Source organism: Tachyglossus aculeatus, chromosome 22, assembly GCF_015852505.1.
Source record: "Tachyglossus aculeatus isolate mTacAcu1 chromosome 22, mTacAcu1.pri, whole genome shotgun sequence".
NCBI classification, from domain to species: domain Eukaryota; kingdom Metazoa; phylum Chordata; class Mammalia; order Monotremata; family Tachyglossidae; genus Tachyglossus; species Tachyglossus aculeatus.
In genome coordinates, this window is record NC_052087.1 from 47335259 (window position 1) to 47407347 (window position 72089).

Genomic DNA, 72089 nt, shown 5'->3' on the forward strand with positions numbered 1-72089 from the left:
TTACTAGTGATGGCATTTATTAAGCGCTTACTATGTGCCAAGCACTGTCCTAAGCGCTGAGGAGGTTCCAAGGTGATCAGGTTGTCCCACGGGGGGCTCACAGTCTTCATCCCCATTTTACAGATGAGGGAACTGAGGCCCAGAGAATAATAATAATGGCATTTATTAAGTGCTTACTATGTGCAAACCACCGTTAATAATAATAAAAATGGCATTTGTTAAGCGCTTACTATGTGCAAGGCACTGTTCTAAGCGCTGGGGAGGTTACAAGGTGATCAGCTTGCCCCACGGGGGGCTCACAGTCTTCATCCCCATTTTACAGGTGAGGTAACGGAGGCCCAGAGAATAATAATAATAACAATAATGGCATTCTATTAAGCGCTTACTATGTGCAAAGCACTGCTCCAAGCGCTGGGGAGGTGACAAGGAGATCAGGTTGTTCCACGGGGGGGCTCACAGTCTTCATCCCTATTTTACAGATGAGGAAACTGAGGCCCAGAGAAGAATAATAATGGCATTTAATAAGGGCTTACTATGTGCCAAGCACTGTTCTAAGCGCTGGGGAGGTTACAAGGTGATCAGGTTGTCCCACGAGGGCTCACAGTCTTCATGCCCATCTCACAGATGAGGTAACAGAGGTCCAGGGAATAATAATAATAATAATAATGGCATTTATTAAGCGCTTACTATGTGTAAAGCACTGTTAATAATAATAAAAATGGCATTTCTTAAGCGCTTACTATGTGCAAGGCACTGTTCTAAGCGCTGGGGAGGTTACAAGGTGATGAGGTTGTCCCACGTGGGGCTCACAGTCTTCATCCCCATTTTTCAGATGAGGGAACTGAGGCACAGAGAATAATAATAATGGCATTTATTAAGGGCTTACTATGTGCCAAGCACTGTTCTAAACGCTGGGGAGGTTACAAGGTGCTCAGGTTGTCCCCCGGGGGGCTCACAGTCTTCATCCCCATTTTACAGATGAGGGAACTGAGGCCCAGAGAATAATAATAATGGCATTTATTAAGTGCTTACTATGTGCCAAGCACTGATCTAAGGTTGTCCCCCGGGGTCTCACAGTCTTCATGCCCATCTTACAGATGAGGTAACAGAGGCCCAGAGGATAATAATAATAATAATAATGGCATTTATTAAGTGCTTACTATGTGCAAAGCACTGTTAATAATAACAAAAATAGCATTTGTTAAGCGCTTACTATGTGCAAGCCACTGTTCTAAGCGCTGGGGAGGTTACAAGGCGATCAGGTTGCCCCACGGGGGGCTCACAGTCTTCATCCCCATTTGACAGATGAGGGAACAGAGGCCCAGAGGATAATAATAATGGCATTTATTAAGGGCTTACTATGTGCCAAGCACTGTTCTAAGCGCTGGGGAGGTTACAAGGTGATCAAACTGATCCCGGGAGGCTCACAGTCTTCGTCCCCATTTTACAGATGAGGTAACAGAGGCCCAGAGAATAACAATAATAACAATAATGGCATCTATTAAGCGCTTACTGTGTGCACTGTTCTAAGCGCTGGGGAGGTTACAAAATGATCAGGTTGTCCCACGGGGGGCTCACAGTCTTCGTCCCCATTTTACAGATGAGGGAACTGAGGCCCAGAGAATAATAACAATAATGGCATTTATTAAGCGCTTACTATGTGCAAAGCACTGTTCTAAGCGCTGGGGAGGTTCCAAGGTGATAAGGTTGTCCCCCGGGGGGCTCGCAGCCTTCGTCCCCATTTTACAGATGAGGGAACAGAGGCCCAGAGAATAATAATAATGGCATTTATTAAGGGCTTACTATGTGCCAAGCACTGTTCTAAGCACTGGGGAGGTTCCAAGGTGATGAGGTTGTCCCCCGGGGGGGGGGCTCACAGTCTTCATCCCCATTTTACAGATGAGGTAACAGAGGCCCAGAGAATAATAATAATAATAATAATAATGGCCTCTATTAAGCGCTTACTATGTGCAAAGCACTGTTCTAAGCGCTGGGGAGGTTACAAGGTGATGAGGTTGTCCCATGGGGGGCTCACAGTCTTCACCCCCATTTTACAGATGAGGGAACTGAGGCCCAGAGAATAATAACAATAATGGCATCTATTAAGCGCTTATGATGTGCAAAGCACTGTTCTAAGTGCTGGGGAGGTTCCAAGGTGATGAGGTTGTCCCCCGGGGGGCTCACAGTCTTCGTCCCCGATTTACAGATGAGGGAACTGAGGCCCAGAGAACAACAATAATAATGATGGCATTTATTAAGGTTGTCCCCCGGGGGGGGGGCTCACAGTCTTCATCCCCATTTTACAGATGAGGTAACAGAGGCCCAGAGAATAATAATAATAATAATAATAATAATAATAATGGCCTCTATTAAGCACTTACTATGTGCAAAGCACTGTTCTAAGCGCTGGGGAGGTTACAAGGTGATGAGGTTGTCCCATGGGGGGCTCACAGTCTTCACCCCCATTTTACAGATGAGGGAACTGAGGCCCAGAGAATAATAACAATAATGGCATCTATTAAGCGCTTATGATGTGCAAAGCACTGTTCTAAGCGCTGGGGAGGTTCCAAGGTGATGAGGTTGTCCCCCGGGGGGCTCACAGTCTTCGTCCCCGATTTACAGATGAGGGAACTGAGGCCCAGAGAACAACAATAATAATGATGGCATTTATTAAGCGCTTACTAGGTGCACTGTTCTAAGCGCTGGGGAGGTTCCAAGGCGATCGGGTTGTCCCACGGGGGGGCTCACAGTCTTCATCCCCATTTTACAGATGAGGGAACTGAGGCACAGAGAACAATAATAATAATAATGATGGTATTTGTTAAGCGCTTACTATGTGCAAAGCACTGTTCTAAGCGCTGGGGAGGTTACAAGGTGATCAGGTGGTCCCACGGGGGGGGGGCTCACAGTCTTCATCCCCATTTGACAGATGAGGGAACTGAGGCACAGAGAACAATAATAATAATAATGATGGTATTTGTTAAGCGCTTACTATGTGCAAAGCACTGTTCTAAGCGCTGGGGAGGTTACAAGGTGATCAGGTTGTCCCACGGGGGGGGGCTCACAGTCTTCATCCCCATTTTACAGATGAGGGAACTGAGGCACAGAGAACAATAATAATAATAATGATGGTATTTGTTAAGCGCTTACTATGTGCAAAGCACTGTTCTAAGCGCTGGGGAGGTTACAAGGCGATCAGGTTGTCCCACGGGGGGGGCTCACAGTCTTCATCCCCATTTTACAGATGAGGGAACTGAGGCACAGAGAACAATAATAATAATAATGATGGTATTTGTTAAGCGCTTACTATGTGCAAAGCACTGTTCTAAGCGCTGGGGAGGTTACAAGGTGATCAGGTGGTCCCACGGGGGGGGGGGGCTCACAGTCTTCATCCCCATTTGACAGATGAGGGAACTGAGGCACAGAGACTAATAATAATAATGGCATTTATTAAGCGCTTACTTATAAATAAATGATGAGTCATCATCATCAATCGTACTTATTGAGCGCTTCCTGTGTGCAGAGCACTGTACTAAGCACTTGGGAAGTACAAATTGGCAACATCTAGAGACGGTCCCTACCCAACAGCCGGCTCACAGCCTAAAAGTCTAAAAGAGTCTAAAACAGTCTAAAAGAGTCACTCACTCAATGAGTGAGGCCCTCACTCACCAATGAGTGAGGCCCTCACTCCCTCATGAGTGAGGCCCTCACTCCCTCATGAGTGAGGCCCTCACTCCCTCATGAGTGAGGCCCTCACTCACTGACTGGGGGGGTTTGGAGCCAAGATGGCGGCGGGCGGCGCTTCCGGTCACGTGCGTCCCAGGGCTTTCCGATCACGCGTGCGGCGGCGTCCGGGGGCGCTTCCGGTCACGTGCGCAGGGGACTTCCCGGTCACGTGCGCGGAGGCGGGGGAGCTTCCGGTCACGTGCTCCCCGGCGCTTCCGGTCACGTGCGCAAAGGACTTTTCGGTCACGTGCGCGGCGGCGCGGAGCTTCCGGTCACGTGCGCCCCGCTGCTTCCGGTCACGTGCGCGGCGGCCATGGAGGCGGCCCGGCGGCCCGGCGGAGGTGGCGGCGGGTCGGGGGCTCTCGGGGCGCTCAGCACAGCGCCCGGCACAGCCCGCCGGCCCGCACGGGGGCAGCAGTGAGCCGACGGCGACGCCTCCCTCCCTCCGTCCCGCACCTTTGATGCCCCGGCGCTCACTACACTGCCCTGCGCGCGCAGGAGCCGCTCAGTACGTACCACTGAAGGCGTTAATGCCCAGCAAGCGCTCAGTACGGTGGAATGAACGAATGCTTAGCCAGTGCTCTGCCCCCAGGTAGCGCTCAATACGGTGGAATGAATGAATGCTTAGCCAGTGCTCTGCACCCAAGAAGCGCTCAGTAAGTACGACTGAATGAATGAATGCTTAGCCAGTGCTCTGCCCACAGGTAGCGCTCAATACGGTTGAATGAATGAATGCTTACAATAAGCGCTCAATATGATTGAATGAATGAATGTTTAGCCTGTGCTCTGCACACAGTAAGCGCTCAGTAAGTACGACTGAATGAATGAATGCTTAGCCAGTGCTCTGCCCACCGTAAGCGCTCAGTACGGTTGAATGAATGAATGCTTACAATAAGCGCTCAATACGATTGAATGAATGAATGTTTAGCCAGTGCTCTGCCCACAGGAAGCGCTCAGTAAGTACGACTGAATGAATGAATGCTTAGCCAGTGCTCTGCCCACCGTAAGCGCTCAATACGATTGAATGAGTGAATGCTTACAGTAAGCGATCAATACGATTGAATGAATGAATGTTTAGCCAGTGCCCTACACAGTAAGCGCTCAGTAAGTACGACTGAATGAATGAATGCTTAGCCAGTGCTCTGCCCACCGTAAGCGCTCAGTAAGTACGACTGAATGAATGCTTAGCCAGTGCTCTGCCCACCGTAAGCGCTCAGTACGGTGGAATGAATGAATGCTTACAATAAGCGCTCAATATGATTGAATGAATGAATGTTTAGCCAGTGCTCTGCCCACAGGAAGCGCTCAGTAAGTACGACTGAATGAATGAATGCTTAGCCAGTGCTCTGCCCACCGTAAGCGCTCAATACGATTGAATGAGTGAATGCTTACAGTAAGCGATCAATACGATTGAATGAATAAATGTTTAGCCAGTGCCCTACACAGTAAGCGCTCAGTAAGTACGACTGAATGAATGAATGCTTAGCCAGTGCTCTGCCCACAGGAAGCGCTCAGTAAGTACGACTGAATGAATGAATGTTTAGCCAGTGCTCTGCCCACCATAAGCACTCAGTACGGTTGAATGAATGAATGCTTACAATAAGCGCTCAATATGATTGAATGAATGAATGTTTAGCCAGTGCTCTGCCCACAGGAAGCGCTCAGTAAGTACGACTGAATGAATGAATGCTTAGCCAGTGCTCTGCCCACCGTAAGCGCTCAATACGATTGAATGAGTGAATGCTTACAGTAAGCGATCAATACGATTGAATGAATGAATGTTTAGCCAGTGCCCTACACAGTAAGCGCTCAGTAAGTACAACTGAATGAATGAATGTTTAGCCTGTGCTCTGCACAGAGCAAGCGCTCAGTAAGTACGACTGAATGAATGAATGCTTAGCCAGTGCTCTGCCCACCGTAAGCGCTCAATACGGTGGAATGAGTGAATGCTTACAATAAGCGCTCAATATGAATGAATGAATGCTTAGTCAGTGCTCTGCACACAGGAAGCGCTCAGTAAGTACGACTGAATGAATGAATGCTTAGCCAGTGCTCTGCCCACAGGAAGCGCTCAATGCGGTGGAATGAACGAATGCTTACAGTAAGTGCTCAATACGATTGAATGAATGAATGCTTAGCCAGTGCTCTGCACACAGTAAGCGCTCAGTAAGTACGACTGAATGAATGAATGCTTAGCCAGTGCTCTGCCCACAGGAAGCGCTCAGTACGGTGGAATGAGTGAATGCTTACAGTAAGCGATCAATACGATTGAATGAATGAATGTTTAGCCAGTGCCCTACACAGTAAGCGCTCAGTAAGTACAACTGAATGAATGAATGCTTAGCCAGTGCTCTGCCCACCGTAAGCGCTCAGTACGGTGGAATGAGTGAATGCTTACAGTAAGCGATCAATACGATTGAATGAATGAATGTTTAGCCAGTGCCCTACACAGTAAGCGCTCAGTAAGTACGACTGAATGAATGAATGCTTAGCCAGTGCTCTGCCCACCGGAAGCGCTCAGTACGATTGAATGAGTGAATGCTTACAGTAAGCGATCAATACGATTGAATGAATGAATGTTTAGCCTGTGCTCTGCCCAGAGTAAGTGCTCAGTAAGTACGACTGAATGAATGAATGTTTAGCCTGTGCTCTGCACACAGTAAGCGCTCAGTAAGTACGACTGAATGAATGAATGCTTAGCCAGTGCTCTGCCCACAGCCAGCGCTCAATACGATTGAATGAGTGAATGCTTACAGTAAGCGATCAATACGATTGAATGAATGAATGTTTAGCCAGTGCCCTACACAGTAAGCGCTCAGTAAGTACAACTGAATGAATGAATGCTTAGCCTGTGCTCTGCCCACCGTAAGCGCTCAATGCGGTGGAATGAACGAATGCCTACAGTAAGCGCTCAATACGATTGAATGAATGAATGTTTAGCCTGTGCTCTGCACAGAGCAAGCGCTCAGTAAGTATGACAATGAATGAATGGTTAGCCTGTGCTCTGCCCACCGTAAGTGCTCAGTACGGTGGAATGAGTGAATGCTTACAATAAGCGCTCAATACGATTGAATGAATGAATGTTTAGCCTGTGCTCTGCACACAGTAAGCGCTCAGTAAGTACGACTGAATGAATGAATGCTTAGCCAGTGCTCTGCCCACAGGTAGCGCTCAATACAGTGGAATGAATGAATGCTTACAATAAGCGCTCAGTATGATTGAATGAATGAATGTTTAGCCTGTGCTCTGCACACAGTAAGCGCTCAGTAAGTACGACTGAATGAATGAATGCTTAGCCAGTGCTCTGCCCACAGGAAGCGCTCAGTACGGTGGAATGAGTGAATGCTTACAATAAGCGCTCAATACGATTGAATGAATGAATGCTTAGCCTGTGCTCTGCACACAGTAAGCGCTCAGTAAGTACAACTGAATGAATGAATGCTTAGCCAGTGTTCTGCCCACAGTAAGCGCTCAATAAGTGCGATTGAATGAGTGCTTACAATAAGCTTACAATTAGCCTGTGCTCTGCACACAGTAAGCGCTCAGTATGGTTGAATGAATGCTTAAGCGCTTAATAAGCACGACTGAATGCGTGAATGCTTAGCCAGTGTTCTGCCCACAGTAAGCGCTCAATACGATTGAATGAATGAACACTTAGCTAGTACTCTGCACACAGTAAGTGCTCAGTAAGTACGACTGAATGAATGAATACTTAGCCAGTGCTCTGCACACAGTAAGCGCTCAATACGAATGAATGAATGAATACTTAGCTAGCACTCTGCACACAGTAAGCGCTCAGTAAGTACGACTGAATGAATGCTTAGTCCAATGCTGTGCACACAGTAAGCGCTCAGTAAGTACGATTGAATGCATGAATAAATGCTTAGCCAGTGTTCTGCACGCGGTAAGCGCTCAATAGATCCGATTAATGAATGAATGAGTGCTTGGTCCAATGCTGTGCACACGGTAAGTGCTCAATAAATACGATTGAATGAATGAATGCTTAGCCAGTGCATTTCACACGGTAAGCGCTCAATAAGCACGATTGAATGAATGATTGCTTAGCCAGTGCTCTGCACACGGTAAGCACTCAATAAGCACGATTGAATAAATGAATGCTTAGGCAATGCTCTGCACACAGTAAGTGCTCAATAAGTGCGATTGAATGTGTGAATGTTTAGCCAGTGCTCTGCACACAGTAAGCGCTCAATTAGTATGATTGAATGCGTGAATGCTTAGCCAGTGCTCTGCACACAGTAAGTGCTCAATACGATTGAATGAGTGAATGCTTAGCCAGTGCTCCGCACACAGTAAGCGCTCAGTATGAGTGAATACTTAGCTTGTACTCTGCACACAGTAAGCGCTCAGTAAGTACGACAATGAATGAATGCTTAGCCAGTGTTCTGCCCACAGTAAGCACTCAGTACGGTTGAATGAGTGAATGTTGAGCCAGTGCTCTGCCCACAGTAAGTGCTCAATACGGTGGAATGAATGAATGCTTAGCAAGTGCTCAATACAATTGAATGAATGAATGCTTAGCCAATGCTTTGCACACAGTAAGCGCTTAATACGGTTGACTGAATGAATGCTTAGCCAGTGCTCTGCTCACAGTAAGCACTCAATACGGTTGAATGAATGAATGCTTAGTCAATGCTCTGCACACAGTAAGCGCTCAATACGGTTGAATGAATGAATGCTTAGCCAGTGCTCTGGCCACAGTAAGCGCTCAACAAATACAATTGAATGAATGAATAATTGTTCTGACAACTTGACACCTGTCCACATGTTTGGTTTTGTCATCTGGCTCCCCCTTCTAATAAATAATAATAATAATAATGTCATTTATTAAGCACATACTATGTGCAAAGCACTGTTCTAAGGGCTAGGGTAGGATACAAGGTGATCAGGTTGTCCCACGGGGGGCTCACAGTCTTCATCCCCATTTTCTGTGTGCTCTGCACACAGTAAGCGCTCAACAAATGCGATTGAATGAATGAATACTTAGCCAGTGCTCTGCATTCATTCATTCATTCAATCGTATTTATTGGGCACTTACTGTGTGCAGAGCACTATACTAAGCGCTTGGGAAGTACAAGTTGGCAACATACAGAGACGGTCCCTACCCAACAGTGGGCTCACAGCACACAGTAAGCGCTCAATAAGTAGGATTGAATGAATGAATGCTTAGCCAGTGTTCTGCACACAGTAAGTGCTCAGTAAAGATTGACTGAATGAATGTTTAGCCAGTGCTCTGCACACAGTAAGCGCTCAACAAATACGATTGAATGAATAATTGTTCTGACCACTTGACACCTGTCCACATGCTTGGTTTTGTCATCTGGCTCCCCCTTCTAATAATAATAATAATAATAATAGCATTTATTAAGCACTTACTGTGTGCAAAGCACTGTCCTAAGCGCTAGGGGAGGATACAGGGTGATCAGGTTGTCCCACGGGGGGCTCACGGTCTTCACCCACATTTACTGTGTGCTCTGCACACAGTAAGCGCTCAATAAATGCGATTGAATGCATGAATGAATAATTGTTCTGACGACTTGACCCCTGTCCACATGCTTGGTTTTGTCGTCTCTCTCCCCCCTTCTAATAATAATAATAATAATGGCATTTATTAGGCACTTACTATGTGCAAAGCACTGTTCTAAGCTTTAGGGGAGGATGCAAGGTGATCAGGTTGTCCCACGGGGGGCTCACAATCTTCATCCCCATTTGACAGATGAGGGAACTGAGGCCCAGAGAAATTAAGTGACTTGCCCAAGGTCACACAGCTGACAAGCGACGGAGCCGGGATTTGAACCCACGACCTCTGACTCCCAAGCCCGGGCTCTTTCCATTGAGCCACGCTGCTTCCTACAGTGCTCTGCGCACAGTAAGCGCTCAATAAATACGATTGAATGAATGAGTGAATAATTCTTCTGACGACTCGACACCTGTCCACATGCTTGGTTTTGTCGTCTTGTCTCCCCCTTCTAGTAATAATAATAATAATAATGATGATGATGGCATTTATTAAGCGCTTACTACGTGCAAAGCACTGTTCTAAGCGCTAGGGGAAGATACAAGGTGATCAGGTTGTCCCACGGGGGGCTCACGGTCTTCATCCCCATTTGACAGATGAGGGAACTGAGGCCCAGAGAAATTAAGTGACTTGCCCAAGGTCACACAGCTGACAAGCGACGGAGCCGGGATTTGAACCCACGACCTCTGACTCCCAAGCCCGGGCTCTTTCCATTGAGCCACGCTGCTTCCTACAGTGCTCTGCGCACAGTAAGCGCTCAATAAATACGATTGAATGAATGAGTGAATAATTCTTCTGACGACTCGACACCTGTCCACATGCTTGGTTTTGTCGTCTTGTCTCCCCCTTCTAGTAATAATAATAATAATAATGATGATGATGGCATTTATTAAGCGCTTACTATGTGCAAAGCACTGTTCTAAGCTTTAGGGGAGGATGCAAGGTGATCAGGTTGTCCCACGGGGGGCTCACAATCTTCATCCCCATTTTACAGATGAGGGAACTGAGGCCCAGAGAAATTAAGTGACTTGCCCAAGGTCACACAGCTGACAAGCGACGGAGCCGGGATTTGAACCCACGACCTCTGACTCCCAAGCCCGGGCTCTTTCCATTGAGCCACGCTGCTTCCTACAGTGCTCTGCGCACAGTAAGCGCTCAATAAATACGACTGAATGAATGAGTGAATAATTCTTCTGACGACTCGACACCTGTCCACATGCTTGGTTTTGTCGTCTTGTCTCCCCCTTCTAGTAATAATAATAATAATAATGATGATGATGGCATTTATTAAGCGCTTACTATGTGCAAAGCACTGTTCTAAGCTTTAGGGGGAGGATGCAAGGTGATCAGGTTGTCCCACGGGGGGCTCACAATCTTCATCCCCATTTTACAGATGAGGGAACTGAGGCCCAGAGAAATTAAGTGACTTGCCCAAGGTCACACAGCTGACAAGCGACGGAGCCGGGATTTGAACCCACGACCTCTGACTCCCAAGCCCGGGCTCTTTCCATTGAGCCACGCTGCTTCCTACAGTGCTCTGCGCACAGTAAGCGCTCAATAAATACGATTGAATGAATGAGTGAATAATTCTTCTGACGACTCGACACCTGTCCACATGCTTGGTTTTGTCGTCTTGTCTCCCCCTTCTAGTAATAATAATAATAATAATGATGATGATGGCATTTATTAAGCGCTTACTATGTGCAAAGCACTGTTCTAAGCTTTAGGGGAGGATGCAAGGTGATCAGGGTTGTCCCACGGGGGGCTCACAATCTTCATCCCCATTTTACAGATGAGGGAACTGAGGCCCAGAGAAATTAAGTGACTTGCCCAAGGTCACACAGCTGACAAGCGACGGAGCCGGGATTTGAACCCACGACCTCTGACTCCCAAGCCCGGGCTCTTTCCATTGAGCCACGCTGCTTCCTACAGTGCTCTGCGCACAGTAAGCGCTCAATAAATACGATTGAATGAATGAGTGAATAATTCTTCTGACGACTCGACACCTGTCCACATGCTTGGTTTTGTCGTCTTGTCTCCCCCTTCTAGTAATAATAATAATAATAATGATGATGATGGCATTTATTAAGCGCTTACTATGTGCAAAGCACTGTTCTAAGCTTTAGGGGAGGATGCAAGGTGATCAGGTTGTCCCACCGGGGGCTCACAATCTTCATCCCCATTTGACAGATGAGGGAACTGAGGCCCAGAGAAATTAAGTGACTTGCCCAAGGTCACACAGCTGACAAGCGACGGAGCCGGGATTTGAACCCACGACCTCTGACTCCCAAGCCCGGGCTCTTTCCATTGAGCCACGCTGCTTCCTACAGTGCTGTGCGCACAGTAAGCGCTCAATAAATACGATTGAATGAATGAGTGAATAATTCTTCTGACGCCTTGACACCTGTCCACATGCTTGGTTTTGTCGTCTTGTCTCCCCCTTCTAGTAATAATAATAATAATGATGATGATGGCATTTATTAAGCGCTTACTACGTGCAAAGCACTGTTCTAAGCGCTAGGGGAAGATACAAGGTGATCAGGTTGTCCCACGGGGGGCTCACAATCTTCATCCCCATTTTACAGATGAGGGAACTGAGGCCCAGAGAAATTAAGTGACTTGCCCAAGGTCACACAGCTGACAAGCGACGGAGCCGGGATTTGAACCCACGACCTCTGACTCCCAAGCCCGGGCTCTTTCCATTGAGCCACGCTGCTTCCTACAGTGCTCTGCGCACAGTAAGCGCTCAATAAATACGATTGAATGAATGAGTGAATAATTCTTCTGACGACTCCACACCTGTCCACATGCTTGGTTTTGTCGTCTTGTCTCCCCCTTCTAGTAATAATAATAATAATAATGATGATGATGGCATTTATTAAGCGCTTACTACGTGCAAAGCCCTGTTCTAAGCGCTAGGGGAGGATACAAGGTGATCAGGTTGTCCCACGGGGGGCTCACGGTCTTCATCCCCATTTGACAGATGAGGGAACTGAGGCCCAGAGAAGTGAAGTGACTTGCCCGAAGTCACACAGCTGAGAATTGGCACAGCCAGGACTCTTCTAGACCGTGAGCCCACTGTTGGGTAGGGACCGTCTCTATCGTCATTCATTCATTCAGTCGTATTTATTGAGCGCCTACTGTGTGCAGAGCACTGTACTAAGCGCTTGGGAAGTCCAAGTTGGCAACATCTAGAGACGGTCCCTACCCAACAGTGGGCTCACAGTCATTGAATGAATGAATGAATGATACCTAAGGTATTTGTTATGTGCTCATTCCGTGCCAGGCAAGTCACTTCGCTTCTCTGGGCCTCAGTTCCCTCACCTGTAAAATGGGGTTTAAGACCATGAGCCCCCCGTGGGGCAACCTGATCACCTTGTAACCTCCCCAGTGCGTTGCACATAGTAAGCACTTAATAAATGCCATTGTTATTATTATTATTATTATAAAAGGGGATGGAAGACTGTGAGCCCCATGTGGGACAACCTGATCACCTTGTATCCCCCCCCCCCCCCAGCGCTTTGAACAGTGCCAAGCACACAGTAAGCGCTTAACAAATACCATCATCATCATCGTCATTATTACAATAGAACAACAAACATCAGTTTCCCTGCCCGCAGTGATCTTTCAGTGCCCTACACGGGGCTCACAGTCTTAATCCCCATTTTACAGATGAGGCAACTGAGGCACAGACAGTCGCTTTCATTTGCCCAAATTCGCACAGCGGACACCAGCCCCTTCCGACCCCTAAGTCTGTGCTCTGTCTGCTCGGCTCCCATTTCTGTATTCCTTCGATACGTTGCATTCAGTCGGCGCTCAGTAAATACCATTACTACTATTCCTAACCCGCGAGCGCTCAGTACGCGGCCCGGCTCAGTCAAGTCTCAGCTCGAACGATTCATTCATTCAGTCGTATTTATCGAATGAATGGTGGCGTTTATGGAAACGCCACAGCCTCCCGTGGTAGCTCGTTTTCAGTTTTTCCTTTCCTGAATAGGCAAGTCCTTGCTGATGTCTAACCCAAATCCCCCCTGCTTTCACTTGAACTCGTTTCCTCTTTCTTCGTCCTTTGCACGTGGGAAACAACCGGTTGGCAGGACAGCTCGTGGAGGGAATTGGGTCTTCCAGTCTGTTATATCGTCCTCGCCGAAGCGCTTAATCCAGTGCTCTGTACACAGTAAGCGCCCTATAAATATTGATTAATCCGTAAGTCCTTCGTACACTTTCATCTCCCCGTCTTACCTCCTTCCCTTCCCCACAGCACGTGTATATATGTTTGTACATATTTATTACTCTATTTTACTTGTACACATCTATTCTATTTATTTTATTTTGTTAGTATGTTTGGTTTCGTTCTCCGTCTCCCCCTTTTAGACTGTGAGCCCACTGTTGGGTAGGGACCGTCTCTATATGTTGCCAGCTTGGACTTCCCAGGCACTTAGTCCAGTGCTCTGCACACAGTAAGCGCTCAATAAATACGATTGCTAGAGAAGCAGCGTGGCTCAGTGGAAAGAGCCCGGGCTTTGGAGCCAGAGGTCATGGGTTCAAATCCCGGCTCCGCCAGTTGTCAGCTGGGTGGCTTTGGGCAAGTCGCTTCACTTCTCTGGGCCTCAGTGACCTCATCTGGAAAATGGGGATGAAGACTGGGAGCTCCAAGTGGGACAACCTGATCGCCTTGTATCCTCCCCAGCGCTTAGAACAGAGCTTTGCACATTGTAAGCGCTTAACAAATGTCATTATTATTATTATTATTATTGATTGATTGAAAACAGCTAAGCCTTCTCTTCTCCAAGCTAAACCAAGTCCTTTCCCCGTAGGACTTTCTTTCCATCCCTTTAGTGATTTTTGGGGGGGGCATTCTCCCCCTCATCCCCCTCTCCATCCCCCCCATCTTACCTCCTTCCCTTCCCCACAGCACCTGTATATATGTATATATGTACATATTTATTACTCTATTTATTTTACTTGTACATATCTATTCTATTTATTTTATTTTGTTAGTATGTTTGGTTTTGTTCTCTGTCTCCCCCTTTTAGACTGTGAGCCCGCTGTTGGGTAGGGACCGTCTCTATATGTTGCCAATTTGTACTTCCCAAGCGCTTAGTCCAGTGCTCTGCACACAGTAAGCGCTCAATAAATATGATTGATTGATTGATTGGACCCCCTCCAGTGTCTCCAGATCCTTTTGAAACCATGCTGAGCGTAACGGGAAACAAGACTGGAATAAGAGAGTCTGACCGATGATGCAGAGGATGAAATGCACTCCCGGGGCTGTGTTCCCTTTTTGCAGAAGAGCAGAAGCTCACGGTTTTTTTCGTTGAACCGCTGAAGAACAAGCAATGGAGTCTGTTTAAAGACTGAACCACTTCCAACGCTCTGGATTTTTGCTGTTTAAAAAAAACAAAATGCGTCCGAGTTCTCGAGGAAAGGAAAGAAGCCTTGTCATGAGTGTCGTGCTCCTTAAGAGTGGTAGTTCCTGAATGCTCAGTGCTTATTTCCTCCCCCTCGTCCCCCTCTCCATCCCCCATCTTGCCTCCCTCCCTTCCCCACAGCACCTGTATATATGTATATATGTTTGTACTGATTTATTACTCTATTTATTTTACCTGTACATATCTATTCTATTTATTTTATTTTGTTAGTATGTTTGGTTTTGTTCTCTGTCTCCCCCTTTTAGACTGTGAGCCCACTGTTGGGTAGGGACCGTCTCTATATGTTGCCAACTTGGACTTCCCAAGCGCTTAGTCCAGTGCTCTGCACACAGTAAGCGCTCAATAAATACGATTGATTGATTGTTTCTGTGGTATTGGGGAAAGTTACCTCATCTGTAAAATGAGGGTTAAGGCGGAGGCCCACGTCTTGATTAGCCGTACCTACCCCACTGCTTAATACAGGGTCCGGCACATAGTAAGCGCTTAACCAGCACCATTAAAAAAAATGGAAAATCGTCACTTCTAAAAACTCTTAACGGGATCTGGAACAGCCAGTGGACCACGAATCAATAGCGTCAACAACCGCCAGATCATCATCATCATCAATCGTATTTATTGAGCGCTTACTATGTGCAGAGCACTGGACTAAGCGCTTGGGAAGTCCAAATTGGCAACGTATAGAGACAGTCCCTACCCAACGGTGGGCTCACAGTCTAAAAGGGGGAGACAGAGAACAAAACCAAACATACTAACAAAATAAAATAAATAGAATAGATATGTACAAGTAAAATAAGTAGAGTAATAAATATGTGCAAACATATATACATATATACAGGTGCTGTGGGGAAGGGAAGGAGGTAAGATGGGGGGGGATGGAGAGGGGGACGAGGGGAAGAGGAAGGAAGGGGCTCAGTCTGGGAAGGCCTCCTGGAGGAGGTGAGCTCTCAGTAGGGCCTTGAAGGGAGGAAGAGAGCTAGCTTGGCGGATGGGCAGAGGGATTGGGGCCATTCCATCATCATCAATTGTATTTATTGAGCGCTTACTATGTGCAGAGCACTGTACTAAGCTCTTGGGAAGTACAAGTTGGCAACATCTAGAGACAGTCCCTACCCAACAGTGGGCTCACAGTCTAAAAGGGGGAGACAGAGAACAAAAACAAACATACTAACAAAATAAAATAAATAGAATAGATATGTACAAATAAAATAGAGTAAAAAAATTTCTACAAACATATATTCCAGGCCCAGGGGAGGATGTGGGCCGGGGGCCGATGGCGGGACAGGCGAGAACGAGGTACGGTGAGGATAAAAACACCAGGTAAAAACTAAAAACAGCCAGATAAAAACAGAAGCGCGCTGCACGATTGCAAGGGCCCATCTTGACGCCTTTAAATTGGAAAAGTGGAGAAATAGCTTTGTCCTGATCGCAGATTCCCGTACCACCTCAGCGTCAAATTGCAAAGGAACTAACCCTTCCTCACTTTTGTGTTTCGTCCAGTAGCCGCCCTCCGCCGTCATGGCGACCTCCTCTGAAGAAGTCCTGTTGATCGTGAAGAAGGTGCGTCAGAAGAAGCAGGATGGGGCGCTTTACCTCATGGCAGAAAGGATCGCGTGGGCCCCCGAGGGCAAGGACAGGTTCACGATCAGCCATATGTACGCGGACATTAAATGTAAGTAGTTTCGCCGGAGGGTTTCCAACCCCTGTAGCGTTAAACGTCCTTGGGTTGCTTCGTTTTGCACCGGCTTTCCGAAATCTTGGTCGGGGCCCGTTTGGCGAGTGAGGCGGGAGCGGCAGGTGACCATCCGGTTACGTGGGACCCTGGAAGGTTCATCCGGTCGTATTAGTTGAGCGTTTGCTGTGTGCAAAGCGCTGTACTGAGCGCTTGACATGTGCACATTGCGGGGGGTCGTGCCTGGGAGGGCCTTTTAGACTGTGAGCCCCTTTTAGACTTTGAGCCCACTGTGAGTAGGGACTGTCTCTATATGTTGCCAACTTGTACTTCCCAAGCGCTTAGTACAGTGCTCTGCACACGGTAAGCGCTCAATAAATACGATTGATGGTGATGATGATGAGTACTCGGGATCCTGCGACCCAAACCGCATCCAGTCTTTTAGACTGTGAACCCACTGTTGGGTAGGGACTGTCTCTATAGGTTGCCAACTTGGACTTCCCAAGCGCTTAGTCCAGTGCTCTGCACACAGGAAGCGCTCAATAAATACGATTGATTGATTGATCCCATCAGCCCATCCCTTGCACGAAGACGGAAGGAAAAGTAGGGGGGTTTTTGCCAGTGAGCGGCAGCATGGAACGGCCTTCGGTTCTGAGCCCTCATTCATTCATTCAGTCGTATTTATTGAGCGCCTACTGTGTGCAGAGCACTGTACTAAGCGCTTGGGACCCCGACAGGTGTGGCTGCCACCCTGTAGTCCACGTGTAGAAAGGAATTGGGAAGGAAGCCTAGCCAGGAGGAGAAGTAGACTGGGCTGGGTTGCACACACCCTCTGGACATTGCAGAGAATAGTAATAATGATAATAATAATGGCATTTGTTAAGTGCTTACTATGTGCCAAGCACTGTTTTAATCCCAGCTGCGTGACTCTGGGCAAGTCACTGCACTTCTCAGTGCCTCAGTTACCTCATCTGTACAATGGAGATTAAGATTGAATCCGTTGTGGGACAACCTCATCACCTTGTATCCTCCCAAGAACAGTGCTTTGCACATAGTAAGTGCTGGGTGGGGGATACAAGGTAGTCTTCTTCTAGACTGTGAGCCCACTGTTGGGTAGGGACCATCTCTACATGTTGCCGACTTGGACTTCCCAAGCGCTTAGTCCAGTGCTCTGCACACAGGAAGCGCTCAGTAAATACGATTGAGTGAATAAATCTAATCCCGGCTCCACCGCTTGTCTGCTGGGACCCTGGGCAAGTCACTCCTCTGTTCCTCAGTACCTCTTCTAGACTGTGAGCCCACTGTTGGGTAGGGACCGTCTCTATATGTTGCCAACTTGGACTTCCCAAGCGCTTAGTACAGTGCTCTGCACACAGTAAGCGCTCAATAAATACGATTGAATGAATGAATGAATCCCCGGCTCCGCCACTTGTCTGCTGGGACCCTGGGCAAGTCACTCCTCTGTTCCTCAGTACCTCTTCTAGACTGTGAGCCCACTGTTGGGTAGGGACCGTCTCTATATGTTGCCAACTTGGACTTCCCAAGCGCTTAGTACAGTGCTCTGCACACAGTAAGCGCTCAATAAATACAATTGAATGAATAAATCTAATCCCAGCTCCGCCACTTGTCTGCTAGGACCCTGGGCAAGTCACTCCTCTGTTCCTCAGTACCTCTTCTAGACTGTGAGCCTACCGTTGGGTAGGGACCGTCTCTATATGTTGCCAACTTGGACTTCCCAAGCGCTTAGTACAGTGCTCTGCACACAGTAAGCGCTCAATAAATGCGATTGAATGAATGAATCTATAAAATGAGGATTGAGACTGTGAGCCCCACATGGGGCAGGGACTGCGTCCAACTCAATTTGCTTCTATCCGCCCCAGCGCTTAGAACAGTGCCTGGCACATAGGAAGCGCTTAACAAATACCATCATCATCAAATCAATCGTATTTATTGAGCGCTTACTGTGTGCAGAGCACTGTACTAAGCGCTTGGGACGTACAAGTTGGCAACATATAGAGACAGTCCCTACCCAACAGTGGGCTCACAGTCTAAAAGGTGGGCTCACAAAGAGCGCGGGCCTCGGAGTCAAAAGGACCTGAGTTCTAATCCCGGCTCCGCCACCCGTCTGCTGTGTGACCGTGGGCAAGTCACTTCATTTCTCTGGGCCTCAGTTCCCTCATCTGGAAAATGGGGGTGAAGATTGTGAGCCCCATGCAGGGCATGGCTAGCGTCCATCCTGATTAACTGATTAACAGTAAGCGCTCAATAAATACGATTGATGATGATGATGGAGAGGGCACCCCCGCTGCTTTGACCCCAAACCCGGGGCCCCCGATCAAATTCGTAACCCCCGCTTGGGTCTTTTTTAATCGATCGTATCTCTGGAGCATTTACTGGGCGCAGAGCACTGGACTAAGCGCTCGGGAAAGCACGGTACAGCAGTCGGTGCCCACAAGGCGCTTACAGTCAAGAGATCAAGCGCTCAGTGCGGTGCTTCACGCACAGTAAGCGCTCAATAAATACGATTGAATGAATGAAATCAGCGTTATTTGCTGAGCGCTTACCCGGGCTACTTAATTGTCTCTGCCTTTTCCTGGTGGTAGTAATGATAATTATGCCATTTATTAAGCGCTTACAGAGAAGCAGCGTGGCTCGGTGGGAAAGAGCCCGGGCTTTGGAGTCAGCGGTCATGGGTTCAAATTCCGGCCCCGCCAACTGTCAGCTGGGTGACTTTGAGCAAGTCACTTCTCCGGGCCTCAGTTCCCTCATCTGGAAAATGGGGATGAAGACTGGGAGCCCGCCCCGGGGGACAACCTGATCACCTTGTAACCTCCCCAGCGCTTAGAACAGTGCTTTGCACATAGTAAGCGCTTAATAAATGCCATCATTATTATTATTGTAACCTCCCCAGCGCTTAGAACAGTGCTTTGCACATAGTAAGCGCTTAATAAATGCCATTATCATTATTATTATTATCAACTTGTACGTATCCCAGGGTTCAGCACAGAGCCTGCCACACACAGTAAGCGCTTAACAAATACCGTCCAAAACATAGCGGCTTTGTGGCAGTGTGTGAACGCTCTCCCGTAAGAGCACTGAATGAATGAATGTGTGAATGTGTGAATGAATGACAGCCTGTGTGAATGAATGACAGCCTGTGTCCAACCTGATTTGCTTGTATCCGCCGTAGTGCTTGGCTCATAGTAAGCTCCTAATATTTATTACTCTATTTATTTGTCCATATTCTATTTATTTTGTTAATATGTTTTGTTTTGTCTGTCTCCCCCTTCTAGACTGTGAGCCCGCTGTTGGGTAGGGACTGTCTCTGTTGCCAGCTTGTCCTTCCCAAGCGCTTAGTCCAGTGCTCTGCACACAGTAAGCGCTCAATAAATACGATTGAATGAATGAATGAACACTGCGGCGGGGTGGCCTTTTTCCCGGGCCCTGCAGGGTTTTCCCTTTTCTTGGAAGCATCGGGATTCTTGGAGCCTCTTAGAGAAGCAGCGTGGCTCAGTGGAAAGAGCCCGGGCCACAGAGCCAGAGGTCGTGGGTTCTAATCCCGGCTCCGCCTCGTGTCAGCTGTGTGACCGTGGGCAAGTCACTTCCCTTCTCCGGGCCTCAGTTCCCTCATCTGGAAAATGGGGGTGAAGACTGTGAGCCCCACGTGGGACAACCTGGTTACCTTGTATAATAATAATGTTGATGATGATCGTATTTGTTAAGCGCTTACTATGTGCAAAGCACTGTTCTAAGCGCTGGGGAGGTTACAAGGTGATCCAGTTGTCCCACATGGGGCTCACAATTTTAATCCCCATTTTACAGATGAGGTCACTGAGGCACAGAGAAGTGAAGTGACTTGCCCAAAGTCGCACAGCTGACAGTTGGCAGAGCCGGCATTCGAACCCATGACTCCAAAGCCCACGTTCTTTCCACTAAGCCACACTGCTGCTTTTTTTCTACAGAACCTCAAGAAGCAGCGTGGCTCAGTGGAAAGAGCCCGGGCTTGGGAGTCAGAGGTCATGGGTTCTAATCCTGACTCCGCCACTTGTCAGCTGTTTGACTTTGGGCAAGTCACTTCACTTCTCTGGGCCTCAGTTCCCTCCTCTGGAAAATGGGGGTGAAGACTGTGAGCCCCACGTGGGACAACCTGGTTACCTTGTATAATAATAATAATGATGATGATGATGGTATTTAAGTGCTTACTATGTGCAAAGCACTGTTCTAAGCGCTGGGGAGGTTACAAGGTGATCAGGTTGTCCCACAGGGGACTCACAATTTTAATCCCCATTTTACAGATGAGGTAACTGAGGCCCAGAGAAGTGAACTGACTTGCCCAAAGTCACACAGCTGACAGTTGGCAGAGCCGGCATTTGAACCCATGACTCCAAAACCCACGCTCTTTCCACTGAGCCACGCTGCTTCTCCTTGTATAATGATAATAATGGTATTTGTTAAGCGCTTACTATGTGCCTACCCCAGCGCTTAGAACAGTGCTTGGCACATAGTAAGCGCTCAACAAATACCAATATTATTATTATTAATCCTGTTGGGCCAGGTTTATTAAGGGACACAGTTGAACAAAAGCAATCAATAATGTTGCTTTCGTCTAGCGGCAGGCCCTGGCACTCCGGGAGCTTTTGAAATTATTTTTTTTCACCGTAGTACATGCCAGCGCTTAGTACAGTGCTCGGCACACAGTAAGCGCTCAATAAATACGATTGATGATGATGCCAGGCACCGTTCTAAAGCGCCGGGGTAGATACAAGGCAATCAGGTGGTCCCACGCGGGGCTCACAGTCTTCATCCCCATTTTACAGATGAGGTAACTGAGGCACAGAGAAGTGAAGTCACTTGCCCGAGGTCACCCAGCAGAGCCGGGATTAGAACCCAGGCCCGTGCTCTAACCAGTAGGCCACGCTGCTTCCCTTCTTGCCCTGAATGTGGCGGGTGAATTTGAAGATTCAGGGACCGGGGCGGGGGGGCAATTTTATGTTCTGATGTACTCTCCTAAGCGCTTAGCACAGTGCTCATTTGTTGTCGTATTTATTGAGCGCTTATCGTGTGCAGCTTGGGAAGTCCAAGTTGACAACATATAGGGACGGTCCCTACCCAACAGCGGGCTCACAATAAGTGCTCAATAAATAGATTCCAACAGCGGGCTGACAATAAGTGCTCAATAAATAGATTCCAACAGCGGGCTGACAATAAGTGCTCAATAAATAGATTCCAACAGCGGGCTGACAATAAGTGCTCAATAAATAGATTCCAACAGCGGGCTCACGATAAGTGCTCAATAAATAGATTCCAACAGCGGGCTCACAATAAATGCTCAATAAATAGATTCCAACAGCGGGCTCACCATAAGTGCTCAATAAATAGATTCCAACAGCAGGCTCGCAATAAGTACATTCCGACAGCGGGCTCGCAATAAGTGCTCAATAAATAGATTCCGACAGCGGGCTGACAGTAAGTGCTCAATAAATAGATTCCAACAGCGGGCTCACAATAAGCGCTCAATAAATAGATTCCAACAGCGGGCTCACGATAAGTGCTCAATAAATAGATTCCAACAGCGGGCTCATGATAAGTGCTCAATAAATAGATTCCAACAGCGGGCTCACAATAAGCGCTCAATAAATAGATTCCAACAGCGGGCTCACAATAAGTGCTCAATAAATAGATTCCAACAGCGGGCTCACAATAAGTGCTCAATAAATAGATTCCAAGAACAGGCTCACAATAAGTGCTCAATAAGTAGATTCCAACAGCGGGCTCGCAATAAGTGCTCACTAAATAGATTCCAACAGCGGGCTGACAATAAGTGCTCAATAAATAGATTCCAACAGGGGGCTCACAATAAGTGCTCAATAAATAGATTCCAACAGCGGGCTCACAATAAGTGCTCAATAAATAGATTCCAACAGCGGGCTGACAATAAGTGCTCAATAAATAGATTCCAACAGCGGGCTGACAATAAGTGCTCAATAAATAGATTCCAACAGCGGGCTCACAATAAGCGCTCAATAAATAGATTCCAACAGCGGGCTGACAATAAGCGCTCAATAAATAGATTCCAACAGCGGGCTCACAATAAGCGCTCAATAAATAGATTCCAACAGCGGGCTCACAGTAAGTGCTCAATAAATGTATTCCGACAGCGGGCTCACAATAAGTGCTCAATAAATAGATTCCAACAGAGGGCTCACAATAAGTGCTCAATAAGTAGATTCCAACAGCGGGCTGACAATAAGTGCTCAATAAATAGATTCCAAGAGCAGGCTCACAATAAGTGCTCAATAAATAGATTCCAAGAGCAGGCTCACAATAAGTGCTCACTAAATAGATTCCAACAGCGGGCTCACAATAAGTGCTCAATAAATAGATTCCAACAGCGGGCTCACAATAAGTGCTCAATAAATAGATTCCAACAGCGGGCTCACAATAAGTGCTCAATAAATAGATTCCAACAGCGGGCTGACAATAAGTGCTCAATAAATAGATTCCAACAGCGGGCTCACGATAAGCGCTCAATAAATAGATTCCAACAGCGGGCTCACAATAATTGCTCAATAAATGTATTCCGACAGCGGGCTCACAATAAGTGCTCAATAAATAGATTCCAACAGAGGGCTCACAATAAGTGCTCAATAAATAGATTCCAACAGCGGGCTCAAAATAAGTGCTCAATAAATAGATTCCAACAGTGGGCTCACAATAAGTGCTCAATAAATAGATTCCAACAGCGGGCTCACAATAAATAGATTCCAACAGCGGGCTCACAGTAAGTGCTCAAGAAATAGATTCCAACAGCGGGCTCACAATAAGTGCTCAAGAAATAGATTCCAACAGCGGGCTCACAGTAAGTGCTCAAGAAATAGATTCCAACAGCGGGCTCACAGTAAGTGCTCAAGAAATAGATTCCAACAGCGGGCTCACAGTAAGTGCTCAATAAATGGTTTCCAACAGCGGGCTCACAATAAGCGCTCAATAAATAGATTCCAACAGCGGGCTCACAATAAGTGCTCAATAAATAGATTCCAACAGCGGGCTCACAATAAGTGCTCAATAAATAGATTCCAAGAACAGGCTCACAATAAGTGCTCAATAAGTAGATTCCAACAGCGGGCTCGCAATAAGTGCTCACTAAATAGATTCCAACAGCGGGCTGACAATAAGTGCTCAATAAATAGATTCCAACAGGGGGCTCACAATAAGTGCTCAATAAATAGATTCCAACAGCGGGCTCACAATAAGTGCTCAATAAATAGATTCCAACAGCGGGCTGACAATAAGTGCTCAATAAATAGATTCCAACAGCGGGCTGACAATAAGTGCTCAATAAATAGATTCCAACAGCGGGCTCACAATAAGCGCTCAATAAATAGATTCCAACAGCGGGCTGACAATAAGCGCTCAATAAATAGATTCCAACAGCGGGCTCACAATAAGCGCTCAATAAATAGATTCCAACAGCGGGCTCACAGTAAGTGCTCAATAAATGTATTCCGACAGCGGGCTCACAATAAGTGCTCAATAAATAGATTCCAACAGAGGGCTCACAATAAGTGCTCAATAAGTAGATTCCAACAGCGGGCTGACAATAAGTGCTCAATAAATAGATTCCAAGAGCAGGCTCACAATAAGTGCTCAATAAATAGATTCCAAGAGCAGGCTCACAATAAGTGCTCACTAAATAGATTCCAACAGCGGGCTCACAATAAGTGCTCAATAAATAGATTCCAACAGCGGGCTCACAATAAGTGCTCAATAAATAGATTCCAACAGCGGGCTCACAATAAGTGCTCAATAAATAGATTCCAACAGCGGGCTGACAATAAGTGCTCAATAAATAGATTCCAACAGCGGGCTCACGATAAGCGCTCAATAAATAGATTCCAACAGCGGGCTCACAATAATTGCTCAATAAATGTATTCCGACAGCGGGCTCACAATAAGTGCTCAATAAATAGATTCCAACAGAGGGCTCACAATAAGTGCTCAATAAATAGATTCCAACAGCGGGCTCAAAATAAGTGCTCAATAAATAGATTCCAACAGTGGGCTCACAATAAGTGCTCAATAAATAGATTCCAACAGCGGGCTCACAATAAATAGATTCCAACAGCGGGCTCACAGTAAGTGCTCAAGAAATAGATTCCAACAGCGGGCTCACAATAAGTGCTCAAGAAATAGATTCCAACAGCGGGCTCACAGTAAGTGCTCAAGAAATAGATTCCAACAGCGGGCTCACAGTAAGTGCTCAAGAAATAGATTCCAACAGCGGGCTCACAGTAAGTGCTCAATAAATGGTTTCCAACAGCGGGCTGACAATAAGTGCTCAATAAATAGATTCCAACAGCGGGCTGACAATAAGTGCTCAATAAATAGATTCCAACAGTGGGCTCGCAATAAGTGCTCAATAAATAGATTCCAACAGCAGGATCACAATAAGTGCTCAAGAAATAGATTCCAACAGCGGACTTACAATAAGTGCTCAATAAATAGATTCCAACAGCGGGCTCACAATAAATAGATTCCAACAGCGGGCTGACAATAAGTGCTCAATAAATAGATTCCAACAGCGGGCTCACAATAAGTGCTCAATAAATAGATTCCAACAGCGGGCTCACGATAAGTGCTCAATAAATAGATTCCAACAGCGGGCTCATGATAAGTGCTCAAGAAATAGATTCCAACAGCGGGCTCACAGTAAGTGCTCAAGAAATAGATTCCAACAGCGGGCTCACAGTAAGTGCTCAATAAATAGATTCCAACAGCGGGCTGACAATAAGTGCTCAATAAATAGATTCCAACAGCGGGCTGACAATAAGTGCTCAATAAATAGATTCCAACAGTGGGCTCGCAATAAGTGCTCAATAAATAGATTCCAACAGCAGGATCACAATAAGTGCTCAAGAAATAGATTCCAACAGCGGACTCACAATAAGTGCTCAATAAATAGATTCCAACAGCGGGCTCACAATAAATAGATTCCAACAGCGGGCTCACAGTAAGTGCTCAATAAATAGATTCCAACAGCGGGCTCACAATAAGTGCTCAATAAATAGATTCCAACAGCGGGCTCACAATAAGTGCTCAATAAATAGATTCCAACAGCGGGCTCACAATAAGTGCTCAATAAATAGATTCCAACAGCGGGCTCACGATAAGTGCTCAATAAATAGATTCCAACAGCGGGCTCATGATAAGTGCTCAATAAATAGATTCCAACAGCGGGCTGACAATAAGTGCTCAATAAATAGATTCCGACAGCGGGCTCACAATAAATGCTCAATAAATAGATTCCAACAGCGGGCTCACAATATATTCCAACAGCGGGCTGACAATAAGTGCTCAATAAATAGATTCCAACAGCGGGCTCACAATAAGTGCTCAATAAATAGATTCCAACAGCGGGCTCACAATAAGTGCTCAATAAATAGATTCCAACAGCGGGCTCACGATAAGTGCTCAATAAATAGATTCCAACAGCGGGCTCATGATAAGTGCTCAATAAATAGATTCCAACAGCGGGCTGACAATAAGTGCTTAATAAATAGATTCCAACAGCGGGCTCACAGTAAGTGCTCAATAAATAGATTCCAACAGCGGGCTGACAATAAGTGCTCAATAAATAGATTCCAACAGCGGGCTGACAATAAGTGCTCAATAAATAGATTCCAACAGTGGGCTCGCAATAAGTGCTCAATAAATAGATTCCAACAGCAGGATCACAATAAGTGCTCAAGAAATAGATTCCAACAGCGGACTCACAATAAGTGCTCAATAAATAGATTCCAACAGCGGGCTCACAATAAATAGATTCCAACAGCGGGCTCACAGTAAGTGCTCAATAAATAGATTCCAACAGCGGGCTCACAATAAGTGCTCAATAAATAGATTCCAACAGCGGGCTCACGATAAGTGCTCAATAAATAGATTCCAACAGCGGGCTCATGATAAGTGCTCAATAAATAGATTCCAACAGCGGGCTCATGATAAGTGCTCAAGAAATAGATTCCAACAGCGGGCTCACAGTAAGTGCTCAAGAAATAGATTCCAACAGCGGGCTCACAGTAAGTGCTCAATAAATAGATTCCAACAGCGGGCTGACAATAAGTGCTCAATAAATAGATTCCAACAGCGGGCTGACAATAAGTGCTCAATAAATAGATTCCAACAGTGGGCTCGCAATAAGTGCTCAATAAATAGATTCCAACAGCAGGATCACAATAAGTGCTCAAGAAATAGATTCCAACAGCGGACTCACAATAAGTGCTCAATAAATAGATTCCAACAGCGGGCTCACAATAAATAGATTCCAACAGCGGGCTCACAGTAAGTGCTCAATAAATAGATTCCAACAGCGGGCTCACAATAAGTGCTCAATAAATAGATTCCAACAGCGGGCTCACAATAAGTGCTCAATAAATAGATTCCAACAGCGGGCTCACAATAAGTGCTCAATAAATAGATTCCAACAGCGGGCTCACGATAAGTGCTCAATAAATAGATTCCAACAGCGGGCTCATGATAAGTGCTCAATAAATAGATTCCAACAGCGGGCTCATGATAAGTGCTCAATAAATAGATTCCAACAGCGGGCTGACAATAAGTGCTCAATAAATAGATTCCGACAGCGGGCTCACAATAAATGCTCAATAAATAGATTCCAACAGCGGGCTCACAATATATTCCAACAGCGGGCTGACAATAAGTGCTCAATAAATAGATTCCAACAGCGGGCTGACAATAAGTGCTCAATAAATAGATTCCAACAGCGGGCTCACAATAAGTGCTCAATAAATAGATTCCAACAGCGGGCTCACGATAAGTGCTCAATAAATAGATTCCAACAGCGGGCTCATGATAAGTGCTCAATAAATAGATTCCAACAGCGGGCTGACAATAAGTGCTTAATAAATAGATTCCAACAGCGGGCTCACAGTAAGTGCTCAATAAATAGATTCCAACAGCGGGCTGACAATAAGTGCTCAATAAATAGATTCCAACAGCGGGCTGACAATAAGTGCTCAATAAATAGATTCCAACAGTGGGCTCGCAATAAGTGCTCAATAAATAGATTCCAACAGCAAGATCACAATAAGTGCTCAAGAAATAGATTCCAACAGCGGACTCACAATAAGTGCTCAATAAATAGATTCCAACAGCGGGCTCACAATAAATAGATTCCAACAGCGGGCTCACAGTAAGTGCTCAATAAATAGATTCCAACAGCGGGCTGACAATAAGTGCTCAATAAATAGATTCCAACAGCGGGCTCACAATAAGTGCTCAATAAATAGATTCCAACAGCGGGCTCACGATAAGTGCTCAATAAATAGATTCCAACAGCGGGCTCATGATAAGTGCTCAATAAATAGATTCCAACAGCGGGCTCATGATAAGTGCTCAATAAATAGATTCCAACAGCGGGCTGACAATAAGTGCTCAATAAATAGATTCCGACAGCGGGCTCACAATAAATGCTCAATAAATAGATTCCAACAGCGGGCTCACAATATATTCCAACAGCGGGCTGACAATAAGTGCTCAATAAATAGATTCCAACAGCGGGCTCGCAATAAGTGCTCAATAAATAGATTCCAACAGCGGGATCACAATAAGTGCTCAAGAAATAGATTCCAACAGCGGGCTCACCATAAGTGCTCAATAAATAGATTCCAACAGCGGGCTCACGATAAGTGCTCAATAAATAGACTCCAACAGCGGGCTCATGGTAAGTGCTCAATAAATCGATTCCAACAGCGGGCTCACCATAAGTGCTCAAGAAATAGATTCCAACAGCGGGTGCACCATAAGTGCTCAAGAAATAGATTCCAACAGCGGGCTCACAATAAGTGCTCACTAAATAGATTCCAACAGCAGGCTGACAGTAAGTACTCAATAAATAGATTCCAACAGCGGGCTCACAATAAGTGCTTAATAAATAGATTCCAACAGCGGGCTCACGATAAGTGCTCAATAAATAGATTCCAACAGTGGGCTCACAATAAATATATTCCAACAGCGGGATCACAATAAGTGCTCACTAAATAGATTCCAACAGCGGGCTCACAGTAAGTGCTCAATAAATAGATTCCAACAGCGGGCTCACAATAAGTGCTCAATAAATGGATTCCAACAGCGGGCTCGCAATAAGTGCTCAATAAATAGATTCCAACAGCGGGCTCGCAATAGATTCCAACAGCGGGCTCACAGTAAGTGCTCAATAAATAGATTCCAACAGCGGGCTGACAATAAGTGCTCAATAAATAGATTCCAACAGCGGGCTGACAATAAGTGCTCAATAAATAGATTCCAACAGCGTGCTCACAATAAGTGCTCGATAAATAGATTCCGACAGCGGGCTCACAATAAATGCTCAATAAATAGATTCCAACAGCGGGCTCACAATAAATAGATTCCAACAGCGGGCTCACCATAAGTGCTCAATAAATAGATTCCAACAGCGGGCTCACCATAAGTGCTCAATAAGTAGATTCCAACAGCAGGCTCGCAATAAGTGCTCAATAAATAGATTCAAACGAATGAATGATCAGGTAACCGGAGCTTGAGCTCTGCTCGCCCGCCGGAGCGGTCTCGGGAGGAAGCAGACGGCAGCGGGCCCGGCCGTGATCGGAATGGCAAGAGGGATTCCGGTTTCACTGCGGGCTCAGATGGTTTTTTAAAAAATTATCTCGGGGATGGCACGGCCAGGCCGTCGTCGGTGAGCCCTCGGAGGCCGCCGAGCTCCGGTCACGGGACGGGAACGTGGCCGCGAAGAGGCGGTTCCCGTCGCGTCGTTCCCGGAATCCCCCCACCGAGTCTCCCGCTCCCGTTCCAGGCCAGAAGATCAGCCCCGAAGGCAAAGCGAAAATCCAGCTTCAGCTGGTCCTGCACGCGGGAGACACCACGAACTTCCACTTTTCCAACGAAAGCACGGCCGTGAAGGAGCGCGACGCTGTGAAGGACCTTCTGCAGCAGCTGCTGCCCAGGTTCAAGAGGAAAGCCAATAAAGAACTGGAGGAGAAGAACAGGTGAAGGAGGGGGGGGTCGCGGGGACTCCCACCCCTCCGTTTTTGCTCAACGGGGTGGTAATAATAATAATAATAATAGCGGGGCGGACTCCCACCCGTCCATTTTTGCGCAACGGGGTGGTAACAATAATAATGATAATAGCGGGGAGGACTCCCACCCGTCCATTTTTGCGCAACGGGGTGGTAATAATAATAATAATAATAGCGGTGAGGACTCCCACCCGTCCGTTTTGCACAACGGGGTGGTAATAATAATAATAATAATAGCGGTGAGGACGCCCACCCGTCCATTTTTGCACAACGGGGTGGTAATAATAATAATAATAATAGCGGGGAGGACTCCCACCCGTCCATTTTTGCGCAACGGGGTGGTAATAATAATAATGATGATAGCGGTGAGGACTCCCACCCGTCCATTTTTGCGCAACGGGGTGGTAATAATAATAATAATAATAGCGGGGAGGACTCCCACCCGTCCATTTTTGCGCAACGGGGTGGTAATAATAATAATGATGATAGCGGTGAGGACTCCCACCCGTCCATTTTTGCGCAACGGGGTGGTAATAATAATAATAGCGGGGAGGACTCCCACCCGTCCATTTTTGCGCAACGGGGTGGTAATAATAATAATGATAATAGTGGTGAGGACTCCCACCCGTCCATTTTTGCACAACGGGGTGGTAATAATAATAATAGCGGGGAGGACTCCCACCCGTCCATTTTTGCGCAATGGGGTGGTAATAATAATAATGATAATAGCGGTGAGGACTCCCACCCGTCCATTTTTGCGCAACGGGGTGGTAATAATAATAATAATAATAGCGGGGAGGACTCCCACCCGTCCATTTTTGCGCAACGGGGTGGTAATAATAATAGCGGTGAGGACTCCCACCCGTCCATTTTTGCGCAACGGGGTGGTAATAATAATAATGATAATAGCGGTGAGGACTCCCACCCGTCCATTTTTGCACAACGGGGTGGTAATAATAATAATAGCGGGGAGGACTCCCACCCGTCCATTTTTGCGCAATGGGGTGGTAATAATAATAATGATAATAGCGGTGAGGACTCCCACCCGTCCATTTTTGCGCAACGGGGTGGTAATAATAATAATAATAATAGCGGGGAGGACTCCCACCCGTCCATTTTTGCGCAACAGGGTGGTAATAATAATAATAGCGGGGAGGACTCCCACCCGTCCATTTTTGCGCAACGGGGTGGTAATAATAATAATGATAATAGCGGTGAGGACTCCCACCCATCCATTTTTGCGCACTGGGGTGGTAATAATAATAATAATAATAGCGGGGAGGACTCCCACCCGTCCATTTTTGTGCAACGGGGTGGTAATAATAATAATAATAATAGTGGTGAGGACTCCCACTCGTCCATTTTTGCGCAATGGGGTGGTAATAATAATAATAATAATAGCGGTGAGGACTCCCACCCGTCCATTTTTGTGCAACGGGGTGGTAATAATAATAATGATAATAGCGGGGAGGACTCCCACCCGTCCATTTTTGCGCAACGGGGTGGTAATAATAATAATAATAATAATAATAATAGCGGTGAGGACTCCCACCCATCCATTTTTGCGCAACGGGGTGGTAATAATAATAATAATAGCGGTGAGGACTCCCACCCGTCCATTTTTGCGCAACGGGGTGGTAATAATAATAATAGCGGTGGTGGTGGTGGTGGTATTTCTTAAGCCCTTAACTATGTTCCAGGCACTGTACTAAGCGCTGGGGTGAATCTGAGCAAATCATCATCATCATCAGTCGTATTTATTGAGCCCTTACTGTGTGCAGAGCACTGTACTGAGCGCTTGGGAAGTACAGATTGGCAACATATAGAGACAGTCCCTACCCAACAGTGGGCTCACAGTCGCAATCCCGGAGAAGCGCGAGAAGCAGCGCAGCTTAGTGGAAAGAGCCCGGGCTTGGGAGTCGGGTCATGGGTTCTAATCCCGGCCCCGCCACGTATCTGCTGCGTGACCCTGGGCGAGTCACTTCACTTCTCTGAGCCTCAGTTCCCTCATCTGTAAAATGGGGGTTAAGACTGAGCCCCACTTGGGACAACCTGATTACCTTGTATCCCCCCCCACACACACACACACACACGGCACTCGGCACCTAGTGAGCGCTTAACAAATTCCATTATTATTATTAAATCCCCATTTTACAGATGAGGCAACTGAGGCCTATAGCAGTGAAGTGACTTGCCCGAGGTCACACAGCAGACAAGTGGCAGAGCCAGAATTAGAACCCATGACCTTCCGTCTGCGAGGCCCAGGCTCTATCCACCACGCCGTGCTCCCGAGCAGCGGACAGTATCGTGGGCTTTCATTCATTCAGTCGTATTTATTGAGCGCTTACTGTGTGCAGAGCGCTGTACTAAGCGCTTGGGAAGTACAAGTTGGCAACGTAGAGAGACGGTCCCTACCCATTTGTTTTTGAGAGCTCGTCCTCTAGACTGTAAGCTCACCGTGGGCAGGGAAAGTGTCCACCAGCTCTCCCAAGCGCTTAGTACAGTGCCCTGCATCCGGTAAGCACTCAGTCACTGTGAGAAGGTTCGATGGGTTTCTAGCCGAGGGCGGGATGGCTTGGCCAATTCACGAATTCAAGAGGCTGGCCAGCCGGACAAGCCCGATGGGCCCAAGCGTCAGAAATCTCCGGGATTGTGAAAATTTGCTGGAAAATGGGGCCAATCAATCAATCAATCGTATTTATTAAGCGCTTACTGTGTGCAGAGCACTGTACTAAGCGCTTGGGAAGTACAAGTTGGCAACCTATAGAGATGGTCCCTACCCAACAGTGGGCTCACAGTCTAAAAGGGGGAGTCAGACAACAAAACCAAACATATTAACAGATAAAATAAATAGAACAGATATGTACAAGTAAAGTAAATAAATAAACAGAGTAATAAATATGAACAAACATGTATACATCATCATCATCAATCGTATTTATTGAGCGCTTACTGTGTGCAGAGCACTGGACTAAGCGCTTGGGAAGTAGAAGTTGGCAACATCTAGAGAGACAGTCCCTACCCAACAGTGGGCTCACAGTCTAAAAGGGGGAGACAGACAACAAAACCAAACATATTAACAGATAAAATAAATAGAACAGATATGTACAAGTAAAATAAATAAATAGAGTAATAAATATGAACAAACATATATACGTCATCATCATCAATCGTATTGAGCGCTTACTGTGTGCAGAGCACTGGACTAAGCACTTGGGAAGTAGAAGTTGGCAACATCTAGAGAGACAGTCCCTACCCAACAGTGGGCTCACAGTCTAAAAGGGGGAGACAGACAACAAAACCAAACATATTAACAGATAAAATAAATAGAACAGATATGTACAAGTAAAATAAATAAATAAATAGAGTAATAAATATGAACAAACATATACGTCATCATCATCAATCGTATTGAGCACTTACTATGTGCAGAGCACTGGACTAAGCGCTTGGGAAGTACAAATTGGCAACATCTAGAGACAGTCCCTACCCAACAGTGGGCTCACAGTCTAAAAGGGGGAGACAGAGAACAAAACCAAACGTACTAATAAAATAAAATAAATAGAACAGATATGTACAAGTAAAATAAATAAATAGAGGAATAAATCTGTACAAACATATATACATATATACAGGTGCTGTGGGGAAGGGAAGGAGGTAAGACGAGGGGGATGGAGAGGGGGGCGAGGGGGAGAGGAAGGAAGGGGCTGAGTGTGGGAAGGCCTCCTGGAGGAGGTGAGCTCTCAGCAGGGCCTTGAAGGGAGGAAGAGAGCGAGCTTGGCGGATGGGCAGAAGGAGGGCATTCCAGGCCCGGGGGATGACGCGGGCCGGGGGTCGATGGCGGGACAGGCGAGAGCGAGGTATGGTGAGGAGATTAGCGGCGGAGGAGCGGAGGGTGCGGGCTGGGCTGGAGGAGGAGAGAAGGGAGATGAGGTGATGGAGAGCCTTGAAGCCCAGGGTGAGGAGTTTCAGCCTGATGCGCAGATTGATTGGTAGCCACTGGAGATTATTGAGGAGGGGAGTAATATGCCCAGAGCGTTTCTGGACAAAGACAATCCGGGCAGCGGCATGAAGTATGGAGCCACTGAGGCTATTTCTACTTCCAGTTCAACCCCCAACCACTGCCTGTCCTGTCTGCAGGACGGGGGCTGGAGGGAAAGGAGACCTGACCACGTCTTCGTTTCACCCGCGTGGCCCAGTGGGAGAGACCATGGTCCTGGGAGGCACGGGGACCCGGGTTCTAATTCCACCACCTCCCCGCTGTGTGACCTCGGGCAAGTCACTTAACTTCCCTGTGCCTCCGTCGCCTCATCTGTAAAATGGGGATAAGATTGCGAGCCCCAGGTGGGACGGGGACTGTACCCAAACTGATTTGTTTGTATCCACCCCAAGGCTTAGAAGAGCGGGTGGCACACAGTAAGCGCTTAACGAGTACCATAAGCAGCGTGGCTCAGTGGGAAGAGCCCGGGCTTTGGAGTCAGAGGTCACGGGTTCAAATCCGGGCTCCGCCACTTGTCAGCTGTGTGACTTTGGGCAAGTCACTTCAATCAATCAATCAATCGTATTTATTGAGCGCTTACTGTGTGCAGAGCTCTGTACTAAGGGCTTGGGAAGTCCAAGTTGGCAACATATAGAGACAGTCCCTACCCAACAGTGGGCTCACAGTCTAAAACACTTCACTTCACTGGGCCTCAGTTCCCTCATCTGTAAAATGGGGATTAAGACGGTGAGCGCCCGGTGGGACAACCTGATCACCTTGTAACCTCCCCAGCGCTTAGAACAGTGCTTTGCACATAGTAAGCGCTTAATCAATGCCAGTATTATTATCATTAGTATTATTCTATCCTTACAGTGTCTGGCACGTAGTAAGGGCTTAACAAATACCATGGAAAAAAACAAAATAGCAAGCATTCCTGCACTGTCCCCTGATTCCTTCTGGCCCGGCTTCCCACGTGGAAAAATGTCCCATTTTGTTTATTCAAGGGAAGACAAGGCGGGAAAATGCCAGCCCAGGGGTGAGCTCTCCTACCGATCGGATGGAATGGGTGTCTTTGCCGTCCGTTCGGGGCGTCACGATATCGAAGCCGTAGGTCGACTAGTAAGCTGGCGTTGAGGAATTTCAATGGCTGTCCACTCCATTCCGTCCCCAGAATGCTGCAAGAAGATCCTGTTTTGTTTCAGCTTTATAAAGACCTAGTTGTGAGCCAAGTGATCAGCGCCGAGGAGTTCTGGGCACACCGCTTGACCATGAACGCGTTGGACAGTTCTTCCGCACCGAATCACCGGCAGGACGTGGGCATTTCCGCGGCGTTTCTGGTACGGGACTCGTCTTCCCCCGTGGCGCCCGGCGGACGGAGTCCTGAATCCGGAAAAGCTCGGTGTCCCTTAACCCTAAGGGGGTCAGGACGGAAAGGGGGTCGTTCGGTGGAAATGTAGAATTTCCGGCCCGCCGGTGAGAATCGATCAATCAGTCGTATTTATTGAGCGCTTACTGTGTGCAGAGCACTGGACTAAGCACTTGGGAAGTAGAAGTTGGCAACTTGGTGAGAAGGGGGAGGGCTTTGGTTGGTTTTGACTGCTGCTGCTTTGCCGTCGACTCAGCCCTCCTGTTGAACACAACCGGCGTGGCGTGGCGAAAGGAATAATGAAAGAGACCCCAACGTTTATCAGTCAGGACTGTAGTATTAGGAGAAGCCGGTAGAAAGATAGACGTGAATCGGGTCGTCCTTTCTGGCGGCCTGGTTGGGAATCTTGCATTTGGACCCGTAAATCAATCAGTCAATCATATTTATTGAGCGCTTACTGTGTGCAGAGCACTGTACTAAGCGCTTGGGAAGTCCAAGTTGGCAACAGATAGAGACGGTCCCTACCCAACAGCGGGCTCACAGTCTAGAAGGGGGAGACGGAGAACAAAAGCTCCATCGGCTTCCTGACCTTGACGTTGCCTAACTTGCCGCCATCCGACCTTGTGGTAGATGATGATGACGATGAAGGCATTTAAGTGCTTCCTATGTGCAAAGCATCATCATCATCATCAATCATATTTATTGAGCGCTTACTGTGTGCAGAGCACTGTACTAAGCGCTTGGGAAGTACAGATTGGCAACATCTAGAGACAGTCCCTACCCAACAGTGGGCTCACAGTCTAAAAGGGGGAGACAGAGAACAAAACCAAGCATACTAACAAAATAAAATAAATAGAATAGATATGTACAAGTAAAATAAATAAATAAATAAATAGAGTAATGAATATGTACAAACATATATACAGGTATATAAAGCACTGTTCTAAGCACTGGGGAGGATACAAGGTGATCAGGTTGTCCCACGTGGGGCTCACAATCTTAATCCCCATTTTACAGATGAGGTAACAGGCCGTGAGAAGCGCCCAAAGTCACCCAGCTGACAAGTGGCGGAGCCGGGATTTGAACCCATGACCTCTGACTCCAAAGCCCGGGCTCTTTCCGCCGAGCCCCGCTGCTTAGAGATTCACGGAGGGAGTTTCTCCCCTCGGATGCCGGGAATCCGAAGCCAGGCTCTCCCCCCGTCCCCTGTAGCGTGGCTGCCTTGCCGCCTGCATCCCGTCTCTGGAGGTAGCGATGGTCTCGCCCTCCGGTCCCACCTTATTGAGATCTCTTAACGCGTCTGTGCCTCTCCTCAGGCTGACGTTCGACCCCAGACGGACGGCTGCAACGGCCTGAGGTATAACTTGACCTCGGATATCATCGAGTCCATATTTAGGACCTACCCAGCAGGTAGGAAGCATCGCCGTGTCTTTAAGCGCGGAGATTTGGGTCGGAAATCGATTCGTTAACAGTCTCACTGAAAAGCCAGAATCCGAGCGTGTAGGGCCTGGCTTCTTTCCCGGGTGACCCTTCTGCCCGAAGACATTCAAATCTAGTGGGAGTCTCAGTTTCCCAGGAAGATTCTGTGCGGAAATTCCTCGTCCGGGTCCTAGGAACGTTGACCGTTATATTGATGGTTGGATAGTGAAGGTTGAGGTGTATGATAATAATCAGTAATAATAATAAGAAGTGTGGTGTTTATTAAGTGCTTACTAGGTGCCGGGCACTGTACTAAGCGCTAGGGTGAATACAAGCAAATCAGTTTGGGCTCAGTCCTTGTCCCATGTGGGGCTCACAGTCTCAATCCCCATTTTACAGATGAGGTAACTAAGGCTCAGAGAGGTGAAGTGACTTAATCACGGTCACACAGCAGACAAGTGGTGGAGCCGGGATTCGAACCCATGATCTTCAGACCCCCCCCCCCCCCCGGCCCTTGCTCTACCCACTGTACCACGCTGCTTCCCTTCACCGTGCCGCTAGCGTTATCGTCTCCTCCCATGGCCGCTAGCTCATCTGACCTTCGTCGATTTCGAGAGGGGTTTGATGATGGGGATTTTAATGGTGCTCAGGCAGTTTGATTTGGCGGACCGTATTTATTCATCCATTCAGTCGTATTTACTGAGCGCTTACTGTGTACGGAGCACTGTGCTGAGCGCTTGGAAAGTGCAAATAGAGACAATCCCTACCCAACAACGGGCTCACGGTCTAGAAGGGGAGACAGAAAACGAAACAGGTAGACGGGCTTCAACAGCATCAGTGTAAATAAATAGGATTGTAGATCTATATCCATCATTAATGAAATGAATAGAACAATAAACGCGTACATATACACCCAAGTGCTGTGGGGCGGGGAGGGGGGTAGAGCAGACGGAGGGAGTCGGGGCGATGGGGAGGAGGAGCAGAGGAAAAGAGGGGCCCGGTCAGCGAGCGCTCATCAGCTGCATGTGCTTCTCGTACGCAGTCAAACTGAAGTATGCGGAGAACGTCCCCCACAACATGACAGAGAAAGAGTTCTGGACGCACTTTTTCCAGTCCCATTATTTCCACAGGGACCGGCTCAACACGGGGTCAAAGGACCTCTTCGCCGAATGTGCCAAAATGGACGAAAAGGGTGAGCGTTTCCTCCGGCGTCCCTCCCCTGCCGTCGGCACCGGAGCGGGCTGAAAGCTCATTTGCCTCTCGTTCTCGTCCTCCAGGGCTAAAAACGATGGTGTCCTTGGGAGTGAAGAATCCACTCTTAGATCTGACCGCACTGGAGGATAAACCGTTAGATGAGGTAAGGGCCGGGAGCGGGAAGGAGTGAGGAAGAAGGGGAGGGGCGTCTCCCGTGAAGAAGTTGGAGAAACCAGCCCCCAGAGAATCATCATCATCATCATCAATCTTATTTATTGAGCGCTTACTGTGTGCAGAGCACTGGACTAAGCGCTTGGGAAGTACAAATTGGCAACGTATAGAGACAGTCCCTACCCAACAGTGGGCTCACAGTCTAAAAGGGGGAGACAGAGAACAAAACCAAACATACTAACAAAATCAAATAAATAGAATAGCTATGTACAAGTAAAATAAATAGAGTAATAAATATGTACAAACATATATACAGGTGTTGTGGGGAAGGGAAGGCGGTAAGATGGGGGGGATGGAGAGGGGGACGAGGGGGAGAGGAAGGAAGGGGCTCAGTCTGGGAAGGCCTCCTGGAGGAGGTGAGCTCTCAGCAGGGCCTTGAAGGGAGGAAGAGAGCTAGCTTGGCGGATGGGCAGAGGGAGGGCATTCCAGGCCCGGGGGAGGACGTCGGCCGGGGGTTGATGGCGGGACGGGTGAGAACGAGGCCCGGTGAGGAGACTAGCGGTGGCCGAAGAGCGGAGGGTGCGGGGTGGGCTGGAGAAGGAGAGAAGGGAGGTGAGGTAGGAGAGGGCGAGGGGATGAAGTGATTAGAACCCATGTCCTGTGCTTCCCAGGCCCAGGCTCTTTCCACTAGGCCATGCTGCCTCCGTAATCCTTTTTCGGGAACAGTCTTGGAAACGGACACCCAGTTCTTAACGCGTTTTTAGGGGCTGTAGGTCTCCCGCAGACCAGACCCAGAAACTGTCGACCCATCATTTCTTTGTTTTAACCACTGGCCTGTTTTCAGGTGCTCTGTCGGCTCTTTCTCCCCAGGGCTACGGGATTTCCTCCGGGCCATCCACTTCCAACTCCAAATCCCTAAAGGAGAACAGCAACGCAGCCATCATAAAGCGATTTAACCATCACAGTGCCATGGTCCTGGCAGCGGGTCTCAGGAAACAGTTAAGTATTCACGGCAGTTTCATCCGGGAGAAGGCCCCGGGTTTTAATAATAATAATGGTGTGTGTTAAGCGCTTACTATGTGCAAAGAACTGTCTAAGCACTGGGCTCATTGTCTTTTAGACTGAGCCCACTGTTGGGTAGGGACTGTCTCGATATGTTGCCAACTTGGACTTCCCAAGCGCTTAGTGCAGTGCTCTGCACACAGTAAGCGCTCAATAAATACGATTGATTGATTGATTGAGGTGATCAGGTTGTCCCACGCGGGGCTCACAGTTTTAATCCCCATTTTCCAGGTGAGGTAACTGAGGCCCGGAGAAGTTAAATCAATCAATCGTATTTATTGAGCGCTTACTGTGTGCAGAGCACTTGGGAGGTGCAAGTGGGCATGACTTGCCCAAAGTCACACAGCTGACAGTTGGCGGAGCGGGGATTTGAACCCATGACCTCTGACTCCAAATCAATCAATCAATCGTATTTATTGAGCGCTAACTGTGTGGAGAGCACTGTACTAAGCGCTTGGGAAGTCCAAGTTGGCAACATATAGAGACGGTCCCTACCCAACAGTGGGCTCACAGTCTAGAAGCCCGGGCTCTTTCCACTGAGCCATGCTGTTTTACTTATTGCTTGTTTTTGGGGTACTGCTCACTCATTTTCTTTCTGCTTTTCTCACTCTCTCTCTCTTTCCTTCGTCTGTTTTCAGAGAAGCACAAAATGACCACGCCAGTGAGACCGGCAGCACAGACGGGAACTCGCGCGATTCAGACTTCTTTCAGCCACCGTTAAAGAGGGTAGGGGCACAGTTCCCATCAATCAATCAATCGTATTTATTGAGCGCTTACTGTGTGCAGAGCACTGTACTAAGTGCTTGGGAAGTACAAGTTGGCAACATATAGAGACAGTCCCTACCATTGTCTTCCCGACTGGCCCGTCTTACCCCCGCTGACCCGTGTCCAGCCAGTTCCTTCTCTCAGAGGCCCCAGAGGTCCCTCGAAATAGTTTCCCTTCTCTTCCCAAAGACACGCTCACTTTGGCTCTCTTCCAGGCCACCCGCGTTTTTGTTCATGGCATCTAACATGAACAACATCTAACCCCACAGCACCTGTATATATGTATATATGTTTGTACATATTTATTACTCTATTTATTTTACTTGTACATTTCTATTCTATTTCTTTTATTTTGTTAGTATGTTTGGTTTTGTTCTCTGTCTCCCCCTTTTAGACTGTGAGCCCACTGTTGGGTAGGGACCGTCTCTAGATGTTGCCAATTTGGACTTCCCAAGCGCTTAGTTCAGTGCTCTGCACATAGTAAGTGCTCAATAAATACGATTGATGATGATGATCTAAGCCCTCACCATGTGTCAAACACTGTTCTAAGCGCTGGGGCAGGTACAAGTTAATTCCCTGGCCCGCATAAGGACCACAGTCCAAGTAGGAGGGAGAACAGGAGAGCAGAGGCCTGGAGAAGTGACCTTGGGCCAGTCACTTAACTTATCTGTACCTGGGTTAACCTCACCTGTAAAACGGGGATTAAGTCTGTGAGCCCCAAGTGGGACGGGGATTGTGCCCGACCGGATTAGCTCGTGTCGGCCGAATAATAATAATAATAATAATAATGGCATTTATTAAGCGCTTACTATGTGCAAAGCACTGTTCTAAGCGCTGGGGAGTTTACAAGGTGATCAGGTTGTCCCACGGGGGGCTCACAGTCTTCATCCCCATTTTACAGATGAGGGAACTGAGGCCCAGAGAAGTGAAGTGACTTGTCCAAAGTCACCCAGCTGACAAGTGGCAGAGCCGGGATTTGAACCGATGATCTCTGACTCCAAAGCCCGGGCTCTTTCCGCTGAGCCACGCTGCTTCCCCATTGTACTAAGCCGAAGTGCTTAGTACAGTGCCTGGCACGTAATGAGCACTTAACAAATACCTTAGTTATCATTCATTCATTCATTCATTCAATGACTGTGAGCCCACTGTTGGGTAGGGACCGTCTCTATATGTTGCCAACTTGTACTTCCCAAGCACTTAGTCCAGTGCTCTGCACACAGTAAGCGCTCGATAAATACAATTGATTGATTGATTGAGCGCTTACTGTGTGCAGAGCACTGTACTAAGTGCTTGGAAAGTACAAGTTGGCAACATATAGAGACGGTCCCTACCTGACAGCGGGCTCGCAGTCTAGAAGGGGGAGACACACAACAAAACAAAACATATTAACAAAATAAAATAAATAGAATAAATATGTACAAATAAAACAGCAGGTTCATTCATTCAGTCGTATTTATTGAGCGCTTACTGTGTGCAGAGCACTGTACTAAGCGCTCGGGAAGTACAAGTTGGCAACATATAGAGACGGTCCCTACCCAACAGCGGGCTCACAGTCTAGAATGGGGAGACAGAACAAAACAGAACATATTAACAAAATAAAATAAATAGAGTAAATATGTACAAATAAAACTGCAGATACATTCATTCATTCAATCATATTTATTGAGCGCTTACTGTGTGCAGAGCACTGTACTAAGTGCTTGGGAAGTACAAGTTGGCAACATATAGAGACGGTCCCTACCTAACAGTGGGCTCACAGTCTAGAAGGGGGAGACAGAAAACAAAACAAAACATATTAACAAAATAAAATAGAGTAAACATGTACAAATAAAGCTGCAGATTCATTCATTCATTCAATCGTATTTATTGAGCGCTTACTGTGTGCAGAGCACTGTACTAAGTGCTTGGGAAGTACAAGTTGGCAACATATAGAGACGGTCCCTACCCAACAGTGGGCTCACAGTCTAGAAGGGGGAGACAGAACAAAACAAAACATATTAACAAAATAAAATAGAGTAAATATGTACAAATAAAATAAATAATTATCACTGCTGTTAATATTAGTAGTAGTAGGTGCTCACTAAATACCATCAATTTATACAGTGCACCTGGTAGATTCTCAGTAAATGCTTTTAGTAATAACGATTTTGACACCCGTCTCCATGTTTCGTTGTCTGCCTCCCCTTTCTAGACTGTGAGCCCATTATTGGGTAGGGACCGTCTCTATATGTTGCCGACTTGGACTTCCCAAGCGCTTAGTACAGTGCTCTGCACACACTTAAGTGCTCAGTAGATACGATTGAATGAATGAATGAATAATTATTATTGTGGTATTTAAGTGCTTACTGTGTTCCAAGCGCTGGTGTAGATGCAAGATAAGCAGGTTATCCCACAAGGGGCTTTCCGTCCCAATCCCCATTTTACAGACGAGGTAACTGAGGAGCTCTCTTCCTCCCTTCAAGGCCCTACTGAGAGCTCACCTCCTCCAGGAGGCCTTCCCAGACTGAGCCCCTTCCCTCCTCTCCCCCTCAGCCCCCCTCCATCTCCCCCATCTTGCCTCCTTCCCTTCCCCACAGCACCTGTATATATGTATATATGTTTGTACAGATTTATTACTCTATTTATTTATTTATTTATTTTACTTGTACATATCTATTCTATTTATTTTATTTTGTTAGTATGTTTGGTTTTGTTCTCTGTTTCCCCCTTTTAGACTGTGAGCCCACTGTTGGGCAGGGACTGTCTCTATATGTTGCCAATTTGTACTTCCCAAGCGCTTGGTACAGTGCTCTGCACACAGGTAGCGCTCAATAAATACGATTGATGATGATGATGATGAAGTGACTTGCCCAGGGTCACACAGCAGACAAGTGGCAGAGCCGGGATTAGAACCCACAACCTCTGACTGCGAAGCCTGTGCTCTGGCCACTAGGCCAGGCTGCAGTTCATTCATTCAGTCATATTTATTGAGCGCTTACTGTGTGCAGAGCACCGGACTAAGCGCTTGGGAAATACAAGTTGACGACATACGGAGACGGTCCCTACCCAACAACGGGCTCACAGTCTAGAAAGTGCAGATGTTACGGAGGGAGTTTAGCGGGTGAAGTTTACCCTGCCACGCTCTAAATTGAATTTAAAGACACGTGGAACTGGTGGTCTTACGCTTAGTCCGCGGATGTTTCCGTCACAGGTGAAGCTGCAAGAGTCCATTGAATACGAAGACTTGGGAAAAAATAACAGCATGAAAACCATTGCACTAACCCTCAAGAAGTCAGATAGGTGAGTTTAAGTGATGCGGCTGGGAAGCGGGCTTGGGGGTGTCTTGTAGGTAGCTCAACTCAAAGCAGAATTATTCCGACTCATCCCTTCCAGTATGGTTTCCCCACTTAGCATTTTCAGGCTCCGACCGTTAAATTTTCGCTCCAAGCTGATATCCGTAACTGGTTCCACGGAGCCTCAGAATTTCCGTCTTTAGGCGCGAACCGTTAGTTCCCACGGCGGGGCCGGGGAACAGACGGATTTCTCTGAAAATGTCGCCTCGGGCATTTGTACCAGCCTGTTGCGTGGGACAGAGGTCCAGGAAGACGGGGAGGAGGGGAGCGTTCAAACGGCAGAGGTGGTCGGTTTCTCCCGCCTCGGGGTCGAGCCGGCCGTTTCCTAATGGTTCCTCCCGTTCCGTCCTTCAGGTATTACCACGGTCCGACTCCAATTCAGTCCTTGCAATATGCAACAAGTCAGGATATCATTAATTCTTTTCAGAGTATTAGACAAGAAATGGAAGCCTATGCTCCCAAACTAACTCAGGTAAGTAAATTTGCCCCTGTGAAAGCCACGATACGCTGAATGCCTTCTGAGAGCAGCAGTCTTGAACAAAAATATATCCAGCAGGCCTTACCCCTGAACGAACCCCATATATCTTTCCCGGTTGCAAGATGGGAGAGGGAAGGGCGGGAGGCCGGAGTACGAGGCGGACATTTCGTATGCTCTTTGTACGGATGGCCGACGAGATGGACACCACCCCCGGCCTGTATTTGGGTTGGTAGCTTTCCGCCGAACAGGCTCTCTTTGAGTGGGAAACGGAGACTGAAATTTTCCTTAAAGTACAAAGAAGGTTGCCCCCCTTCCCCAGTGGGGAAAACATTTTCATCTTTGGCGGATTGGTTTTCCCTCTCTGGTGCTTAAAAATGGAGCAGACAGATGGCTTATCTGAGCCAGTGGAATAGCCGAAGAAGCCTGTTTCCTTTCTTTGGCCCTTTGGGGTCATGAGTAGTAGCCCGTTATCTTATCTAAAAACAGAAAAAAATTGGCCGGGAATTTCAATCTGTTCTTCATTAAAGCCTCACTTAGGCGGCAGGTCTTGTCAAAGTCTCTAAAGACCTTGTGCTTATCAGGAGAGGACTTAAGGGCTTCCACTCACAGAATTTAGTCCCTTATCTCATACAGTCAATTTACCCAGCCACAACGGCCGAGTCCCCTAATACAAAGAGGCATTCAACCTGAAAACCACTGAAGCCTCCCTAGGAAACGGGCTCTCTGCCGGCCTGTTGGATCAATCAATCAATCAATTGTATTTATTGAGCGCTTATTGTGTGCAGAGCACTGTACTAAAGCGCTTGGGAAGTACAAGTTGGCAGCAGATGGTGGATGGGAATCGTGGAGGCTGTCTCTCGATACGGTGTCTCTTCGGCCTATTTTTCGGCCACACGGTAAACGCTCAATAAATACGACTGAATGAATGAACTGCAGCCTGGCCTAGTGGCCAGAGCACAGGCTTCGCAGTCAGAGGTTGTGGGTTCTAATCCCGGCTCTGCCACTTGTCTGCTGTGTGACCTTGGGCAGGTCACGTCACTTCTCTGGGCCTCAGTTACCTCGTCTGTAAAATGGGGATTGAGACGGAAAGCCCCACGTGGGCCAACTGTACTAAGCGCTCGGGAAGTACAAGTTGGCAACACATAGAGACAGTCCCTACCCAACAGCGGGCTCACAGTCTAGAAGGGGGAGAATGAATTCCCATTCAGAATCTAGAAGGGGGAATGAATGAATATGTATATATGTTTGTACGTATGTATTACTCTATTTATTTATTTATTTTACTTGTACGTATTCTATTTATTTATTCCGAACCGTTGGTGTTTGCGGGCGGCGATCGGAGCGGGCTTTTGTTTCCTGTCTTCAAGGTTCTTTCGAGTAGTGCCGCAAGTACTACCATCACAGCCCTGTCGCCCGGAGGAGCGCTTATGCAGGGAGGAACACAGCAAGCCATAAACCGTAGGTACCCGGGGGCAACTTCCTTGGGCCTCAGCTGGCCCGCGTCCCGCGCCGGGGTCTCCCTCGGTTTCCCTCGGCCCCGCCTGCGGAGAAGGAGCGTGTCCTCAATCGGCAGTACTATTGTTCAAGCGCTTACTGGGTACATGGGGAACACAAAAGTGTTCACCGGATCTCCCAAATCGGGAAAATTGAAATGGGGTCAGCACATTCATCTGTAGCAGTCCATAATGGATTAGTAAAGCAAGGATTTAAATCATTACACAGATGGTAGGTACGTGATAAAATGTGAGAGGAGATGTTAAGGGTGTTTCAGTGTCCAGCCCTACCCATGTGGGTGGGTTTAGGCAGAGAAACCATAATGCTGTTCCTCCAAGCACCCTTTCATTCATTCATTCAGTCGTATTTATTGAGCACTTACTGTGTGCAGAGCACTGTACTAAGCGCTTGGGAAGTACAAGTTGGCAGCATATAGAGACGGATGGCATTTGTTAAGCGCTTACTATGTGCCCAGCACTGTTCTAAGCGCTGGGTAGATACACGGTGATCAGGTGGTCCCACGGGGGGCTCACAGTCTTCATCCCCATTTTACAGGTGAGGGAATTGAGGCACAGAGAAGTGAAGTGACTTGCCCAAGGGCACGCGGCAGAGGCCAGAATTAGAACCCACGTCCTCTGACTCCCAACCCCTGGCTTTGCCTCTAAGCCTCGCTGCTTCTCGGTACACGAGTGGGTAGACAAGTTCCCTGCTCACTGCACGCTCACAGCATGGCTCAGTGGAAAGAGCCCGGGCTTTGGAGTCAGAGGTCATGGGTTCGAATCCCAGCTCCGCCGCATGTCTGCTGTGTGACCTTGGCCAAGTCACTTAACTGTGTATATGTATATATGTTTGTACATATTTATTACTCTGGTAGAGAAGCTTCTCTAATAGAGAAGCAGCGTGGCTCAGTGGAAAGAGCCCGGGTTTTGGAGTCAGAGGTCATGGGTTCGAATCCCAGCTCCACCACATGTCGGCTGTGTGACCTTGGGCAAGTCACTTAACTTCTCTCAGCCTCAGTTACCTCATCTGTAAAATGGGGATTAAGACTGTGAGCCCCACGTGGGACAACCTGACCACCTTGTATCCCCCCCAGCGCTTAGAACAGTGCTTTGCACATAGTAAGCACTTAACAAATGCCATTATTATTATTGCTATCATTATCATTATTATTATTATTATTGTCTCAGGGGAAAATTGTGCTGATGAGGGGTTAGGAGCCCCAACTTCTAAGGAATTGCCCGATGGGCCGGGCCTGATCGCAATCCTTTGTGTCGGGATGTAGAAAGAAGCCTTTCCCTTATGGAGAATCGACTTTTCCCGGGACCCACTTTTGCTTCTGAATCTTCCTGTGGGGTTTTGACATCTTTTATTTGTTCTTCTATGTGTGAAGCGCTTACTGTGTGCCAGGCACTGTACTGACCGCTGGCGGGGAGATACAAGCCGATCAGGCTGGACACAGTCCGTGTCCCACATGGTGCTCACAGTCTCAATCCCTAGTTGACAGAGGTGACAACCGAGGCCCGGAGAAATGAAGCGACTTGCCCGAGGTCCCGCAGCCATCCCGTGGCGGAGCCGGGATTAGACTCCAGGTCCTTCCGACTCTCGGGCCCGGGCTCTTTCCGCTAGGCCATGCCGCTTCCCGTCTGATGGGGGTCACCTAAAAGATCAGTGAGCGTGACAGACCAAGGGCTCGGGGCTCAGTAGACACGGTCCTCGGCACCCTCGTCCAATCAATCAATCAATCAATTGTATTTATTGAGCGCTTACTGTGTGCAGAGCACTGTACTAAGCGCTTGGGAAGTAAAAGTTGGCAACATCTAGAGACAGTCCCTACCCAGCAGTGGGCTCACAGTCTAAAAGGGGGAGACGGAGAACAAAACCAAACGTACTAACAAAATAAATAGAATATGTACAAGTAAAAGCAGTAAATAAATAGAGTAATAAATACGTACAAACATATACATATATACAGGTGCTGTGGGGGAGGGAAGCACTCAATAAATACAATTGAATTAACGAATGAAGTCATAGAATAGATATGTACAAGTAAAATGAATAGAGTAATAAATATGTACAAACATATATACATATATATCCATTCCTGTCGACGGAACAGTCATCATCATCATCATCGTATTTATTGAGCGCTTACTATGTGCAGAGCACTGTACTAAGCGCTTGGGAAGTCCAAATTGGCAACATATAGAGACAGTCCCTACCCAACAGTGGGCTCACAGTCTAAAAGGGGGAGACAGAGAACAAAACCAAACATACTAACAAAATAAAATAAATAGAATAGATATGTACAAATAAAATAAATAAATAGAGTAATAAATATGTACAAACAGGTGCTGTGGGGAAGGGAAGGAGGTAAGATGGGGGGATGGAGAGGGGGACGAGGGGGAGAGGAAGGAAGGGGCTCAGTCTGGGAAGGCCTCCTGGAGGAGGTGAGCTCTCAGCAGGGCCTTGAAGGGAGGAAGAGAGCGAGCTTGGCGGATGGGAGGAGGGAGGGCATTCCGGGCCCGGGGGATGACGTGGGCCGGGGGTCGATGGTGGGACAGGCGAGAGCGAGGTACGGTGAGGAGATCAGCGGTGGAGGAGCGCCCAAAATCCCCAGGTGGAATTTGAGAAGCCACGGTCCCTCGGGGGCCTGTCCTTGTCTTGCAGAGATGGTGCCAAATGACATTCAGTCTGAGCTGAAACACTTGTACGTGGCAGTCGGGGAACTGCTGAGGCATTTCTGGTCCTGCTTTCCTGCGAACACGCCATTCCTAGAAGAAAAGGTAAGGAAGACTTCCTTCCGGATAGAGACCAGAACGCCGTCCCGTCACAGGGCGAGCCATCGGGCCCGAATCGGACGTCGGAGCCGTCGAGCGTGGCCATCGTGCTCGATTGCCGTCCCCGGGTTTCCAGGTGACCTTGGGGAAGTCACTTCGCTTCTCTGGGCCTCGGTTATCTCATCCGTAACATTCATTCATATTTATTGAGCGCTTACTGTGTGCAGAGCACTGTACTAAGCGCTTGGGAAGTTCAAGTTGGCAACATATAGAGACGGTCCCTACCCATCTGTTATGGGCTCACAGTCTAGAAGGGGGAAAATGGGGATTGAGACTGTGAGTCCCACGTGGGGCAGGGACTGCGTCCAACCCGATTTGCTTGTTTTCACCCTCGGTGCTCAGTAAGGTGCCTGGGAACACAATAAGCGCTTAAACACCACAGTTATTACTGTCGCGATGTATCGGGCTCAGTCTCTGCCATCGCCAGACTCCAGTCAGCTGTGAATCTAAGGCTGCTTCCTCCAATTCCCCCTAAGGCGGAACGCCATCACTGTGAGCGGACGAAAGGAAATGGAAAAAAGCAAGTCGCAGCTGAAAGAGGAAGCAGATTTTAACATTGGGCGGGAAGTAAACCGTCGCTCTCTTTTTTATTGAAATGGTATTTATTTGTTAAGCGCTTACTACGTGCCAGTCACCGTGCTAAGGGTGAGGGGTTGATACAATCCAGTCGGGTTGGACATGGTCCGTTTCCCACATGGGGCTCACGGGCTTAATCCCCATTTTACAGATGAGGGGATTGAGGCCCAGAGAAGTGAAGCGACTTGCCCAAGGCCACACAGCGGACAGGTGGCGGAGCCAGAATTAGAAAGTAGGCCACCGCTGCTTTTCTCCTGGTCACCGGAGGCAGTTTCTGATCCCTGGCAACCTGAGAGGTTCTCAGGGAGGATCAGTAGCGGAGTTTCATAGAACCAACCCCTTGTGTATTCAACAAACAGAAGTGAGAGGTATTAGGATAACACATTAAACAAATAAACCGATAAACCAAAGATAGCCCAGAGATAAAGGCAAAGAGCAGGCCTAAGAGGTGTGATTTTGTTTGTTGGCTTAGGCTGCACTAAGCCAACATTTAAAGTGACTCTCTTGGAAAGTAGAATTATTGATTAGGTCTGAAAACTCAGCAGGGACGGCATCTGAGAGTCTGTATTGACTCCGGTGGTTGTTGTTTTTTTTAATGGTATTTCTTAAGGGCTTACTATGTGCCAGGCACTGCTTTTTAGTTCTGGGGAAGAATCAATCAGTCAATAGTATTTATTGAGTGCTTACTTTGTGCAGAGCACTGTACTAAGCGCTTGGGAATAATAATAATGGCATTTATTAAGCGCTTTCTATGTGCAAAGCACTGTTCTAAGCGATGGGGAGGTTCCAAGGTGATCAAGTTGTCCCCCGTGGGGCTCCCTGTCTTCATCCCCATTTTACAGATAAGGGAACTGAGGCCCAGAAAATAATAATAATAATGATGGCATTTAGTAAGCGCTTACTATGTGCAAAGTACTGTTCTAAGCACTGGGGAGGTTCCATGGTCATCAAGTTGACCCCCGTGGGGCTCCCAGTCTTTATCCCCATTTTACAGATGAAGGAACTGAGGCCCAGAGAATAATAATAATAATGGCATTTAGTAAGCACTCGGGAGGTTAGGTTGTGATCAGGTTGTCCCACGGGGGGGGTCACAGTCTTCATCCCCATTTTCCAGATGAGGTCACTGAGGCCCAGAGAAGTGAAGTGACTTGCCCAAAGTCACACAGCTGACAATTGGCAGGGCTGGGATTTGAACCCATGACCTCTGACTCCAAAGCCCGGGCTCTTTCCACTGAGCCACGCTGCTTCTCTTGTATTGGGAAGTACAAGTTGGCAACATATAGAAACATATAGACAGATAGAGATAGATATAGTTATATATAGATATATATCGATATGTTTATACATAGATAAACATATCGATATATATCTATATATAGATATATATGTCTATATGTTTCTATATGTTGCCAACTTGTACGTCTATATATAGATAGATAGACATATAGAAACAAGCTAATCAAGCTGGACGCAGTCCACGTCCCACATGGGGCTCAGAGTCTTAATCCCCATTTTGATGATGATGATGATGATGGTGGTATTTGTTAAGCGCTTACTGTGTGTTTTGCAGATGAGGTCACGGAGGCCCAGAGAAGTGAAGTGACTTGCCTAAGGTCACACAGCAGACAAGTGGTGGAGCTGGGATTAGAACCCAGATCCTTCTGACTCGCAAGCCTATGCTCTGTCTACTAAGCCCTGCCACTTCTCAGCATTAGAATAGTCCTAAGTGTGGTGTTTGTGAAGCGCTTATTGGGTGTCAAGCACTGTTCTAAGCGTCGAGGGGGATTCAGGATAATCTAGTCAGACTCATCATCAATCGTATTTATTGAGCGCTTACTGTGTGCAGAGCACTGTTCCCGCGTGGGGCCCAGCGTTATCGCTTCCCCCACCCAGACTCGGGCGGCGAGAGCCCCGCTTTGTAACCCTCCGTCCGCCTGTCCGCGGTTGTCTTCCAGGTGGTCAAGATGAAAAGCAATCTGGAGCGATTCCAAGTTACGAAGCTCTGCCCGTTCCAAGACAAAATCCGGAGACAGTATTTAAGCACAAACGTAAGGAGAGAGCTTGGCCGAACTGACCAAATAACCTGCGCCGTAAACTGGACAGAGGAAAGCCCGTTGACGTGACAAGTAGCGGGAGTTAAACTCTCTTGAGGTTAAAATGCCGGGTGTGCAGTCAGTCGGTCGTATTTATTGAGTGCTTACTGTGTGCAGAGCTTTATACCAAGCGCTTGTCGTAAGGAGAGAGCTTGGCCTAACTGACTAAATAACCTGTGCCGTAAACTGGACAGAGGAAAGCCTGTTGACATGACAAGTAGCGGGAGTTAAACTCTCTTGAGGTTAAAATGCCAGGTGTGCAGTCAGTCAGTCATATTTATTGAGTGCTTACTGTGTGCAGAGCTTTATACCAAGTGCTCATCTTATGCTGGCGAGTTATTTCCGATCCATAGTGACCCCCATGGCCGCATCTTTCCGGAATGCCCCACCTCCATCTGCAGTTGTTCTGGTAGCGTATCCATAGAGTTTTTTTGGGAAAAGTAACGGAAACGGTTTACCATTACCTCCTTCCGCGCGGTCCACCCTCGAGTCTCTCTCAAGCTGCTGCTGCCCAGCATGGGTGAGTTTTATCCTGTAACAATCAATCAATCAATCAGTCGTATTTATTGAGCGCTTACTGTGTGCAGAGCACTGTACTAAGTGCTTGAGAAGTACAAGTTGGCAACATATAGGGACTGTCCCTACCCAACAGTGGGCTCACAGTCTAAAAAATTGCCTTCCACTCGCTAGCCACTGGCCAAACTAGGAATGGTCAAGCCTCTGCTTGACTCTCCCTCCCGTAGCCAAAACTGATAAAGAGTACTGGAAACTCTCCAGGTGCCATCCTGAGAGGGGACTAAGCGCTTGGGAGAGTATAATATAGAGCAGACACATTCCCTGCCCACGGTCTAGAGGGGGAGACGGACATGAATAATAGAAATAAAGAAAATTAGGTGCCATCCTGAGAGGGGACTAAGCGCTTGGGAGAGTATAATATAGAGCAGACACATTCCCTGCCCACGGTCTAGAGGGAGAGACGGACATGAATAACAGAAATAAAGAAAATTAGGTGCCATCCTGAGAGGGGACTAAGAGCTTGGGAGAGTATAATAATAGAGCAGCCACATTCCCTGCCCACGGTCTAGAGGGGGAGACGGACATGAATAATAGAAATAAAGAAAATTAGGTGCCATCCTGAGAGGGGACTAAGCGCTTGGGAGAGTATAATATAGAGCAGACACATTCCCTGTCCACGGTCTAGAGGGGGAGATGGACATGAATAATAGAAATAAAGAAAATTAGGTGCCATCCTGAGAGGGAACTAAGCGCTTGGGAGAGTATAATATTAGAGCAGACACATTCCCTGCCCACGGTCTAGAGGGGGAGACGGACATGAATAATAGAAATAAAGAAAATTAGGTGCCATCCTGAGAGGGGACTAAGCGCTTGGGAGAGTATAATATAGAGCAGACACATTCCCTGCCCACGGTCTAGAGGGAGAGACGGACATGAATAACAGAAATAAAGAAAATTAGATGCCATCCTGAGAGGGTACTAAGAGCTTGGGAGAGTATAATAATAGAGCAGACACATTCCCTGCCCACGGTCTAGAGGGGGAGACGGACATGAATAATAGAAATAAAGAAAATTAGGTGCCATCCTGAGAGGGGACTAAGCACTTGGGAGAGTATAATATAGAGCAGACACATTCCCTGCCCACGGTCTAGAGGGAGAGACGGACATGAATAATAGAAATAAAGAAAATTAGGTGCCATCCTGAGAGGGGACTAAGCGCTTGGGAGAGTATAATATAGAGCAGACACATTCCCTGCCCACGGTCTAGAGGGAGAGACGGACATGAATAACAGAAATAAAGAAAATTAGGTGCCATCCTGAGAGGGGACTAAGAGCTTGGGAGAGTATAATATAGAGCAGACACATTCCCTGCCCACGGTCTAGACGGGGAGATGGACATGAATAATAGAAATAAAGAAAATCAGGTGCCATCCTGAGAGGGGACTAAGAGCTTGGGAGAGTATAATAATAGAGCAGCCACATTCCCTGCCCACGGTCTAGAGGGGGAGACGGACATGAATAATAGAAATAAAGAAAATTAGGTGCCATCCTGAGAGGGGACTAAGCGCTTGGGAGAGTATAATATAGAGCAGACACATTCCCTGCCCACGGTCTAGAGGGAGAGACGGACATGAATAATAGGAATAAAGAAAATTAGGTGCCATCCAGAGAGGGTACTAAGAGCTTGGGAGAGTATAGTAATAGAGCAGACACATTCCCTGCCCACGGTCTAGAGGGGGAGACGGACATGAATAATAGAAATAAAGAAAATTAGGTGCCATCCTGAGAGGGGGCTAAGCACTTGGGAGAGTATAATATAGAGCAGACATATTCCCTGCCCACAGTCTAGAGGGAGAGACGGACATGAATAACAGAAATAAAGAAAATTAGGTGCCATCCTGAGAGGGAACTAAGCGCTTGGGAGAGTATAATATAGAGCAGACACATTCCCTGCCCACGGTCTAGAGGGAGAGACGGACATGAATAATAGAAATAAAGAAAATTAGGTGCCATCCTGAGAGGGGACTAAGAGCTTGGGAGAGTATAATAATAGAGCAGACACATTCCCTGCCCACGGTCTAGAGGGGGAGATGGACATGAATAATAGAAATAAAGAAAATTAGGTGCCATCCTGAGAGGGGACTAAGCGCTTGGGAGAGTATAATATAGAGCAGACACATTCCCTGTCCACGGTCTAGAGGGGGAGACGGACATGAATAATAGAAATAAAGAAAATTAGGTGCCATCCTGAGAGGGTACTAAGAGCTTGGGAGAGTATAATATAGAGCAGACACATTCCCTGCCCACGGTCTAGAGGGGGAGACGGACATGAATAATAGAAATAAAGAAAATCAGGTGCCATCCTGAGAGGGGACTAAGAGCTTGGGAGAGTATAATAATAGAGCGGACACATTCCCTGCCCACGGTCTAGAGGGGGAGACGGACATGAGTAATAGAAATAAAGAAAATTACAGCCATCTGAGTGCCTAAGCTAGAGAGATTAAGGCCTTGCCTACCCTAGAAAGTAGATCTTCCTAAAGAATTCATTGTTTTTGTCACATTTAAGCCTCAGGGCAGACCTCAAGGGGGATTTTGGTGACTCTGAGGGGTTCCCGGGTTCAGGGCAATTCCCGCCCCACCTTGGTGGATGGAGTCTTTCAGGCTTTTTCACTTCCTTTCAGCCCTGTCTGTCCTGCTTCTTCCTCACAGCCTTTGATGGCCTCCGGGCAGGCCCCAAATCCTGAGCTGGCTGGGCTGCCACGTCCCCGGGCAGTCGGTTAGGTCAGTCGGGGAGTCGGCAGGCCTGCGTGAGGAAGCGTGACCTCGGTCGGGCGCGGGGAAAGTTGTTGCCCTCTTTGTCGCCCGGTCATCCGAGCGCTTACCAGGAGGAGCGAGCTAAATTGCCACAAGTAGTAGCACCCCCTCCCTCCACAGGCCCCGAGGTTAGGGTTCTTCCATCTCCACTGAGGTGGCTCTGGGAGAATGAGGCTGACGTTTGGGCGATCGTCATTCATTCATTCATTCAATTCAGTCGTATTTATCGAACGCTTACTGTGTGCAGAGCACTGGACTAAGCGCTTGGGAAGTACAGGTTGGCAACATCTAGAGACGGTCCCTACCCAACAGCGGGCTCACAGTCTAGAAGGGGGAGACAGAGAACAAAACAAAACATATTAATAAAATAAATAAATGGAATATGTACAAGTAAAATAAATAAATAAGGAGTAATAAATACATACAAACATATATACATATTCATTCATTCCCCCTTCTAGATTCTGAATGGGAATTCATTCCCATTCATTCTCCCCCTTCTAGACTGTGAGCCCGCAGTCTAAGCGCTGGGGTAGATACAGGTTGATCAGGTTGTCCCACGTGAGGCTCACAGTCTGAATCCCCATTTTACAGATGGGGTAACTGAGGAACAGAGAAGTGAAGTGACTTGCCCAAAGTCACACAGCTGACAGGTGGCGGAGCCGGGATTTGAACCCATGACCCCTGACTCCCGAGCCCGGCCTCTTTCCACTGAGCCACGCTGCTTCGATTGTACTCTCCCAAGCGCTTAGCACAGTGCCCTGCATCATCACCAATCGTATTTATTGAGCACTTACTATGTGCAGAGCACTGTACTAAGCGCTTAGTATAGTACTTAGTATAGTACTTAGTACTGCACACAGTATATGCTCAATAAATACGATTGACTGACTAGAAGATAGAGAAGCAGCGTGGCTCAGTGGAAAGAGCCCGAGCTTTGGAGTCAGAGGTCATGGGTTCAAATCCCGGCTCCGACAATTGTCAGCTGTGTGACTTCGGGCAAGTCACTTCACTTCTCTGAGCTTCAGTTACCTCATCTGTAAAATGGGGATGAAGACTGAGCCCCACGTGGGACAACCTGATCCCTTTGTATCCCCCCAAGCGCTTAGAACAGTGCTTGGCACATAGTAAGCGCTTAACAAATGCCAACATTATTATCGTTATAAAAACGAAAGCCTCCACAGCAGTATTGGTGGGTCGTGAGCAAAATGAGAGTCCCAGGCATGTTATTCATTCATTCATTCATTGAATCGTATTTATTGAGCGCTTACTGTGTGCAGAGCACTGGACTAAGCGCTTGAGAAGTATAAGTTGGCAACGTAGACGGTCCGTACCCAACAACGGGCATGTTAGGGACAGAAAGGTGAATCAACAGTTGAGGATCGGAAATTCATTCAGTCGTATTTATTGAGCGCCTACTGCGTGCAGAGCACTGGACTAAGCGCTTGGGAAGTATAAGTTGGCAACATAGACGGTCCGTACCCAACAACGGGCGTGTTAGGGACAGAAAGGTGAATCAACAGTTGAGGAGCGGAACAATCGCCTTAGGTCGGCAGGCGGGGAGAGAGAGTCCTTTGCGGCAGCCCCTGGAAATGAGGGTGCAAAATCAACGTCGCGAAAAGGGTAGCAACAGCCTACCGGACGTCCCTATTGGTATCAGGGAAAAAAAGAAGTCCGAGAGCCATTCTCCGGTTTTTATTTTATTTTTTTTATGAGAAATACTTCATTTTATGGTCTTTTTGTCATCCTCATCCTTTCCAGTCCGGGGGTGGTGGGCAGACGAAAAGGGTAATCCGTAAAGCTGAAGAAGATTTCCATTGATCACCAAGATCTCCCTCTAGACATGAGAAGCAGAGTGGCTCGGTGGAAAGAGCCCGGGCTTTGGAGTCAGAGGTCGTGGGTTCAAATCCCGGCTCTGCCAATGGTCAGCTGGGTGACTTTGGGCAAGTCACTTCACTTCTCTGGGCCTCAGTGACCTCATCTGTAAAATGGGGATGAAGACTATGAGCCCCCCGTGGGCTGATGACCTTATAACCTCCCCAGCACTTAGAACAGTGCTTTGCACATAGTAAGCGCTTAATAAATACTATCATTATTATCATTATTATTATGAAGTCTGGGGATCGGAGCCTCGGATTCCTCACAGAATCGGATAACGGGCTGCCCCGGGTCCAACTCCGGGCCTTCCCGCTCTCTAGACGGGAAGTTCAGTGTGGGCGGGGAACGGGTCTGCTAATTCTGCTACATTGTGCTCTCCCAATCGCTTAGTCCAGTGCCCTGCACGTACTAAGCGCTCAGTAAATACAATTGATTAAATCCTGCTGACGAGGCACCTGTAAACGGGACAGTTTGGAACTGGAACATGAGGCCTCGTGAAGGAAAAGTGGTTTTAATAATAATAATAATGGCACTTATTAAGCGCTTACTATGTGCAAAGCATCATCATCATCATCAATCGTATTTATTGAGCGCTTACTATGTGCAGAGCACTGTACTAAGCGCTTGGGAAGTACAAATTGGCAACATATAGAGACAGTCCCTACCCAACAGTGGGCTCACAGTCTAAAAGGGAAAGCACTGTTCGAAGCGCTGGGGAGGTTACAAGGTGATCAGGCTGCCCCACGGGGGGCTCCCAGTCTTCATCCCCATTTGACAGACGAGGGAACTGAGGCCCAGAGAAGTGAAGCGACTCGCCCAGAGTCACCCAGCTGACGAGTGGCGGAGCCCGGGATTTGAACCCGTGACCTCGGACTCCAAAGCCCGGGCTCTTTTGGGCCCGACTGCCGGTGAAATCCTCTCCTGTGTCTTTTCAGCTGCTAAGTCACATTGAGGAGATGCTCCAGGCGGCCTACAACAAACTCCACACGTGGCAGTCCAGGCGCATGCTGAAGAAAACGTGAAACGTCTTGGCCGTTAAAAGGTTTTTTGTGTGTGTGTGTGTAGGGGGGTGAGGGCCTTTTTTTTGTTGTTCCTTTTGTTTTTTAAAAAGATACCGTCTGCAGTGGTCTTAGGAACCCAACCTGACAAATACGCAGCTCGTCCAGACGTCGCCGGGCGGGCCGCATCCAACGGACTCCCGCAGCCGACGCTTTCTTGAACTTGCGCGTTTGGTGGGAGCGGGCAGACGGGGCGGACTATTAAAGAAGAACCAAAACGAGAGAGCCGAGGCTCAAAAGCAAGCGTTATTTCAAAAAGAGACTGTTTACCGCAGTTACTCAGGAAACTGCTTCGGGTTTGCATTGAGCTGCTCTCAGAAATAAAGAGAATTCCTGTAAAGGGGGTGAATTCATCCAATCTGGAGGCGGGATGCGGGGGGGGGGATGTAGGGTCGAGTCTTTTTTAACGTCTATGGCACAGGGTAAAATGTAAAAAAATTTCCCTCTCAACGGGATCCTCGTTTTGGATTCTCTTCGAACTTTCGGAGACAAGTTGCAAGGGAATATTTCGAATAAGCAGAGAAAACCGTTGCTTCGCGGCTCCAGGAAGAGGGCGGGCCAAGCGGGGGGATCTCCTGGGCCGGGACTCAGAAATGTGAAGCAATAGGATGTTTGCACTGAATGCTTGTTTGTGTTTGGGGGTCCCTAGGTGGAAAAGGGGGGAACCGTTTTTGCAGAAAAATCTTGGGTTTTTATGCAGAGATCTTTTTTTGGAGACATTGGAGTTGCATGTTTTTCTTCAAGTGCAAGGATGCGCTGCTGAAATGAGATGGGTGTTGTTGGTTTTTTGTAAGACGGCATTGTGCTTCAAAGGACAGGAAGAACGCATTTTTTAAAATTGAAAAAACTTGCAGTTGGTGTCTAAGAAATCACTTATTTTCACTTCTTTAGGACAAAAAATAAAAATTGTCTTTTAAGTCTGCTCTTCTCCAGTTTACCTGACTCTTCAAATATTTTTGGCGAGTGGATAAGCATTGCATTGTAGACAGTCCTTCTAGACTGTGAGTTGGGTAGGGACCGTCTCTATGTGTCGCCAACTTGGACTTCCCAAGCGCTTAGTACAGTGCTCTGAACACAGTAAGCGCTCAATAAATACGATTGAATGAATGAATGAATGCATTTGAGAGTGGAAAGTGCGAATGCAAAAAATAAAAAAAGAAAACCCCAAATTCTTTAGCTACAATATTTTATCCGGAATCTGTGCCGTTCTTTGTTCCTCATAGGATCGACTTACTGTTTATCTAAGGCTCAGCCGTCATGAATTAAAATCTACCAAAAATAAGTGAAACCTGTTCTATTAGATGCTCTTTGAAAGTGAAATCCGGGTGTTTTCACCCTGTCCGACCTTTCGTATTTTCTAATGTACAGTGGAGTGGGCTGCCGAACGAGAGTCTTGGGGGTGAATGTTATGGTTAAAGAACTGCGTGCATTCATTCAATCGTATTTATTGAGCGCTTACTGTGTGCAGAGCACTGTACTAAGCGCTTGGGAAGTACAAGTTGGCAACCTATAGAGACGGTCCCTACCCAACAATGGGCTCACATCTAGAAGGGGGAGACAGACAACAGAACAAAACATGTGGACAGTTGTCAAGTCATCAAAATAAATGGAATTAAAGCTAAATGCACATCATTAACAAAATAAATAGAATAGTAAATATTCATTCAGTCGTATTTATTGAGCACTTACTGTGTGCCGAGCACTGGACTAAGCGCTTGGGAAGTACAAGTTGGCGACATATAGAGACAGTCCCTACCCAACAGTGGGCTCACAGTCTAGAAGGGGAAGACAGACAACAAAACAAAACATGTGGACAGGTGTCAAGTCATCAAAATAAATGGAATTAAAGCTAAATGCACATCATTAACAAAATAAATAGAATAGTGAATATTCATTCAATCATATTGAGCGCTTACTGTGTGCAGAGTACTGTACTAAGCGCTTCGGACGTACAAGTTGGCAACATCTAGAGTCGGTCCCTACCTAACAACGAGCTCACAGTCTAGAAGGGGGAGACAGACAACAAAACAAAAAATGTGGACAGGTGTCAAGTCATCAAAATAAATGGAATTAAAGCTAAATGCGCATCATTAACAAAATAAATAGAATAGTAAACATTCATTCAATTGTATTTATTGAGCACTTACTGCGTGCAGAGCACTGTACTAAGCACTTGGGAAGTGCAAGTTGGCAACATATAGAGACGGTCCCTACCCAACAACGGGCTCACGTCTAGAAGGGGGAGACAGACAGCAAAACAAAACATGTGGACAGGTGTCAAGTCATCAAAATAAATGGAATTAAAGCTAAATGCACAGCATGAACAAAATAAATAGAATAGTAAATATGTACAAGTAAAATAAATAGAGTATTTGCCCAGAGACTTTCACATGAAACCACTCTGGCCTCAAGCGAGATTCAAAGTGGAGGGGGCGGATCCCAAAACGCAGCAAAATCATCTTTGAGAACCTCTGCTCTGGGGCTTCGCCGACCGGCTCTGACCCGGCATGTTCAATCGAGCAGTGGTACTTACTGAGCGCTCACTGAGTGCAAAGCACCGTATACTAAGCGCTCGGGAGCGTACAATCCAGTGGAGTTGGCGGACGCGTTCCCCGGATGTCCGGATCGTGTCCGCAACATTCCCGGTGGTCAAGAGCGCTGGTGGGGTTCCCGGCGTTGGGAATTTCAACTGTTCTTCTGGAGGGTAGAGCGGTCTCTCTGGACTGCGAGCTCATTTCGGGCAGGGAAAATGCCCATTTATTGTTGTATTGTACTCTCCCCTGCGCTTAATACAGTGCTTTGCCCCCAGTAAGCGCTCAGTAAATATGATTGAACTGAACTGAATTACTCAGAGAAGCAGCGTGGCTCAGTGGAAAGAGCCCGGGCTTTGGAGTCAATCAATCAATCAATCAATCAATCGTATTTATTGAGCGCTTACTGTGTGCAGAGCACTGTACTAAGCGCTTGGGAAGTACAAGTTGGCAACATATAGAGACAGTCCCTACCCAACAGTGGGCTCACAGTCTAGAAGGGGGAGACAGAGAACAAAACCAGAGGTCATGGGTTCAAATTCCGGCTCCGCCAATTGTCAGCTGTGTGACTTTGGGCAAGTCACTTCACTTCTCTGGGCCTCAGTTCCCTCATCTATAAAATGGGGATGTAGACTGTGAGCCCCCCGTGGGACAGCCTGATCACCTTGTAACCTCCCCAGCGCTTAGAATGGTGCTTTGCACACAGTAAGCGCTTAATAAATGCCATTATTATTATTATTATTATTATTATTATTAACTCACTGAGGCCCAAGGCAGCGGAATACCCGGCTCTTTTGGGCCCTCTGGAAATGACAACTGGTGTTTCGTCAGGGCCAGACACCATTCTGCCTTCCTTTCCGATCGAGGTGACTCGTCCTCCTTCTAGCCTGTGAGCCCACTGTTGGGTAGGGCCCATCTCTATATGTTGCCAACTTGGACTTCCCAAGCGCTTAGTACAGTGCTCTGCACACAGTAAGTGCTCAATAAATACAATTGATTAGTACAGGACTCTGCACACAGTAAGTGCTCAATAAATACAATGGAATGAATGAATGAATGACTCCCAATTCTGTCATATTGTACTCGCCCAAATGCTTAGTACGGTGCTTTGTGCGGAGTGAGAGTTCATTCATTCATGCATGAATGAATGAATGAATGAATGACTTCCAATTCTGTCACATTGTACTCGCTCAAATGCATAGTACAGTGCTCTGTGTGGAGTGAGAGTTCATTCATTCAATCGAATTTATTGAGCGCTTACTGTGTGCAGAGCACTGGACTAAGCGCTTGGGAAGTCTGAGTTGGCCACATCTGGAGACAGTCCCTATTGCTCTATTTATTCATTTTACTTGTACATATTTATTCTATTTATTTTATTTTGTTAATATGTTTTGTTTTGTTGTCTGTCTCCCCCTTCTAGACTGGGAGCCCACTGTTGGGTAGGGACCGTCTCTATATGTTGCCAACTTGTACTTCCCAAGCGCTTAGTGCAGTGCTCTGCACACAGTAAGCGCTCAATAAATACGATTGATTGATTGGTTGATTACCCAACAGTGGGCTCACAGTCTAGAAGGGGGAGACAGACAACAAAACAAAACATATTAACAAATGAAAATAAGTAGAATAAACATGGACAAGTAAAATGAATAGAGAAATAAATCCGTACAAACATCTGTGCATATATACAGGTGCTGTGGGGAAGGGAAGGAGGTAAGATGGGGGGATGGAGAGGGGCACGGGGGGGGAGAGGAAGGAGGGGGCTCAATCTGGGAAGGCTTCCTGGAGGAGGTGAGCTCCCAGTAGGGCCTTGAAGGGAGGAAGAGAGCTGGTTTGGCGGATGGGCGGAGGGTGCGGGCTGGGCTGGAGAAGGAGAGAAGGGAGGTGAGGGAGGAGGGGGCCAGGGGATGGACGGCCTTGAAGCCCAGGGTGAGGAGTTTCTGCCTGATGCGCAGATGGATTGGTAGCCACATCATCATCAAAGCCCGAGCTCTTTCCACTGAGCCACGCTGCTTCCCCCATAATAATAATAATAATAATAATCATTATTATTATTCAATCAATCAATCAATCAATCAATCGTATTTATTGAGCGCTTACTATGTGCAGAGCACTGTACTAAGCACTTGGGAAGTACAAATTGGCATCACATAGAGACAGTCCCTACCCAACAGTGGGCTCACAGTCTAAAAGGGGGAGACAGAGAACAGAACCAAACATACCAACAAAATAAAATAAGTAGGATAGAAATGTACAAGTAAAATAAATAAATAAATAAATAGAGTAATAAATATGTACAACCTATTCCTATTCCTATTCCACCCATCTCCCGGCGGGAGCGCTGAGGACCGGAAGTCGGGAGACCCAGGTTCTGACACCTCCCCTGCTGTGTGACATTGGGAAAGTCGCTTAACCTCTCTGTGCTTCCATTTCCTCGTCTGTAAAACGGGCATTAAATACCTGATGTTCTGGTGCAATCAATCAATCGTATTTATTGAGCGCTTACTGGGTGCAGAGCCCTGTACTAAGCGCTCTGTTGCAGACCGAGGACCTCAGGTGGGATGAGGATGATGTCCACTCTCGATTGCCTTGTATTTACCCCAGTTCTTAGCGTAACACATGGCATAAATGATCAATGTTTAATAAACGCAATTGTTATGATTGGTGAGTGTTCATTTCTTTTTTCTACTGAGCCCCTGCCTTGGGAAAGGGTTGGCTTTTGGTGTTTTTTTGAAACTACTACCTCCAATAATAATAATAATAATAATAATAATTCATTCATTCAATCATATTTATTGAGCACTTACTGGGTGCAGAGCACTGTACTAAGCGCTTGGGAAGTCCAAGTTGGCAACTTATAGAGACAGTCCCTACCCAACAGTGGGCTCACAGTCTAGAAGGGGGAGACAATCAATCAATCAATCGTATTTATTGAGCGCTTACTGTGTGCAGAGCACTGTACTAAGCGCTTGGGAAGTCCAAGTCGGCAACATATAGAGACGGTCCCTACTCAACAGCGGGCTAATAATGATATTTGTTAAGCGCTTACTGTGTGCGAAGCACTGTTCTAAGCGCTGGGGGGGTACAAGGTGATTGGGTTGTCCCACGGGGGGCTCACAGTCTTCATCCCCATTTTACAGATGAGGGAACTGAGGCACAGGCAAGTCAAGTGACTCGCCCAAAGTCAACACAGCAGACAAGCGGCGGAGCCGGAATTAGAACACATCACCCCTGAGTCCCAAGCCCGAAATCTTTCCACTGAGCCACGCTGCTTCTCAGCTTCGAGCTAAACGGGTGCTCCCTCATCCCCAAGGGAGGAAGAGCAGAGGTCATGGGTTCAAATCCCGGCTCCGCCGCTTGTCAGCTGGGTGACTTGGGGCAAGTCACTTCACTTCTCTGGGCCTCAGTTACCTCGTCTGGAAAATGGGGATGAAGACTGTGAGCCCCCCGTGGGACAACCTGATCACCTTGTAACCTCCCCAGCGCTTAGAACAGTGCTTTGCACATAGTAAGTGCTTAATAAATGCTATCATTATTATTATTATTATTATTAGCTTGGCTCAGTGGAAAGAGCCTGGGTTTGGGAGTCAGAGGTCTTGGGTTCTAATCCCAGCTCTGCCATTTGTCAGCTGGGTGACTTGGGCAAGTCACTTCACTTCTCTAGGCCTCAGTTCCCTCATCTGTAAAATGGGGATTAAGACTGTGAGGCCCTGTGGGACAACCTGATCACCTTGTAACCTCCCCAGTGCTTAAAACAGTGCTTTGCACATCATAAGCGCTTAATAAATGCTATTATTATTATTATTATTATTATTATTATTATTATTATTATTATTAGCTTGACTCAATGGAAAGAGCCCAGGTTTGGGAGGCAGAGGTCTTGGGTTCTAATCCCAGCTCTGCCATTTGTCAGCTGGGTGACTTGGGCAAGTCACTTCACTTCTCTGAGCCTCAGTTCCCTCATCTGTAAAATGGGGATTAAGACTGTGAGGCCCTGTGGGTCAACCTGATCACCTTGTAACCTCCACAGCGCTTGAAACAGTGCTTTGCACATCGTAAGCGCTTAATAAATGCTATTATTATTATTATTATTATTATTATTATTATTAGCTTGACTCAATGGAAAGAGCCCAGGTTTGGGAGTCAGAGGTCTTTGGTTCTAATCCCAGCTCTGCCATTTGTCAGCTGGGTGACTTGGGCAAGTCACTTCACTTCTCTGGGCCTCAGTTACCTCACCTGTAAGATGGGGATGAAGCCTGTGAGCCCCCCGTGGGACAACCTGATCACCTTGTAACCTCCCCAGTGCTTAGAACAGTGCTTTGCACATCATAAGCACTTAATAAATGCTATTACTATTATAATTATTATTAACTTGACTCAATGGAAAGAGCCCAGGCTTGGGAGTCAGAGGTCTTGGGTTCTAATCCCAGCTCTGCCATTTGTCAACTGGGTGACTTGGGCAAGTCACTTCACTTCTCTGGGCCTCAGTTACCTCACCTGTAAAATAAAAACAATAATGATAATAATGATGGCATTTATTAAGTGCTTACTATGTGCAGAGCACTGTTCTAAGCACTGGGGGTGGATACAAGGTGATCAAGTTGTCCCACATGGGGCTCACAGTGTCCATCCCCAGTTTACAGATGAGGTCACTGAGGCTCAGAGAAGTGAAGCGACTTGCCCAACGTCACACAGCAGACAGGCGGCAGAGGCGGGATTCGAACTCTGACCTCTGACTCCAAAGCCCGGGCTCTTTCCACTGAGCCACGCTGCTGGGGATGAAGACTCCGAGCCCCACGTGGGACAACCTCGTGTCTTAGCCCAGCACTCAGTTACCTCGCCTGTAAAATGGGGATGAAAACTCCGAGCCCCACGTGGGACAACCTCACGTCTAGCCCAGCGCTCAGAACAGCGGTCGGCACATAGGAAGCGCTTAACAAATACCATCATTATTAATAAACAGACACACTGTCTCCCCCTTTTAGACCGTGAGCCCACTGTTGGGTAGGGACCGTCTCTAGATGTTGCCAACTTGGACTTCCCAAGCGCTTAGTCCAGTGCTCTGCACACAGTAAGCGCTCAATAAATACGATTGATTGATTGATTGATTTCCTGCCGACAACGAGCTTCCAGTCTAGAGGGGATGCAGTCATTCCAGAGAAGCTCCAGAAGGCCGCTCCAATCATCATCATCATCATCAATCGTATTTATTGAGCGCTTACTATGTGCAGAGCGCTGGACTAAGCGCTTGGGAAGACCAAGTTGGCAACATCTAGAGACGGTCCCTACCCAACAGTGGGCTCACAGTCTAAAAGGGGATCATCCGAGCACATTCCCGATTCCCTAGCCGCCGGATCACGTGGCTCTGGATAAATACTCCATCCCTTCCGCGTCGTTAGCTCCGTGAGAGCCCCACTTGACAAAACCGGATTAAGTCATTTTCGTCGCACCAAACGAGCCAACGGGGCCTGGATAAATGGAGCCTCGCTCCAGTTTTCCGGACTAAGCGGGAAGCGGTGGCATTCAAAGCCAGACTCCCAGACTTCCCAGACTGAAGGAGGCCTTCCCAGACTGAGCCCCTTCTTTCCTCTCCCCCTCGTCCCCCTCTCCATCCCCCCGTCTTACCTCCTTCCCTTCCCCACAGCACCTGTATATATGTATATATGGTTGTACATATTTATTACTCTATTAATTTATTTATTTTACTTGTACATTTCTATCCTACTTATTTTATTTTGTTGGTATGTTTGGTTCTGTTCTCTGTCTCCCCCTTTTAGACTGTGAGCCCACTGTTGGGTAGGGACTGTCTCTATGTGATGCCAATTTGTACTTCCCAAGCGCTTAGTACAGTGCTCTGCACATAGTAAGCGCTCAATAAATACGATTGATTGATTGATTGATTGACTCCCTGGATTTCGTGCTGGGAATTCTTTCAAATCTCGACAGTCACCCACGGGCCTCGCTCTCTGGGCCCCGGGCTAGTTGGACGCTAGCCCAGAGAGGATTTGGAGGCCATCTGTGACATTGGCCGCTTTTATTTTTCCCGTCTGGAGACCGAACCTCTCCGAAACTTGTGTTGCCGACTTGGACTTCCCAAGCGCTTAGTACAGTGCTCTGCACACGGGAAGCGCTCAATAAATATGATTGACCCCACCTGATCTCCAGGGATATTGAGGACGAAACGGTCTTTGAAAGAAAGCCGATAACTAGACTGTTGTCAACTTGGACTTCCCAAGCGCTTAGTACAGTGCTCTGCACACGGGAAGCGCTCAATAAATACGATTGACCCCACCTGATCTCTAGGGATATTGAGGACGAACCGGTCTTTGAAAGAAAGCCGATAACTAGACTGCTGTCAACTTGGACTTCCCAAGCGCTTAGTACAGTGCTCTGCACACGGGAAGCGCTCAATAAATACGATTGACCCCACCCGATCTCTGGGGATATTGAGGATGAAACGGTCTTTGAAAGAAAGCCGATAACTAGACTGTTGTCAACTTGGACTTCCCAAGCGCTTAGTACAGTGCTCTGCACATCGTAAGCGCTCAATAAATATGATTGAATGAATGAATGAACATTTACTATTCTATTTATTTTATTTTGTTAATATGCTTTGTTTTGTCGTCTGTCTCTCCCTTCTAGACTGTGAGCCCGCTGTCGGGTAGGGACCGTCTCTATATGTTGTCAACTTGGACTTCCCAAGCGCTTAGTACAGTGCTCTGCACACAGTAAGCGCTCAATAAATATGATTGAATGAATGAATGAACATTTACTATTCTATTTATTTTATTTTGTTAATATGCTTTGTTTTGTCGTCTGTCTCCCCCTTCTAGACTGTGAGCCCGCTGTCGGGTAGGGACCGTCTCTATATGTTGTCAACTTGGACTTCCCAAGCGCTTAGTACAGTGCTCTGCACATCGTAAGCGCTCAATAAATATGATTGAATGAATGAATGAACATTTACTATTCTATTTATTTTATTTTGTTAATATGCTTTGTTTTGTCGTCTGTCTCTCCCTTCTAGACTGTGAGCCCGCTGTCGGGTAGGGACCGTCTCTATATGTTGTCAACTTGGACTTCCCAAGCGCTTAGTACAGTGCTCTGCACACAGTAAGCGCTCAATAAATATGATTGAATGAATGAATGAACATTTACTATTCTATTTATTTTATTTTGTTAATATGCTTTGTTTTGTTGTCTGTCTCCCCCTTCTAGACTGTGAGCCCGCTGTCGGGTAGGGACCGTCTCTAGATGTTGTCAACTTGGACTTCCCAAGCGCTTAGTATGGTGCTCTGCACACAGTAAGCGCTCAATAAATATGATTGAATGAATGAATGAACATTTACTATTCTATTTATTTTATTTTGTTAATATGCTTTGTTTTGTCGTCTGTCTCCCCCTTCTAGACTGTGAGCCCGCTGTCGGGTAGGGACCGTCTCTATATGTTGTCAACTTGGACTTCCCAAGCGCTTAGTACAGTGCTCTGCACACAGTAAGCGCTCAATAAATATGATTGAATGAATGAATGAACATTTACTATTCTATTTATTTTATTTTGTTAATATGCTTTGTTTTGTCGTCTGTCTCCCCCTTCTAGACTGTGAGCCCGCTGTCGGGTAGGGACCGTCTCTATATGTTGTCAACTTGGACTTCCCAAGCGCTTAGTACAGTGCTCTGCACACCGTAAGCGCTCAATAAATATGATTGAATGAATGAATGAACATTTACTATTCTATTTATTTTATTTTGTTAATATGCTTTGTTTTGTCGTCTGTCTCCCCCTTCTAGACTGTGAGCCCGCTGTCGGGTAGGGACCGTCTCTAGATGTTGTCAACTTGGACTTCCCAAGCGCTTAGTATGGTGCTCTGCACACAGTAAGCGCTCAATAAATATGATTGAATGAATGAATGAACATTTACTATTCTATTTATTTTATTTTGTTAATATGCTTTGTTTTGTCGTCTGTCTCCCCCTTCTAGACTGTGAGCCCGCTGTCGGGTAGGGACCGTCTCTATATGTTGTCAACTTGGACTTCCCAAGCGCTTAGTACAGTGCTCTGCACACCGTAAGCGCTCAATAAATATGATTGAATGAATGAATGAACATTTACTATTCTATTTATTTTATTTTGTTAATATGCTTTGTTTTGTCGTCTGTCTCCCCCTTCTAGACTGTGAGCCCGCTGTCGGGTAGGGACCGTCTCTATATATTGTCAACTTGGACTTCCCAAGCGCTTAGTATGGTGCTCTGCACACAGTAAGCGCTCAATAAATATGATTGAATGAATGAATGAACATTTACTATTCTATTTATTTTATTTTGTTAATATGCTTTGTTTTGTCGTCTGTCTCCCCCTTCTAGACTGTGAGCCCGCTGTCGGGTAGGGACCGTCTCTATATGTTGTCAACTTGGACTTCCCAAGCGCTTAGTATGGTGCTCTGCACACAGTAAGCGCTCAATAAATATGATTGAATGAATGAATGAACATTTACTATTCTATTTATTTTATTTTGTTAATATGCTTTGTTTTGTCGTCTGTCTCCCCCTTCTAGACTGTGAGCCCGCTGTCGGGTAGGGACCGTCTCTATATGTTGTCAACTTGGACTTCCCAAGCGCTTAGTACAGCGCTCTGCACACCGTAAGCGCTCAATAAATACGATTGAATGAATGAATGAATGATTGATTGATTGATTGATTGATAAAACAGTAGATTAACCAAAGCCACGGGGCCTGATGGGAAGAGCCGCGAGACGGGGAGTCGGAAGACCTAGATTCTAATCCTAGCTCCGTCGCTTGCCTGCTGTGTGACCTTGGGTGAGTCACTTACCTTCTGTGTGCCTCAGTTTCCTCATCTGTTCCTCATTAGAGAAGCAGCGTGGCTCAGGGGAAAGAGCCCGGGCTTTGGAGTCGGAGGTCGTGGGTTCGAATCCCAGCTCCACCACAAGGCTGCTGTGTGACCCTGGGCAAGTCACTTGACTTCTCTTAGCCTCAGTTCCCTCATCTGTCAAAATGGGGATTAAGACTGTGAGCCCCACGTGGGACAACTTGATCACACTGTATCCCCCCCAGCGCTTAGAACAGTCCTCTGCACATAGTAAGCGCTTAAAAAATGCCATTATTATCATTATTATTCCCCTCTCCCATTCCCACACCACTTATGTCCCTGTCATTTATTTATTTCTATTAATGCCTGTAGTAGTAGTAGCAGCAGTAGTAATCCCCTAGTGAGTGTAAGCTCCTTGTGGGTACGTGGCTTAGTGGGAAGAGCCTGGGGTTGGGAGTCATAGGATGTTGGTGCTGATTCCGACTCTCGTGTGACCTTGGGCGAGTCACTTCCCTTCTCTGGGCCTCAGTTCCCTCATCTGTAAAATGGGGATGAAGACTGGGAGCCCCCCGTGGGACAACCTGATCACCTTGGAACCTCCCCAGCGCTTAAAACAGTGCTTTGTACATAGTAAGCGCTTAATAAATGCCATTATTATTATTATTACTATAATAAGGGAATTCTTTCCATTGGAAGTTGGGAGGTTTGCCCCATTTGGCCAGGCGTTTCCCAAGCCCTGTGGAAGCCTGTAGTGTGTATTCCAGCGTGGCTCAGTGGAAAGAGCCCGGGCTTTGGAGTCCGAGGTCATGGGTTCAAATCCCGGCTCTACCAACTGTCAGCTGGGTGACTTTGGGCACTTCTCTGTGCCTCAGTTCCCTTATCTGTAAAATGGGGATGAAGACTGGGAGCCCCCCGTGGGACAACCTGATCACCTTGGAACCTCCCCAGTGCTTAAAACAGTGCTTTGTACATAGTAAGCGCTTAATAAATGCCATTATTATTATTATTATTACTATAATAAGGGAATTCTTTCCATTGGAGGTTGGGAGGTTTGCCCCATTTGGCCAGGCGTTTCCCAAGCCCCGTGGAAGCCTGCAGTGTGTATTCCAGCGTGGCTCAGTGGAAAGAGCCCGGGCTTTGGAGTCCAAGTCATGGGTTCAAATACCGGCTCTACCAATTGTCAGCTGTGTGACTTTGGGCACTTCTCTGTGCCTCAGTTCCCTCATCTGTAAAATGGGGATGAAGACTGGGAGCCCCCCGTGGGACAACCTGATCACCTTGTAACCTCCCCAGTGCTTAGAACAGTGCTTTGTACATAGTAAGCGCTTAATAAATGCCATTATTATTATTATTATTACTATAATAAGAGAATTCTATCCATTGGAGGTTGGGAGGTTTGCCCCATTTGGCCATAGTAAGCGCTTAATAAATGCCATTATTATTATTATTACTATAATAAGAGAATTCTTTCCATTGGAGGTTGGGAGGTTTGCCCCATTTGGCCAGGCGTTTCCCAAGCCCTGTGGAAGCCTGTAGTGTGTATTCCAGCGTGGCTCAGTGGAAAGAGCCCGGGCTTTGGAGTGCGAGGTCATGGGTTCAAATCCCGGCTCTACCAATTGTCAGCTGGGTGACTTTGGGCACTTCTCTGTGCCTCAGTTCCCTCATCTGTAAAATGGGGATGAAGACTGGGAGCCCCCCGTGGGACAACCTGATCACCTTGTAACCTCCCCAGTGCTTAGAACAGTGCTTTGTACATAGTAAGCGCTTAATAAATGCCATTATTATTATTATTATTACTATAATAAGAGAATTCTATCCATTGGAGGTTGGGAGGTTTGCCCCATTTGGCCATAGTAAGCGCTTAATAAATGCCATTATTATTATTATTACTATAATAAGAGAATTCTTTCCATTGGAGGTTGGGAGGTTTGCCCCATTTGGCCAGGCGTTTCCCAAGCCCTGTGGAAGCCTGTAGTGTGTATTCCAGCGGGGCTCAGTGGAAAGAGCCCGGGCTTTGGAGTGCGAGGTCATGGGTTCAAATCCCGGCTCTACCAATTGTCAGCTGGGTGACTTTGGGCACTTCTCTGTGCCTCAGTTCCCTCATCTGTAAAATGGGGATGAAGACTGTGAGCCCCCCGTGGGACAACCTGATCACCTTGGAACCTCCCCAGCGCTTAGAACAGTGCTTTGCACATAGTAAGTGTTTAATAAATGCCATTATTATTACTATAATAAGAGAATTCTTTCCATTGGAGGTTGGGAGGTTTGCCCCATTTGGCCATAGTAAGCGCTTAATAAATGCCATTATCATTATTATTACTATAATAAGAGAATGCTTTCTTTCCATTGGAGGTTGGGAGGTTTGCCCCATTTGGCCAGGCGTTTCCCAAGCCCTGTGGAAGCCTGTAGTGTGTATTCCAGCGGGGCTCAGTGGAAAGAGCCCGGGCTTTGGAGTCCGAGGTCATGGGTTCAAATCCCGGCTCTACCAATTGTCAGCTGTGTGACTTTGGGCACTTCTCCGGGCCTCAGTTCCCTCATCTGTAAAATGGGGATGAAGACTGTGAGCCCCCCGTGGGACAACCTGATCACCTTGTAACCTTCCCAGTGCTTAGAACAGTGCTTTGCACAATAGTAAGCGCTTAATAAATGCCATTATTATTATTATTACTATAATAAGAGAATTCTTTCCATTGGAGGTTGGGAGGTTTGCCCCATTTGGCCATAGTAAGCGCTTAATAAATGCCATTATTATTATTATTATTACTATAATAAGAGAATGCTTTCTTTCCATTGGAGGTTGGGAGGTTTGCCCCGTTTGGCCAGGCGTTTCCCAAGCCCTGTGGAAGCCTGTAGAGTGTATTCCACCGTGGTTCAGTGGAAAGAGCCCGGGCTTTGGAGTGCGAGGTCATGGGTTCAAATCCCGGCTCTACCAATTGTCAGCTGTGTGACTTTGGGCACTTCTCTGTGCCTCAGTTCCCTCATCTGTAAAATGGGGATGAAGACTGGGAGCCCCCCGTGGGACAGCCTGATCACCTTGTATCCTCCCCAGCGCTTAGAACAGTGCTTTGCACATAGTAAGCGCTTAATAAATGCCATTATTATTATTATTATTACTATAATAAGAGAATTCTTTCCATGGGAGGTTGAGAGGTTTGCCCCATTTGGCCAGGCGTTTCCCAAGCCCCGTGGAAGCCTGTAGTGTGTATTCCAGCGTGGCTCAGTGGAAAGAGCCCGGGCTTTGGAGTCCGAGGTCATGGGTTCAAATCCCGGCTCTACCAATTGTCAGCTGTGTGACTTTGGGCACTTCTCTGTGCCTCAGTTCCCTCATCTGTAAAATGGGGATGAAGACTGGGAGCCCCCCGTGGGACAACCTGATCACCTTGTATCCTCCCTAGCGCTTAGAACAGTGCTTTGCACATAGTAAGCGCTTAATAAATGCCATTATTATTATTATTATTACTATAATAAGAGAATTCTTTCCATGGGAGGTTGAGAGGTTTGCCCCATTTGGCCAGGCGTTTCCCAAGCCCCGTGGAAGCCTGTAGTGTGTTTTCCAGCGTGGCTCAGTGGAAAGAGCCCGGGCTTTGGAGTCCGAGGTCATGGGTTCAAATCCCGGCTCTACCAATTGTCAGCTGTGTGACTTTGGGCACTTCTCTGTGCCTCAGTTCCATCATCTGTAAAATGGGGATGAAGACTGAGAGCCCCCCGTGGGACAACCTGATCACCTTGTATCCTCCCCAGTGCTTAGAACAGTGCTTTGCTCAATAGTAAGTGCTTAATAAATGCCATTATTATTATTATTACTATAATAAGAGAATTCTTTCCATTGGAGGTTGGGAGGTTTGCCCCGTTTGGCCATAGTAAGCGCTTAATAAATGCCATTATTATTATTATTACTATAATAAGAGAATTCTTTCCATTGGAGGTTGGGAGGTTTGCCCCATTTGGCCAGGCATTTCCCAAGCCCTGCGGAAGCCTGCAGTGTGTGTTTATTGTTAAGGTGGGCACGGAAAGAACAGGATTTAGGGCAAAGGTCTGGCCTTGCTTTTCCCTGCTCAATTTCCTAGTCCTGGAAAGGGACAAGGTCCAAAGGGCAGAGACAAACTCTCACTGGGTTGGTCTTCAAAATATTTAAACTGCAGTCCGGACGGTTGGTTGAGCAACCGGGATTTGGAGCGGGAGAATAAGCGGTGTGTGAAGCGTGACAAGCAGCGTGGCTCAGTGGCCAGATCCCGGGTTTGGGAATCAGAGGTCATGGGTTTTCCTCCTGGC

At 47.1% G+C, this 72089-nt stretch overlaps 1 protein-coding gene across 4 annotated transcripts; it reads left to right on the top strand.

The window, feature by feature from the left end:
* Nucleotides 1–4077: 4077 nt before the first annotated feature.
* On the top strand, nt 4078–57390 carry GTF2H1 (general transcription factor IIH subunit 1). Of its 4 annotated transcripts, none has more exons than XM_038764937.1 (16): nt 4078–4234; nt 16192–16363; nt 29211–29403; nt 34584–34749; nt 36095–36188; nt 37240–37389; nt 37475–37554; nt 38433–38560; nt 39263–39350; nt 42580–42668; nt 43076–43193; nt 44567–44657; nt 47361–47476; nt 50062–50154; nt 56343–56449; nt 56532–57390. In XM_038764937.1, exons 2-15 carry the CDS (start codon nt 16210–16212, stop codon nt 56427–56429), a joined length of 1647 nt encoding a protein of 548 aa, XP_038620865.1. In that variant the 5' UTR covers nt 4078–4234; nt 16192–16209; the 3' UTR covers nt 56430–56449; nt 56532–57390. The 4 variants fall into 4 exon arrangements, with proteins under 4 accessions (XP_038620865.1, XP_038620866.1, XP_038620863.1 ...); XM_038764938.1 differs by having other exon boundaries at nt 56541–57390; XM_038764935.1 differs by having other exon boundaries at nt 56343–57390.
* The last annotated feature ends 14699 nt before the right edge of the window (nt 57391–72089 follow it).

Coding starts and splice junctions, on each gene's coding strand:
- GTF2H1 (XM_038764935.1), top strand. CDS start 16,210: ATGGCGACCTCCTCTGAAGAAGTCCTGTTGATCGTGAAGAAGGTGCGT. Junction 43,194..44,566: donor ATGCTCCCAAACTAACTCAG/GTAAGTAAATTT, acceptor CCTGTCTTCAAG/GTTCTTTCGAGTAGTGCCGC. Junction 44,658..47,360: donor AACACAGCAAGCCATAAACC/GTAGGTACCCGG, acceptor CTTGTCTTGCAG/AGATGGTGCCAAATGACATT.